This window comes from Oncorhynchus tshawytscha, linkage group LG23 (genome assembly GCF_018296145.1).
Source record: "Oncorhynchus tshawytscha isolate Ot180627B linkage group LG23, Otsh_v2.0, whole genome shotgun sequence".
Lineage (NCBI taxonomy): Eukaryota > Metazoa > Chordata > Actinopteri > Salmoniformes > Salmonidae > Oncorhynchus > Oncorhynchus tshawytscha.
In genome coordinates, this window is record NC_056451.1 from 12201774 (window position 1) to 12256808 (window position 55035).

General features: G+C 44.3%; 5 protein-coding genes across 7 annotated transcripts; 2 read left to right on the top strand and 3 right to left on the bottom strand.

The window, feature by feature from the left end:
* Positions 1-7809: 7809 nt before the first annotated feature.
* On the top strand, positions 7810-11394 carry LOC112222957 (hyaluronan and proteoglycan link protein 2-like). Of its 2 annotated transcripts, none has more exons than XM_024385844.2 (6): positions 7810-7980; positions 8141-8245; positions 8437-8823; positions 9003-9119; positions 9239-9421; positions 10617-11394. In XM_024385844.2, exons 2-6 carry the CDS (start codon positions 8167-8169, stop codon positions 10892-10894), a joined length of 1044 nt encoding a protein of 347 aa, XP_024241612.1. In that variant the 5' UTR covers positions 7810-7980; positions 8141-8166; the 3' UTR covers positions 10895-11394. The 2 variants fall into 2 exon arrangements, with proteins under 2 accessions (XP_024241612.1, XP_024241613.1); XM_024385845.2 differs by having other exon boundaries at positions 7812-7980; positions 8467-8823.
* LOC112222955 (brevican core protein) lies at positions 11390-31998 on the bottom strand. The gene is made up of 15 exons (XM_024385843.2): positions 31574-31998; positions 26316-26398; positions 25548-25934; positions 24504-24678; positions 24224-24351; positions 23842-24135; positions 22152-23726; positions 17338-17819; positions 16405-16663; positions 14344-14451; positions 14059-14217; positions 13430-13512; positions 13021-13165; positions 12730-12912; positions 11390-12577 (listed from the first exon to the last, which is right to left on the bottom strand). Exons 1-15 carry the CDS (start codon positions 31576-31578, stop codon positions 12450-12452), a joined length of 4194 nt encoding a protein of 1397 aa, XP_024241611.2. The 5' UTR covers positions 31579-31998; the 3' UTR covers positions 11390-12449.
* Positions 31999-34692: 2694 nt separating this feature from the next.
* LOC112222953 (interferon-stimulated 20 kDa exonuclease-like 2) lies at positions 34693-39869 on the bottom strand. The gene is made up of 4 exons (XM_024385841.1): positions 39784-39869; positions 38398-39273; positions 35489-35689; positions 34693-35333 (listed from the first exon to the last, which is right to left on the bottom strand). Exons 2-4 carry the CDS (start codon positions 39094-39096, stop codon positions 35232-35234), a joined length of 1002 nt encoding a protein of 333 aa, XP_024241609.1. The 5' UTR covers positions 39097-39273; positions 39784-39869; the 3' UTR covers positions 34693-35231.
* Positions 39850-44287, top strand: mettl25b (methyltransferase like 25B). 2 transcript variants are annotated; one of them, XM_024385840.2, is made up of 9 exons: positions 39850-40095; positions 40414-40532; positions 40631-40847; positions 40970-41032; positions 41153-41290; positions 41451-41543; positions 41817-42358; positions 42620-42804; positions 42940-44287. In XM_024385840.2, the coding sequence occupies exons 1-9, from the start codon at positions 39991-39993 to the stop codon at positions 43053-43055; spliced, it is 1578 nt and encodes a 525-aa protein (XP_024241608.1). In that variant the 5' UTR covers positions 39850-39990; the 3' UTR covers positions 43056-44287. The 2 variants fall into 2 exon arrangements, with proteins under 2 accessions (XP_024241608.1, XP_024241607.1); XM_024385839.2 differs by having other exon boundaries at positions 41451-42358.
* A 742-nt stretch (positions 44288-45029) lies between these two features.
* Positions 45030-47735, bottom strand: LOC112222954 (protein S100-A1). The gene is made up of 3 exons (XM_024385842.2): positions 47627-47735; positions 46104-46263; positions 45030-45672 (listed from the first exon to the last, which is right to left on the bottom strand). Exons 2-3 carry the CDS (start codon positions 46242-46244, stop codon positions 45523-45525), a joined length of 291 nt encoding a protein of 96 aa, XP_024241610.1. The 5' UTR covers positions 46245-46263; positions 47627-47735; the 3' UTR covers positions 45030-45522.
* Positions 47736-55035: the final 7300 nt, after the last annotated feature.

Consider the following 55035-nt stretch of genomic DNA (forward strand, 5'->3'; position numbering starts at 1 on the left):
TGGTTTTCCACTTTAATTTTGAGTGTGACTCCAAATCCAGACCTCTATGGGTTGATAAATTTGATTTCCATTGATCATTTGTGTGATTTTGTTGTCAGCACATTCAACTATGTAAAGAAAAATGTATTTAATAAGAATACTTCATCCATTCAGATATAGGATGTGTTATTTTAGTGTTCCCTTTATTTTTTTGAGCAGTGTATCAATAAGACCAACACATACAGTATGATTGTAACGGTTTTCTTCTGGTGAAAGAGAGGCGGACCAAAATGCAGCGTGGTTAGTTTTGTACATCTTTAATAAAGATGAAAATACAACAATCTACAAAACAAGAAACGTGAAAAAACCGAAACAGTCCTATCTGGTGCCACAAACACAAAGACAGGAACATTCACCCACAAGAGACCTAGAGAATATGGCTGCCTAAATATGGTTCCCAATCAGAGACAACGATAAACACCTGCCTCTGATTGAGAACCACTCTAGGCAACCATAGACTTACCTAGAGTACTACTCTAACCACAATCCCATAACTACAAACAACCCCAGACAAAACAAACCACATAAATCCCCATGTCACACCCTGGCCTAACCAAAATAATAACGAAAACACAGAATACTAAGGCCAGGGCGTGACAGTACCCCCCCCCCCAAAGGAGCGGACCCCCGGCCGCCACCTAAATCCATAGGGGAGGGTCTGGGTGGGCGTCTGTCCACGGTGGCGGCTCTGGCGCTGGACGTGGACCCCATTCCAACAGTCTGTCCACCTCCTTCGCGTCCCTTGATTGGCGACCCTCGCCGCCGACCCAGGCCTACTAACCCCAACAAAGGGCCTACCTGGACTTCCGTTATACTTCCGGCGCCGACAGAGATGGCCGCCTCGCTTCGCGTTCCTAGGAAACTATGCAGTTTTTTGTTTTTTTACGTGTTATTTCTTACACTAGTACCCCAGGTCATCTTAGGTTTCTTTACATACAGCCGAGAAGAACTACTGAATATAAGATCAGCGTCAACTCACCATCAGTACGACCAAGAATATGTTTTTCGCGATGCGGATCCTGTGTTCTGCCTTACAACCAGTGTAACCGAGTGGATCACATGCAGCGACCAACAAAAAAAAAAAAAACGACTCAGAAAAAGAGGGAAACGAAGCGGTCTTCTGGTCAGACTCCGGAGACGGGCACATCGTGCACCACTCCCTAGCATTCTTCTTGCCAATGTCCAGTCTCTTGACAACAAGGTTGATGAAATCCGAGCAAGGGTAGCATTCCAGAGGGACATCAGAGACTGTAACGTTCTCTGCTTCACGGAAACATGGCTAACTGGAGAGACGCAATCCGAAGCGGTGCAGCCAGCGGGTTTCTCCACGCATCGCGCCGACAGGAACAAACATCTTTCTGGTAAGAAGACGGGCGGGGGCGTATGCCTTATGGCCAACGTGACATGGTGTGATGAAAGAAACATACAGGAACTCAAATCCTTCTGTTCACCTGATTTAGAATTCCTCACAATCAAATGTAGACCGCATTATCTACCAAGAGAATTCTCTTCGATTATAATCACAGCCGTATATATCCCCCCCCAAGCAGACACATCGATGGCTCTGAACGAACTTTATTTAACTCTCTGCAAACTGGAAACGATTTATCCGGAGGCTGCATTCATTGTAGCTGGGGATTTTAACAAGGCTAATCTGAAAACAAGACTCCCTAAATTTTATCAGCATATCGATTGCGCAACCAGGGGTGGAAAGACCCTGGATCATTGTTACTCTAACTTCCGCGACGCATATAAGGCCCTGCCCCGCCCCCCTTTCGGAAAAGCTGACCATGACTCCATTTTGTTGATCCCTGCCTACAGACAGAAACTAAAACAAGAAGCTCCCACGCTGAGGTCTGTCCAACGCTGGTCTGACCAAGCTGACTTCCATCACGTGGACTGGGAGATGTTTCGTATTGCGTCAGACAACAACATTGACGAATACGCTGATACGGTGTGCGAGTTCATTAGAACGTGCGTTGAAGATGTCATTCCCATAGCAACGATTAAAACATTCCCTAACCAGAAACCGTGGATTGATGGCAGCATTCGTGTGAAACTGAAGGCACGAACCACTGCTTTTAATCAGGGCAAGGTGTCTGGTAACATGACTGAATACAAACAGTGCAGCTATTCCCTCCGCAAGGCTATCAAACAAGCTAAGCGCCAGTACAGAGACAAAGTAGAATCTCAATTCAACGGCTCAGACACAAGAGGTATGTGGCAGGGTCTACAGTCAATCACGGACTACAGGAAGAAACCCAGCCCAGTCACGGACCAGGATGTCTTGCTCCCAGGCAGACTAAATAACTTTTTGCCCGCTTTGAGGACAATACAGTGCCACTGACACGGCCTGCAACGGAAACATGCGGTCTCTCCTTCACTGCAGCCGAAGTGAGTAAGACATTTAAACGTGTTAACCCTCGCAAGGCTGCAGGCCCAGGCGGCATCCCCAGCCGCGCCCTCAGAGCATGCGCAGACCAGCTGGCCGGTGTGTTTACGGACATATTCAATCAATCCCTATACCAGTCTGCTGTTCCCACATGCTTCAAGAGGGCCACCATTGTTCCTGTTCCCAAGAAATCTAAGGTAACTGAGCTAAACGACTACCGCCCCGTAGCACTCACATCCGTCATCATGAAGTGCTTTGAGAGACTAGTCAAGGACCATATCACCTCCACCCTACCTGACACCCTTGACCCACTCCAATTTGCTTACCGCCCAAATAGGTCCACAGACGATGCAATCTCAACCACACTGCACACTGCCCTAACCCATCTGGACAAGAGGAATACCTATGTGAGAATGCTGTTCATCGACTACAGCTCGGCATTCAACACCATAGTACCCTCCAAGCTCGTCATCAAGCTCGAGACCCTGGGTCTCGACCCCGCCCTCTGCAACTGGGTACTGGACTTCCTGACGGGCCGCCCCCAGGTGGTGAGGGTAGGCAACAACATCTCCTCCCCGCTGATCCTCAACACTGGGGCCCCACAAGGGTGCGTTCTGAGCCCTCTCCTGTACTCCCTGTTCACCCACGACTGCATGGCCATGCACGCCTCCAACTCAATCATCAAGTTTGCGGACGATACAACAGTGGTAGGCTTGATTACCAACAACGACGAGACGGCCTACAGGGAGGAGGTGAGGGCCCTCGGAGTGTGGTGTCAGGAAAATAACCTCACACTCAACGTCAACAAAACTAAGGAGATGATTGTGGACTTCAGGAAACAGCAGAGGGAACACCCCCTATCCACATCGATGGAACAGTAGTGGAGAGGGTAGCAAGTTTTAAGTTCCTCGGCATACACATCACAGACAAACTGAATTGGTCCACTCACACAGACAGCATCGTGAGGAAGGCGCAGCAGCGCCTCTTCAACCTCAGGAGGCTGAAGAAATTCGGCTTGTCACCAAAAGCACTCACAAACTTCTACAGATGCACAATCGAGAGCATCCTGGCGGGCTGTATCACCGCCTGGTATGGCAACTGCACCGCCCTCAACCGTAAGGCTCTCCAGAGGGTAGTGAGGTCTGCACAACGCATCACCGGGGCAAACTACCTGCCCTCCAGGACACCTACACCACCCGATGCTACAGGAAGGCCATAAAGATCATCAAGGACATCAACCACCCGAGCCACTGCCTGTTCACCCCGCTGTCATCCAGAAGGCGAGGTCAGTACAGGTGCATCAAAGCTGGGACCGAGAGACTGAAAAACAGCTTCTATCTCAAGGCCATCAGACTGTTAAACAGCCACCACTAACATTGAATGGCTACTGCCAACACACTGTCAATGACACTGACTCTACACCAGCCACTTTAATCATGGGAATTGATGGGAAATGATGTAAATATATCACTAGCCACTTTAAACAATGCTACCTTATATAATGTTACTTACCCTACATTGTTCATCTCATATGCATACGTTGATACTGTACTCTATATCATCGACTGCATCCTTATGTAATACATGTATCACTAGCCACTTTAACTATGCCACTTGGTTTACATACTTATCTCATATGTATATACTGTACTCGATATCATCTACTGTATCTTGCCTATGCTGCTGCTCTGTACCATCACTCATTCATATATCCTTATGTACATATTCTTTATCCCCTTACACTGTGTATAAGACAGTAGTTTTTTTTGGAATTGTTAGTTAGATTACTTGCTTTTTATTACTGCATTGTCGGAACTAGAAGCACAAGCATTTCGCTACACTCGCATTAACATCTGCTAACCATGTGTATGTGACAAATAAAATTTGATTTGATTTGATTTGATTTGATTTGACTGAGGGGTGCCTCACGACTGAGGAAGTTCAGGACCGAGGGGAAGCTCGGGACTGAGGGGAAGCTCAGGCAGGTTGATGGATCTGGCAGATCCTGGCTGACTGGCAGTTCTGGCAGATCCTGGCTGAATGGAGGATCTAACGGATCCTGGCAGACTGGCGGCTCTGACGGCTCCTGGCTGACTGACGGCAGCTGGCTGACTGGCGGCACTGGCGGCTCCTTGCAGACTGGCGGCACTGGTGGCTCCTTGCAGACTGGCGGCTCCTTGCAGACTGGCGGCACTGGCGGCGCTGGGCAGACGGGTGGCACTGGCGGCGCTGGGCAGACGGGTGGCACTGGCGGCTCCTTGCAGACTGGCGGCACTGGCGGCTCCTTGCAGACTGGCGGCACTGGCGGCGCTGGGCAGACTGGCGGCACTGGCGGCGCTGGGCAGACGGGTGGCACTGGCGGCGCTGGGCAGACGGGTGGCACTGGCGGCGCTGGGCAGACGGGTGGCACTGGCGGCGCTGGGCAGACGGGTGGCACTGGCGACGCTGGGCAGGCGGGTGGCACTGGCGGCGCTGGGCAGACGGGTGGCACTGGCGGCGCTGGGCAGACAGGAAGCTCCGGCTCTGGCAGCGCTGGAATGAGGGGCTCTGGCGCCTCTGGAATGAGGGGCTCTGGCGCCTCTGGAATGAGGGGCTCTGGCGCCTCTGGAATGAGGGGCTCTGGCGCCTCTGGAATGAGGGGCAGACAGGCGGGAGCACCTGTGTTGATGGGACGGAGAGACAGCCTGGTGCGGGGTGCCGGCACTGGTGGTACCGGGCTGGGGACACACCTCAGGGCGAATGCCTTGCATAATACGCCAAATCAACTGCTCTCTTTCTTCACACTCCCCCAATTCTATTAACACCTCCTCGAGTGTCTCCTCATCTCCCATCCGTTCACTCTCCTCCATTCTGTTCAATAACTCCTCGACCCTCTCAGACTCAGCCCTCAGCTTCGCCGATAGCTCCGATAACATCCATGGCTCCTTATGGTAAACAGGGGGAGTTGGCTCAAGTCTGGCTCCTGACTGCCACACTCTCCCTGTGCCCCCCCCAATACATTTTTGGGGCTGCCTCTCGGGCTTCCAGCCGCTCTGCCGTGCTAGCTCCTCATAATGCCGCCTCTCTGCTTTCGCTGCCTCCAGCTCGGCTTTGGGGCGGCAATATTCCCCTGGCTCTGCCCAGGGTCCTTTCCCGTCAAGGATCTCCTCCCATGTCCATTTCTCCAAATAGTGCAGCCTCTCCCACTGCTGCTGCTGCTGCTGCCTCTGTTGCTGCTTTTGCTGCTGCTGTTGTTACTCCTGCTGCACCTGTCGCTTCTCCTGCTGCTGCTGTTGCTGCTGCCTCTGTTTACCACGCCGCTTGGTCCTTGGTTGGTGGGTGATTCTGTAACGGTTTTCTTCTGGTGAAAGAGAGGTGGACCAAAATGCAGCGTGGTTAGTTTTGTACATCTTTAATAAAGATGAAAATACAACAATCTACAAAACAAGAAACGTGAAAAAACCGAAACAGTCCTATCTGGTGCCACAAACACAAAGACCTAAAGAATATGGCTGCCTAATTATGGTTCCCAATCAGAGACAACGATAAACACCTGCCTCTGATTGAGAACCACTCTAGGCAACCATAGACTTACCTAGAGTACTACTCTAACCACAATCCCATAACTACAAACAACCCCAGACAAAACAAACCACATAAATCCCCATGTCACACCCTGGCCTAACCAAAATAATAACAAAAACACAGAATACTAAGGCCAGGGTGTGACAATGATAGAAAATACATGGAGAGCTGGGGTCGAAGTACAGTGAGAGAGGGAGTGAGAGAAAGAGATGGAGCTGGATGGAATGAGGGAAGGACAGAGACGGACAGTTGTCACTTAAGCATGTCCTGATGAATACTAATTGCTGTGAACTAAAGAGCCAGAAAGAGTTCCATTGATGGCTGAGCACAATGGAGAAGGGACAGGGGAAGCAGAGGAATTCTATTATTTCATTTTTCCCTTCTCCTCGTGTTTGTATGCCAGCCCGCCGCCTGTTGTCTTTGGGGGGGAAATGAGACTGTGGCTCTCACAATGCAGCCCTTGTGTCTGGGACCACAGGGCCAGAGTAAGCCAGGGCTCACACAGCTTCCTCCCTCCCTGCAAGATGGAAAGGTCCTCAGCGTACAGGCAGGTTTGCGATCAATAGGGTTTTGGGATGATAAATTGAGCTCACTGGCGTAGGGGAAACCCCAGTAGCCCCCGCAAGGTGGGGGTCCCATGAGCTCTGGGTGCCCATGCGCCCATCATCTCACACCTACAGTATGTCTAAATGTTATTATATTTTTTGATAAATCATTTTGACAGTAACCCTCCTTTTCAATGTCAACATGTAGCAAGCAAAGTGTTTGTGTTGTCAATCTACATTGGGCTGTTACATGGAAAATTCATTTTACAATCTGCAATGTTTGAATTTCCAACTTTAATGGCTGAACAAGTACATACAATATTGTCGCCAGCCATCATTCTAAATAGCAGACACAGTAGGCCTATAGCTTCGTGAAACATAAACCTTCGGCTTAACATGAGAAAATGCAGACCAAATAAAAGTAAACATGAATCCATTAAAGCAAAGCTATAGGCTACTACAAGCTTTAGCACCACATAATGTGATAGGCAGCAGTGGAGACGTCGCAATTTAAGAACCATGGACAGCGATCAGTAAGTAGTCTAAACTTCGTGAGTGGCTGACGCATGAGATTTTCTGAAGACTCCAACTTTTCTGGGGTTCAGAGAAACTGCGCTACGCCAGTGGTTGAGCTAGCAGTAGGTTACATCCTTGCTACTGAAAGTCACAGCATGGACTAGCAACATGGTTACTTCCATGGGGCTATGCTGCTGTTTTACCCATAGACAATACCAGGCTCAAAACTAACATGTATAAATATCCCTTTCTCTAACTGTTTCTCTATTACATAAATACAGTAACAGACACATAGTTTCAAACCCTTTGAAAACGGGCAACACTTCCTCACTTCCTCTCACGTGTCCCTTATTGACAAGTAGAGGATGGAGGCAGAGAGAGACACAATGGCAGCCTGTCAGATCACATCCTCATTAACATCTGGAGCAGAAAGGAGAACAACCCTGTTACAGGGTCTGAGAGAGGGGGGGTGGAAGAAGGGAGATGGAGAGGGCGCTTGAAGAAGGGAGCGGAGGGCGAGGGAGGGAAGAAGGGCTAGAGAGGGGGAGAGAGGGTGAGGGAAGAAGGGAGAGAGAGAGGGGGTGAGGGAAGAAGGGAGAGAGAGAGAGAGGGGGCAGAGAGAGAGAGAGAGGGACAGAGAGAGAGAGAGAGGAGAGAGAGAGAGAGAGAGAGAGAGAGAGAGAGAGAGAGAGAGAGAGAGGGAGAGCGAGAGAGGGTGAGAGGGAGAGAGAGAGAGAGAGAGAGAGGGAGAGAGAGAGAGAGAGAGAGAGAGACTTGAAGGTCAAAGGGAGGAGGGAGAAATTGCAGTGGCAGAAAGGGTCTCAGAGAAACCAACGGTCATGTTTGGCTGAATAACCCTCAAAGGTGATCAGTCACCACTGTTGTGAAGAGAAAAATAAATCCTCATCTCATCAACTGCTGCAGGTTAGAGCTTTGGGATTTTCTTTTGGTGTCTGTTGATCTGTTGTGGTCCTCCTAGGGGCAAATGTTCTATGTATAAAACTGTTTTTCTAAGTACAATCAAAAATTCTCTACCACATTATGTAACCATTCTAAATCAGATAATGTCGTTATTCTATTGCAGGGAGAGGGAGGGTGACTTGCTTCATTATGAACTGTGCTGCTATTTTGATACTAACCACAAGTTGTTTCAGTTGGACGTCTGCTATTTACCTCCCAAACAGACAAGGTATTTATCATTTTCTGAGTATAAAAGCTATTTTAGCTTATGACAGGAGAGTATGCAGAATTGCATCCATCTATTGAATCTGTTCAATTTAGGCCACTAGCTATAGGTCAGTGGCATTGTTTAATGATGACCATAAAATAATAACCCAATGTAATGTATGTGACTTTCATTGTTGAATGATGGAGGAATAGTCTACAAGGAAGCTGTTTTAATTCCCTCAGCAACAAAGAAACTGAAGTATCTGCTTGAGCCTCCTGTTTATGCCGAAGTAACCAGCCCTCGGGGAGGAAATGCCACTTTGCCATGTGTACTGCGATTCAAACCAAGCCATTACAAAGTGAAATGGACAAAACTGGAACCACTTCGTCATGGAAGCGAGAACATTGTCATGATCACAAACGGTTCAGCCCACAAACCCTATGGCCTGCTTGGGCCACGGGCCTCGCTTCGTAAGGCTCATGCCATGGATGCCTCACTACGACTCAGCAACCTGGAACTAGAAGACGGTGGTAGATATCGCTGTGAGCTGATCAACGGTATCGAGGATGAGAGTGTCATCATTACATTGGGGATAGAAGGTACATTTAGATGATTCTTGTAACCTTTCTAAACATTTCAAATGTTGTAAAGAAACCGTATTGCTTGCTATTCAGACAAAAATATATTTGGAGAAGAAAAAGGAAAATCAGACAAAGTTTTTGATATGTTGTGTGACTTAACATCAACATAAAAAGAGACAACTTCTATTTACTTTTAGGGATGGTGTTTCCATATCAGAGCAAAAACGGCCGCTACAAATTCACCTACCAGGAAGCTAAGGAAGCCTGTGTTGAACAGGATGGCACATTGGCCACATTCAAGCAGCTATACAGAGGTATTCAATATTCAATCAGTAAAACATTGACAGTTTACTCTGTAACTTTGCTGATGCCATAGAGGTTTATGTAAGGCTAACTTTCACTAAGTAAACAGAAACACATTCTCATTGTGTAGCCTGGACAGAGGGTCTGGATTGGTGCAACGCAGGATGGCTCATCGATGGGACAGTCCACTACCCCATCCTGCACCCACGAGCAGAATGTGGGGGGGAGCTGCTGCCTGGAATTCGCAGCTATGGCCCCCGGGACAGGATCCGGGACCACTTTGATGCCTTCTGTTTCACCTCTAGAACCACAGGTAAGCTGAGTGGGTTTTGGTGCTTTGTGAAGCTGTCAAATAGCAATTTCAGTACAGTCTTCATGTGCCAAATTAGTTCCACCCCTTTTAATTCGGGATGCTGCTTATTGAAAATTAATAAAAGGAGTTCAATTGGATTTGGGCGATGTGGTACATTTAAAAAATAGTCTGGAACCAACATATTAATCAAACATTAATAAGATTGCAATTATGTTATAGTATTGGCAAAAGACTGTGTTCAGAACAGTCTTATGTTATTCTGACTGTAAACTTTCCATAGCAACAGGGTGACCTTTGGTGATACATAGGAGTGGGCTCGTTAATGGTCCTGAGAGGATGAGGATGGACAATAAAGGCTGTTGTTCAGACCCACTTGTGAACAAGTCCATCTGTGAGAAACTAGTTGCCCTTTAGTGACATTAGAACATCCACTGTAATCTGAAAATACAAACCTCAGTGGAAATGTTGAATTATAAAGACAGTGGGTGGTTTTACCATATAGCACAGTTCGCTAATAAGTTTACATTTTTTATTGTTGGACATAAAAGACTGTACATTTTAATTTAGGAAATATGTTTGAAAGTATTCCCACACATAATAGAGAGATATACAGGTATGTGATCATATAAGCAGGGTTTGAAATGATTATGTTTCAGTCAAATGTTATATCTGGTTGGACTTCTTGCAGTCTACAAACTATTTGTAATTATTATAATTATTTAAAAAATCTGTGCTGAATCTAGTTGATGATCACTGCCATATAGGGATGGATACAGCACCATACTTAACTTAAATAAGAGTAATGATATTGTTGTGAGTGCATGTCAACACTTCAGATCCAGAATGATTTTTTTTCTTGAGCGGATGGTCAGGGTGCAGGGACATACTTACAAATAATTTGTGTTCTGCAACAATTGACAGCAAGAAGCCCAAACAGATATAACATTTGACTAAAACATAATTATTTTGAACCTTGCTTACATTTGTATACGATCACAGATTTCCAAAATTGAAATCACTTGGAGCTGATTTGCTGATGTTTTTACAGTCTTTTATGTCCAACAATAAAATAAAAAGGCTCATACTTGGGGGGCTAAATAAAATCACCCGCAGTCCTAATAGAACCACGGGCCGCCAGTTGGCGAACACTGCTTTAGCAGGTTAAAGAACTTGTATTCCCCTTCCTCTCTTCCAGGCTTTGTGTTCTTCGTTGGAGGGCCACTCACATTTGGGGAGGCAGTGCAGGCGTGCAGGGGTGAGGGAGGAGAGTTAGCTCTGGTTGGACAGCTCTATTCAGCCTGGCGTTTCCTGAGCTATGACCACTGTAATGGAGGTTGGTTGAAGGACGGCAGTGTGCGTTTCCCTATCACCACCCCTAGAGAGCGCTGTGGCGGTATTCCCGAGGCTGGGGTGCGCACCTTTGGGTACCCCAGCAAGACCCTGCGTCTCTATGGTGCCTACTGCTACAGGTAGCTTACATGAGACCCATAGCTTGTGGAGCCTACATCCACTGACTTCATAGATCCAAGACGCAGCCATTGTGAAGACTACCAGTGTCCCCTACAGGTTTCATTACGCTTTTCTGCAATACTACAATATGTTATTACAGGAAACCTCAAAGGTTTAACACCTTTTTTTCATGGGACACATCAATAAAAGCCTGCCACTTTTTTGAGCTTTACTGCTACAGGTAACAACTGCTGTACATGTTTCCCTGCGTTTGTGTAACCTTTGTTATCCAAGAAGCACTATTCTAATGTAACAGGAAAGTTATTACACAATGACAAATTCCTAAAATGCTGCTAGCATCTTAACTGATGTAAGAGAATGCGTGAATAGCAGAATGGGAGAAAGTATATGCATTGACCATAACTGTAATACAATAAAAGATCTTGAAAGTGTATTTGATCAATGGCATTAAAATATAATTCAAATGCAACTATATTCACATGGATAAATACATTGTAATCGTTGTATTAGATATTTATTTTCTATTCTCCAGTAACTCAGACGACATTAACAAAATTAAGTTTGAATTATTTTCACAATGACCTTTTTTCTTTCATAACAAGTTCATTGTGTAATTGTGCAGTCACAAATGGGATTAACAATTAGAATTATTTGATTACTGTTAAACACTACCAACGTACAGTAGTACTTCCACTGGAACTAAGACAATGATGTAATTGATGCATGAAAATTGAAATACCATTGTAGACATTTTCACATGTTCTTCCTAGTATCTTAGTGATTACGTTTTAAAATAACAAACTTTGGATTCTGGCTATTCTCAAACCAAGTACTTTTAAAGTGGATATCGGCTTCTAATATTGGGTCTAAAGTTTAAGACACCTGAAAAACAAAGAACCACATAAGAGGACATGTTGAGAAAATGCTTTGGGTTGTGGGAATTGAGAAGATGTGGATTGATAAGGAGATCTTCTTATACAAAAGCATACAAAAGTAGAAATCTTAATTCTGTCTTTGTGGCAGAGAGTGGGAAAGTGGCTTCAGTTAATGTCAGACCAGCTGAGGTTGAGATTTAGGTTGCACTTTACTAAAACTCTCCATCAAAATCATACTGTATACCATCATAAACATGTCATAATACATGTTACTAGCAGTCAAATACAGTAATCCAACAGTGTCGTAGCACAGGTGGATATTGAAGTATTTCACGAGTCAACAATCACATGCAACAAACAAGCCCAATGATGGACGGGACATCTTCGTTAAAGCTCATTCCAATGACAAACTGTACTGTTCAAATGTGATCCATTTCCTCTAATAGTGGCCTTATGTTATGTACTCTTATTGTAAGTGTGATCGATCAAGTCTGTTGATGTTCTAAATGGGTTTATTCTGGAAAGAGCTGGTGACAGGAATGTGATGACTCGTTCTCAGGGAGAACATTTATTTTACAAGGCTCCACCTTGTTGGAGGGACAAGGTTGGACAGTCTTTGAGTGGAACATAGGATTCCAGGGAAGGGGGCAGAGGGAAGGGGCATATTGAGTTTGATGAGCTTATTAGTTCCACTTGATGTCCCAGAACTCTGAAGTGGCTTTCTCCGTGGCTGTGTCCACCACCTCCACCCCCTCGTTCTGATAGCGTGGCGTTGTGACCTTCTGCTCTCCCTCTGCCAAGTTGGTCAGGGCTGGAAAAACATAGCAGGTACATCATGTCAGTATCACAGTGAGCATAAAATAACTTAAGCGGGTCATACAATGATAACATTAGAGACCTATCCCACACATCATACATTTATTTAGTTGTATGTCAGTCAATAAAATTAATGTCTGTCCTCACCAGGGTGACAGGTGATCAGAGCCTCCTCCCATTGGCCGTTGGATAGGCACTTAATGACGGGGTTCTGTGTCTGGAGGAATCCTTCTTCACAGTAGTAGCGCACCTTGGAGTTGGTCTCGTAGCGCAGACGCAACTTACCAAACACCTTGGCATTGGCAATGATGGGGGGTTGGCCACAGAAAGCTGAACAGAAATAATGCGGTTTGGAGTGCAAATACATTAAAACTATACTGAGATATTGAGGACAACTTCTATGCTACACTACAGTGGTGGTTTTGGTTGTGTACTCACAGGTGCCCTTCTTGCAGGTGTAGGAGAGGTGGTAGTTACAGGGCACATCGCTCCAGCGCCCCCCGTCATGCCATACCATCACCACACAGTCCTCTCCAGACAGGAAGTAACTGTCAGGCTGGCCCCGGTACCAGTTCTCATACAACTGGCAGAGAAAGATGGGAAGTAGGATGAAGAAGTAGGGGAGTTTTAATAATGTTAGTTGACATTTAAAGTAGCTGAAAAGTAGTATAAGAAGCAGATCACATACCAGGAGGAGGTTATTTTTGCATCAGGTCTTACAAACCATAAGTGAGGATGTTCTGTATACCAATAGGATACAATCCCAGAGGCACGTTCATGCAAATAACATTATGTTTATGGAGAACCTAGACATATTTCATGGGTACACAGACTATGTGAGATTTACCAGAGGATTCCCGTCAGACCAGCGGAAGTCTCCCTCTATGGTTCTGTCATTCAGTCCCATCCACTGGTACTCTTTGTACTTATCTAAAGGGAAAGAGAGAGCGCACTGTAACTTTGGGCCTGCAAACACTTGCTCACTAGCAGATAGGGGTCAGTGTCAGTCTACAGGCCATGGGAAACAACTAAGGAATGCTAGATAATCTCCTCCATATTTCCAGACATAATACTAACACTGGCATCCAAGCCCTCCCATGTTTGATGGTAAAATGAGTGAATGGCAGGTAAAACATGAAAGAAGACAATGTTGCATCTTCTCTGGACGATACAACCTTAAACTGTCAAAGCCATCTGTTTAAACAATTGTTTTTAGTTTACGAAACATTCCTCACAGATGGTACTGGGGATACAGAGGGTTCATTACACATTCAGTTTATGCATTTTGGGACTGTAAGTTCTGTTCACACTGAATAAAGCTACGACAAAGAGTTAAATTAACACATTTCCCCATTTAAATGTTTGAATTACACCTTTTTAACAATCCACGGATGAGGGTTACAGAGGTCAAGTTATGCAGAGCACTTGGAGCTGTCTGTTACAAGATCAAAGTACATGTTTTCAGGCCTGCTGTACCATTAATGTAGTCCTGTTCCTCAGGGGTCATGACCGAGATCAGGTGACCGCCACACATACGACAGTGCTGCTCTGCCACCTCCCAGCCCTGGCGCTTGGTGAAATGTCGGTAACAGAAGCCCATGAACTTTTCCCAACCCGGCTCACACACCTCCAGGTCTGACCAACATGACGAAGAAGAGGTTAGATGCACAGAGGAGACAAAAATATACACAAGGGGGAGCGATATGTTAATTGTTTTAACATTATCTTTGAGAAAACAAAACATGAAATCTGTTACTGTACCTGTCTGGCACATGTCTCCTCCATAGGTGTGCAAGCAAAGGCACTTGGTTGAAGACCCACTGTCAATACATGTTCCCCCGTTATAACAAGGATTCTCATGGCAGGAATCTGAGACAAAGGTAGGAGAGAACAACTATTGACACCAATGTAAATGCAGTAACAACTTATCTAAAATATTGTTGGTGTGTGTGTGTGTTCCATTTTTGAATCCCCTCTTTATGGTGTCAAAGTAAAGGACAGATATGATGGGATCACTTTATTGTTGATTTACATGGGAATTTATTTGACTGCCACTGGAGGGAGCCATTATACCATCAGTACTCATCATCAGACTGACTGACTGTAGGCCTACAGTGGCCTGAGAGTTCAGCTTACAGAAAATATAATTTTACCTATTCAAGCCCCTGTGCTGAGGAACTTTTACACATAGGTGACCTTTTCAAATGTTTTCAGCACATATGCTTCCATGCTCTTTTTTACCATGCCATTTTGTTAACGCCCCCATGCAGACTTTTTAATTTAATTTTTAAATCATCTCAGTATGTCTAATAAATCACTGTGTTTATTTCATGAAAATAAGTCCCAGAGTCTCCTTTTGCCATTAAAATGCCCAGTATGATCGTGTGAGCGTGTTGATACAAATTGAAATACATTTACATATACAGCCCTGCATGGCGGATATGATTGTCTAGACCAGGGGTGGGAAACTCCAGTCCTCAAGGGCCTGATTGGTGTCACACCTTCTCTTCATCCCTAGCAAACACAGCTGATTAATCAAATTGCATTCTAAACAAAAGATCATGATTAGTTGATTATTGGAGTCAGGTGTGTTAGCAGGGGCTGGGGAAAAACTGTGACACCAATCAGGCCCTTGAGGACTGGAATTTCCCACCCCTGGTCTAGACTCTAGAGCCCCTTCAAAGTAAGAGGATACATATGCAAATAAAAGATGACAGGTCATTGGTCAGAATAATCAGATCAGATTGTGATGTTATGCTGTGGGCCAAAAACTCCCACCCACCTGAAAAGGTTTATTCCTCTTCAAAAAGCTCTTCCACTAAAATGAAATTATCATAATTTTTTACCATTTCAGAGTGTTATTTTGACCTCATAGTGTGGAAATATCATTACAAAGAAACAGGAAATCATGTTTTGACTGCACTGCCCCTTTATTTATTTTTGTTTTGGCTCTGTACTCCAGCACTTTGAATATATACAATGAATGTGAGCTTAAAGTGCAGACTTTAAGCTTTAATGTAAGGGTAATCTCATCAATATAGGGTGAATTTACAGCACTTTCTGTAGATAGTCCCCCTACTTTAGGCAACCAAAAGTATTTGGACAAATTCACTTGTGTATTAAAGTTTAGTATTTGGTCCCATATTCCTAGCACCCAATGACTAAATACAGTACATCAAGCTTGTGACCCTACAAACTTGTTGGATGCATTTGTTTTGGTTGAGTTTCAGATTATTTTGTGCCCAATACAAATGAATGGTAAATAATGTATTATGTCATTTTGGAGTCACTTTTTCTTTGGGGGGGGTATATTATCTATGTCTCTGTAACTTTCTCAGTCATCATCATTCACAATTCATTCATGGTTATCCGTAATCATGGTAGCATCCACATTAATGTAGAAGTGGTTAGAATTGCATGGTTGTTGCATCATTTCAAATCCAAGGTGGCGGAGTAGAGCCAAGATAAAAACAAAAAATGTCACTGTCCGAATACCTTTGGAGCTCACTGTATATTATGTTCCCAATCCTTTGCTGCTATGAACAGAGACAGCTCCTCCTGCTGTGTGTTTACCTCCAACAGAAACAATGATAATCCCCTTCTTTTGCTGAGTCAGTTGTTTACTCTGACTGCCATGTGAATGCATTTTTTAAAAACGTTCTAATGACTAAGCAGAGTGGGGGAAGCATGAGACCATAAAATAAATACAAGAGTCAAGTGAGTCATTTAAGGTGAGGTATATGGTAGAAAGTATGCAATTGTGATTTGCATTAACACATGCATTCAAATAATTGTCATGGTTTGAGTTACATTGAACGTTACCTGAAATGTTCCCAAATCTTGGAGTAGTAGAAGTGGTAATCAGTTTCTCCTCATCAACGTCCTCTGGATATAGGGGTGCTGCCGTCGTAGTCTGGTCATCGTAGTCCTCTGTGGTGGGCGTCGGGCTGGGGGTCTCCTCAGGCTTCTTAGTGAGTGGAGTGATGGAGTCAGGGTCCTCAGTGAGTGAGGTCTCCCCACTGTACTCCAGATTTACATCAGCACGGGACTCTTGGGGTATGGTGGGGGAGGGCAGGGGGGTCTGGAACAAGTCAGAGAGCAGCGTGATCTCCATATCAGTAGAAGGCGCATCTGTGCTCGACTCAGGCTCGCTTTCATCTGTGCTATTGACAGTTGTGCCATTGATGGGAATGACAGTTTCATTCATGTATGGGACTTCTGGTTCAAGGATCCCTGAGCTTTCTTCAGATTCAGCAGATTCAGAGTGCTCCTCGTCTGATCCTGATCCTAGGCCGGACTCCACCTCGTCTTGGCCACTCACCTCCTGGTCACTGTCCTCATCTCCACTCACCTTCAGATCACTCTCCTTGCCTCCACTCGCCTCCTGACCACTCTCCTTGCCTCCACTCGCCTCCTGACCACTCTCCTCGTCTCCACTCGCCTCCTGACCACTCTCCTTGCCTCCACTCGCCTCCTGACCACTCTCCTTGCCTCCACTCGCCTCCTGACCACTCTCCTTGCCTCCACTCGCCTCCTGACCACTCTCCTTGCCTCCACTCGCCTCCTGACCACTCTCCTTGTCTCCACTCATCCCTGACCACTCTCCTTGCCTCCACTCGCCTCCTGACCACTCTCCTTGCCTCCACTCGCCTCCTGACCACTCTCCTTGCCTCCACTCGCCTCCTGACCACTCTCCTTGCCTCCACTCGCCTCCTGACCACTCTCCTTGCCTCCACTCTCCTCTTCTCCACTCACCTCATCTCCACTCCCCTCCTCACCAGAAGCTGTCTCTGGGGTAGTAGTTTCGGCTACTTCTGGGATTTCACCCAACCCCTCTTGCTCCACCTTCTCCAGCCCTTCCTCCAGGGGTTCAAACCCAGATGGAACGCTGGATTCTGGGATGACGGTTATGAAGTCACCTGGGGAGCTGGCCCCTGCTTCCACGGAACGCTGGGTCGGGGGGGAATAGGTTATAGGTATGGGGGATGTCAAAAGGGTCATGTCAAGCATTCCCTTGTGGACCCCAGAGGCTTCACTAGAGTCAGTGTCATAAATAACTGTAAGGACTTCGTCAGTTGGAACTGAACCCAGGTCAGTGTGCTCATCCTGGTCAGTGGAACCATTGGAAATGTCTGGTAATGAGTCCACTGTGCCTCCTGCCTCCTGCTCCACATGGTCATCTAGGGTAGAGGAGTCGGGTGACGTGACACCAGACTGCTCCTGAGTGGGGTCATAAGCTGCCAGGAAACAGATCACAAACATTATTCAAACCTACAGTTAGTGTAACCCTGTCCACACTTGAGTGTTCAACTCTTTACATTTTTTTTAGCACACATTACATATGCACAAATGTTTTATGTAATTTAATAAAGTCTTCTGGTCAGGCTCCGTAGACGGCACATCGCCCACCGCTCCCGAGTATACTACTCGCCAATGTCCAGTCACTTGACAGCAAGGTAGACGAAATCCGAGCAAGTGTTGCCTTCCAGAGAGACATCAGAGATTGCAACATTCTCTGTTTCACAGAAACATGGCTCACTTGGGATACGTTATCAGAGTCAGTACAGCCACCTGGTTTCTGCACGCATCGCGCCGACAGAAACAAACATCTCTCTGGTAAGAAGAAGGGCGGGGTGTATGCCTTATGATCAATGAGTCGTGTTGTGATCATAACAACATACAGGAACTCAAGTCCTTTTGTTCACCTGACCTAGAATTCCTTACAATCAAATGGCGACCGCATTATCTACCAAGAGAATTCTCTTTGATTATAATCACAGTCGTGTATATCCCCCCAAGCAGACACCTCGACGGCCCTGAAAGAACTTCATTGGACTCTATGTAAACTGGAAACCACATATCCCGAGGCTGCATTTATTGTAGCTGGGGATTTTAACAAGGCTAATCTGAAAATAAGGTTCCCTAAATTTTATCAGCATATCGAATGTGCAACCCGGGCTGGCAAAATCCTGGATCATTGTTATTCTAACTTCCGCGACGCATACAAAGCCCTCCCTCGCCCTCCTTTCGGGCAAATCTGACCACTAAAACAGGAAATGCCCGTGCTCAGGTCTGTTCAACGCTGGTCTGACCAATCTGATTCCACGCTTCAAGATTGCTTCGATCACGTGGACTGGGATATGTTCCGGATAGCGTCGAACAACAACATTGATGTATACTCTGATTCGGTGACCGAGTTTATTAGCAAGTGCATCAGTGATGTTGTACCCACTATTAAAACCTTCCCCAACCAGAAACCGTGGATTGATGGCAGCATTCGCGCAAAACTGAAAGCGCAAACCACTGCTTTTAATCAGGGCAAGGTGTGACGTTCGTCGTTGGAATGAGGTGAGGACCAAAGCGCAGCGTGGTAAGTGTTCATCATTATGTTTATTAAACAGAGAACACTCAACAAAATAACAAAGGAGAACGAAATGAAAAAGTTCTGCAAGGTGACATACACATAACAGAAAACAATCACCCACACCACACAGGTGGGAAAAGGCTGCCTAAGTATGATTCTCAATCAGAGACAACGAACGACACCTGCCTCTGATTGAGAACCATACCAGGCCAAACACAAAACCACAACATAGAAAAACAAACATAGACTACCCACCCAACTCACACCCTGACCATACTAAAAACAAAGACATAACAAAAAAAAAGGTCAGAACGTGACACAAGGCGACCGGAAACATGACCGAATACAAACAGTGTAGCTATTCCCTCCGCAAGGCAACCAAACAAGCTAAGCGTCAGTATAGAGACAAAGTAGTGTCGCAATTCAACGGCTCAGACACAAGAGGTATGTTGCAGGGTCTACAGTCAATCACGGACTACAAAAAGAAAACCAGCCCCGTCGTGGACCCCGATGTCTTGCTCCCAGACAAACTAAACAGCTTCTTTGCTTGCTTTGAGGACAATACAGTGCCACCAACATGGCCCGCTACCAAAACCTAAGGGCTCTCCTTCACCGCAGCCAACGTGAGTAAAACATTTAAACGTGTTAACCCTCGCAAGGCTGCCGGCCCAGACGGCATCCCTAGCCGCGTCTTCAGAGCATGCACAGACCAGCTGGATGGTGTGTTTACAGACATATTTAATCAATCCCTATTCCAGTCTGCTGTTCCCACATGCTTCAAGAGGGCCACCATTGTTCCTGTTCCCAAGAAAGCTAAGGTAACTGAGCTAAACAACTATCGCCCCGTAGCACTCACTTCCGTCATCATGAAGTGCTTTGAGAGAATAGTCAAGGATCATATCACCTCCACCCTACCTGACACCCTAGACCCACTCCAATTTGCTAACCGCCCCAATAGGTCCACAGACGACGCAATCGCAATCACACTGACCTAACCTATCTGGACAAGAGGAATACCTATGTCAGAATGCTATTCATTGACTACAGCTCAGCCTTTAATACCATAGTACCCTCCAAACTCATCATTAAGCTTGAGTCTCCACCCCGCTGATTCTCAACACTGGGGCCCCACAAGGGTGCGTTCTCAGCCCTCTCCTGTACTCTCTGTTCACCCATGACTGCGTGGCCATGCATGCCTCCAACTCAATTATCAAGTTTGCAGATGACACTACAGCGGCAGGCTTGATTACACTACAGGGAGGAGGTGAGGGCACTCGGAGTGTCGTGTCAGGAAAATAACCTCACACTCAACGTCAACAAAACAAAGGAGATGATCGTGGACTTCATGAAACAGCAGAGGGAGCACCCCCCTATCCACATAGATGGAACAGTAGTGGAGAATGTGGAAAGTTTTAAGTTCCTCGGCGTACACATCACGGACAAGCTGAAATGGTCCACCCACACAGACAGCGTGGTGAATAAGGCGCAACAGTGCCTCTTCAACCTCAGGAGGCTGAAGAAATTTGTCCTGTCACCAAAAACACTCACAAACTTTTACAGATGCACAATCGAGAGCATCCTGTCGGGCTGTATCACCGCCTGGTACGGCAACTGCTCCACCCACAACCGTAAGGGTCTCCAGAGGGTAGTGAGGTCTTCACAACGCATCACCAGGGACAAACTACCTGCCTTCCAGGACACCTACAGCACCCAATGTCACAGGAAGGCCAAAAAGATCATCAAGGACAACAACCACCCGAGCCACTGCCTGTTCACCCCGCTATCATCCTGAAGGCGAGGTCAGTACAGGTACATCAAAGCTGGGACCGAGAGACTGAAAAACAGCTTCTATCTCAAGGCCATCAGACTGTTAAACAGCCATCACTAACATTGAGTAGCTGCTGCCAACATGCTGACTGAAATCTCTAGTCACTTAAAAATTAAAAATTGGATGTAATAAATGTATCACTAGTCACTTTAAACAATGCCACTTTATATAATGTTTACATACCCTACATTACTCATCTCATATGTATATACTGTACTCTATACCATCTACTGAATCTTGCCTATGCAGTTCATCCATCGCTCATCCATATATTTATATATACATATTAATAAGAATATTCTTATTAATTCCTTTACACTTGTGTGTATAAGGTAGTTGTTGTGAAATTGTTAGATATTACTGCATGGTCAGAACTAGAAGCACAAGCATTTCGCTACACTCGCATTAACATCTGCTAACCATGTGTATGTGACCAATAACATTTGATTTGATTTGATTTGAAAGAGAGTCGCACAGTCTATATGCTGTACAAGCTTCCAGTAATTTATTGGGTAAACCACCAACGTTTCGGCATCACTGTGCCTTCTTCAAGGTAATGTCATGAATGCTTGAAGCAGGTTATGTAGACATTCACGTTCAAGCATTCATGACATTACCCTGAAGGCAAAGTGATGCTGAAATGTTGCTGGTTTATCCAATAAATTACTTGGAGCTGGTATATAGTCTGTGCGACTCTCTTTAAAAAAAACAAAAAAACATTTATAGCCTATAATTTTATAGCCTTTTATAGAGTACCACACTCCATCCCACTGCTGTCTTGGCTCTGAAGCTAAGCAGGGTTGGTCCTGGTCAGTTCCTGGATGGGAGACCAGATGCTGCTGGAAGTGGTGTTGGAGGGCCAGTAGGAGGCATGCTTTCCTCTGGTCTAAAAAAATATCCCAATGGCAGTGATTGTGGATTAGTGCCCTGTGTAGGGTGCTGTCTTTCAGATGGGACGTTAAACGGGTGTCCTCTCTGTGGTCACTAAAGATCCCATGTCACTTATCGTAAGAGTAGGGGTGTTAACCCCAGTGGCTAAATTCCCAATCTGGCCCTCATAGCCACCTAATCATGCCCAGCTTCCAATTGGCTCGTTCATCCCTCTCCTCTCCCCTGTAACTATACCCCAGGTAGTTTCTGTAAATGAGAATGTGTTCTCAGTCAACTTACCTGGTAAAATAAGGGTTACATCAAATTAAATGAGTACAATTTACTCGCCGTTAGTCAGCACCTCCACCACATTTTTTGGGGGTGCGCCAGCTCATGCTTTTTATGTCATTCAATACCATTAAATATTTACTGCACTAAATCTTCAGTACATTACATAAAGAAAAGTGTGAAAAAAAACGACACAAAAAGGCTTCTCTATGAACTCACCATATTCAGAGGTAGGGATCAGTTCATAGGGGTCCATCCCCACTGGGCTTAGGGTAGCCAGGTCTCCTGACTCAGCAGTAGCAGAGCCACTGTTCTCCCCTGTCTGGAGGACCAATGAGTCCAGTGATGTGGTATGCTCCTCAGGGAGAAGGACACTGGCACTGTGATCCACAGAGTTGGTTCGGTGGTATTCAGGTGTGTTCTCCCAGTATGGAGGCTGAGTAGTGGACTGGTCAGGGAAGAGCTCCGTTTCCTCATGAGGTGAAGTGGAAGATACAGATGTATCCTCGACACCCCCAGTGATGGCTCCCTCAGGCCTGATGGACCCTCCTGAGAGGTCATAAGAGGTGCTTGGGTAGACCGTGTCCGTGACATGCTCCACCTGGATGGCATGCTCATCTCCGGAGTGGTCCTCCTCAGGAGGTATGGGCAGCCCGCTTTCCAGTTGCTCCTCTGGAGAGCTGTCATAACTAGTAGTGGCTTCAACTCCTGATACATTAGAGCCTGTGGTCTCAGAGGTAAAAGTATAGTGTTCGGTCTCCTGGGTGATCTCTGTTTGCATATGGCTCTCCTCTGAAATACCATACTGAGACTCACCACTCTCAGGGGTTGTGCCAGGCATGGGATGTGGATCACTGGACCTGTCCACCTCCTCATATGCTGTGGTGGGCACGGGGGCCTCCAGAGCAGTCCCTGGTACACCCTCTATAGAGGGCTCTCCTGATTCCATGTTTGACTCTAACGAGGGCTGGTAGGGATCGGGGATACCAATGTTGTCTTCATGAGCAGTTGTAAGATCATCTGATTCATAATTTGTCTCGGGAGAAGGTGGATACAGTGTTGGGTTTGCATTCAGCTCATCATAGGGTGTGACTGGGTAGTTTAAATCTAAGTTTGCCTCCTCAGGGGCAGGCTGATATGATTCTGGGTTGCTGACCTCTTTCACCAGCTGCCAGGTGTCCTCTGTGGGCTCCAGGTCTTGGGGGAAGGATGTGGGGGTGAATGGGTCTTGGGGTTCAACCGGAAAGGGTAGCTCCTCGTGATAGACTACAGTAGGGCCCGGGCCATCGACAGCCCCCTGCTCCTCTCCAGGCTGCTCTGGGTACTGCTCCCCATGATGAACCCCCTGTTCCTCTCTGTGCTGCCCAGGCACAGCCTCCTGCTCCTCTCCGTCCTCCTTGATGTACGCCTCCTCAGTAACAGCCCCCTGCTCCTCTCTGTGTTCTCCAGGAACAACCCACTGTTCTTCTCCGTGCTCCCCAGGGACAGCCCCCTGCTCTGGGTACTGCTCTCCAGGGACAGCCCCCTGCTCTGGGTACTGCTCTCCAGGGACAGCGCCATGCTCTGGGTACTGCTCCCCAGGGACAGCCCCCTGCTCCTCTAATGGGTGCTGCTCCGCTGGAATAGGGAGTGCAGTCAGGTAGCCCTGAACTTCTTCGCTCATCACCTGCTCCGTCACCTGACCCAGGCTGAATTCCTCCAGAGGCTCAAACAGCGTCACAATGTCCTGGCCGATGTCCTCTGGCTCTGTTGCCAGGTAATCATGGGGAGATTCGGTGTGAGTGTTGCTGTTGCCTGTCAGATGCAAGGGCAACGAAACAAAGTTAGGCCAAAGGATGAGTTAGAATACCGTAGGAACTGCGTTGGGATGCCACTACTGAAGCCCAGCAATACTTTCAAAACCTCTTACCTCGGAAGCAGTAAGTGTCATGGCGAGTGTGTGCCTCTGGAAAGCCTGTCTGGTTCAAATGGCGATAGACAGTCCTGACCCCAGGCTCCCCTCCACCACAACGCTCCCTGGGAGTGACAATGGGGTAGCGTACACTCCCATCAGCCAACCACCCCGGGCTGCAGGCATTCAGTCCGTCATTCCAGGCTGCATACAGCTGACCTGTGGTAGCCAGCTCCGCTCCCTGAGCCAGACAATAGGCCTTAGCTTCCCACAGGGTGAAACTTCGGGGGGAAGAGCCATGGAACACTTCCCCTGTAGACATGGAGGGAGAAGTCAGGTTGTAATAATCTGCACTTGGTCAAATTCATGAAACACTCCAATAAATAACATATTTTCCTACCCTCTATGTTCTCCACATAACAGTATACATCGTACAGCTCATCAGGTTCCAGCAGCCCATAGTTCCTCACTCCAGGATGCCCGTCCATGTCTCCAAAACATCCCTCTCGTGGCATCTGGATGGGATATCTGTGGAGAAGAGTGTTGATATCACATAGTGTTATACAACTGTTATAACAAAGGGGAAAGTCTATTGAAGTGGATGAAAGCATCTCTCTATCTGTGTCCACTTGATATGAGAGAACATTGACAGTGGTCTTTTATCTGCCTGTGGCCCTTACCTCACTGAGTGGTCTGAGAGCCAGCCCGCATCACACCGCTCATAGCCACTGTGGTAGGCTGCCAAGAGCTGCTCTGGGGTGGCGATGTGAGCCCCGATCTCTTCACAGGCGTCCCGGGCCTGCGCAAAAGTAAAGGCATAACGACTGGAAGCATCCCGATAGTGGAACACCACCCCTGTTGAAGGTCCACAGTCTTGACGTTATTTTAGATTCAGTATTTTGTGTGAACTACAGCTACATTCACAAGCATAGGCTATATCTGATTCATTAGGTTAGAAACTGCTCTGGTCCGGCAATCCATAATCTATTACTTGCTGGGTGCATAGGGTGGGACAACCAATTCATCTCAGCAGAATTTGTATGACATTATAAAGGGACAGAAGTCTACAATAAGTGTACAGAACATTAAGAACACGTTCCTAATACCGAGTTGCACCAGAACAGCCTCAATTCGTCGGGCCATGGACTCTACAAGGTGTCGAAAGGTCTCCACAAGGGTTCTGGCCCACGTACACACTGTCGAGCGTGAAAAGCCCAGCAGCGTTGCAGTTCTTGACACAAACCGGTGGGCCTGGCACCTACTACCATACCCTGTTCAAAGACACTTACATATTTTGTCTTGCCCATTCACCCTCTGAATGGCACACACACAATCCATGTCTCAATTGTATCAAGGCTTAAAAATCCTTCTTTAATCTGAGTCTTCCCTTTCATCTACACTGATTGAAGTGGATTTAACAAGTGACATCAATAAGGGATCATAGCTTTCACCTGGATTCACATGGTCAGGCTATGTCATGGAAAGAGCAGCTGTTCTTAATGATTTGTATACTCAGTGTAAGTGGTAATGTACAGTCAGTGTCTATGCTGTGTTTTGTAGGACATTCTCTGTCTCTCCTAGAGCCATCCTGTGACTGACAATTCTGACTGGCTCACTGCCTGCTGAGATACAAGCATTGACACACACACTCCTGAGTTGTTACTGTCATAGGTCAGGAACTCTGGCTTATCCCCAACATCTATGACTTCAACCCCTGGCCTCACCTTTGACCTTGACCTGAGCCACACCGTCAGCATCCTCCAGGCCCTGCTGCACCTCACAGCGGTAGAAGCCAGAGTCGTTGTACTGCAGGCCATCCAGCCTCAGGGTGAGGTCGGCCGGGGAGGAAGCGTAATGGAGCAGGGAGGCTCTGTCCTTGTAGGCCTCACTGACCTTCACCCTGTCCCCTCGGGCCACCAGGATCTCAGTCTCGTGCCCCTGGGACAGCATGCTCCACTTGACCCTGGGTAGGGAGAGGACGGCGTGGCGGCCATTCGTGTTGGGGGGCGGGTCGGACAGAGACACCAGGCAAGGTAGGGTAAGAGAGCCCCCCAAGACGGCAGATAAGGGAGGGGTCGTAGGGATGGTCACCTGTAGGAGTCTGGAGTCATCTGGAGAGAGCAGACCAAAGGGGTTCAATTGCTGACTTTATATAGTCAAAAAGTTCACAGGTTGTCTCAGGTTGCAGTTGATGTTTTTTGTTAAAGTCTGGAACCCATTTAAAAGTCTTGCCAGTTGCCATTTGCCGTCATGGTGTTGTTGAAACAAATACCGCATGAGATACTTCCTCTTCACACCTGTGCACATCAGTTAACCTTGATTTTTGCTATTAAAGTCACACCATTTAAAATAGTTTCCAGAGTGTGTGTCAGCAAAAATGATGAATGACCGGGGAGTGATTAGAAAGTGCCCCTATACCCTTAGAAGTCAAATGTCATAGATCATTGAATGGATGTCAGTATAGCCGAGGCTGATGGAGGGTGGTCACGCACCTGAGGCTTGGCTGGGGGTAGAGGAGGACGGTAGGACGAGCAGACAGATGGCACACAGCAGCAAAGACAGGAGCATCTCCAATCTGCAATAGAGAGAAATAGAGAGGTGGGGGGGAGAGAGAGACACAAAGAGATAAAGACATTATCATTATCGTGAAAGCTTAATAGACAAATGGAGAAGTGCTGTAAAGAAAGTGAGAAAGAGGAAAAGAGGTAGGGATGACTCCCTCAATAACTCTCAGAGGGTCATGTGGCCTCTTTGGATACCTGGAGACAAGATAAGACATATACAAATATTGATTCATGCTTACAGTCATTCATCAACCTCAGAGTATATTACTAGACAGTGGCAAGTGGCCAGCTTTCACCAACCACCTCAGCCTCTGCGACCGTAAAGTAAAAGCCGTGGCTAAGACATCAGCGCTGTCATTTAGCAGAGACCTTGAGAACGTATAGGATGGTGTGTTAATCCATCACATGCAACGTCAGTCCTGATCAAGCTGAAGTCCTTTTGAAATAACAAATATTCATTCTTCATTTTGACAAATTGATTTGTATGACAAGTGTGAGGGATTGTTCTTTAGTTCTGCAGAATTTTGTTGAGCATCCAATAAGTTAATTGATGAGTCTATGGATATGTCTTCGTGGGGTTTTGTGTTTTGCACGTGTATATAAATCTCTTTAAGTCAGGGAGTGTCATTAGTCAGATAGTGTGTGTGTGTGTGTGTGTGTGTGTGTGTGTAAAGTAGCTGTGCACTGCATGTGCCTTTTTGCATCAGTCAACTAAAGTGTGTTAGAGAGTAACTGTCTGTGTGGCCTTGGTGTTATCCAGCTGGCATGAGTCAGCCTTTGGGAGCTCTCGAGTGTGAGCAGAATTCTGATGTCCCACAAATTCCCCCAGGATGGCATGGCACAAAGCCCTTTCTCCAACTCCACTGCTTTATCATCGTTATATCCCTTTTAGCAACCTAAATGTTAAATCCCAACCACCCCCACCCCATTAACATTACCCACGCACCAAAGACACACAGACACAGCTACACATTTCCCCCACTGACTCGATAGGACCGCCACATTACCCATTCTGAGCAGGCCGGTGTATTCAAATAAGCAGTGCGCTTCTTAGAGGGTGCAAAAATGTAATGTGAATAGAGTCCCCCCCCAGGATGTCTCGGTGAATGATCTGCGCAGTAACCCTGCAAACCCAGTGCACTGGGTGCTTTAGTGATCACTCACAATTAGAGAACACCTTCCTATTATTGATCAGACCCCTTTTGCCCTCAGAGCAGCCTCAATTCGCCAGGGAATGGACTCTACAAGGTGTCAAAAGTGTTCCAAGTTGGCTGGATGTCCTTTGGGTGGTGGAACATTCTTCATACACATGGGAAACTGTTGAGCGTGAATAACCCAGCAGTGTTGCCGTTCTTGACACAAACCGCTGCGCCTGGCACCTACTACCATACCCCGTTCAAAGGCGCTTAAATCTTATGTCTTGCCCATTCACGCTGTGTATGGCAAACATACACAATCCATGTCTTCATTTTCTCAAGGCTTAAAAATCCTTCTTTAATTAACTTATCTCCTCCCCTTCATTTACACTGATTGTCTACACGTCAATATGGGATCATAGCTTTCACCTGGATTCACCTGGTCAGTCTATGCCATGGCCAGAACAGGTGTTCTTAATGGTTTGTTCACTACAGTACATTGCCTTTATTCAAATGCAAGTCTAACTTCGGCTATATAGTCAATGTGAATTATTTATTCAACCTAAACTATCTAGCACAGTAGGTGGCATTCATGTATCATCAGGCCAATTATCTTTATAATGACTATTCTATCTGCAGATATATCCCTGTAGTTCAAATGTCTTGATGTCCTAAAGTTTGTCTAAGGAGGATGTGATGAAATGTCTACTGACAGCCCACAGTAGATTGTTGATTTACTGTAAACGTCACATCCATACCCTTTGTTCTTTTTACAAGCTATTTTACAAGCAACCAGTGATGAGGTTAGAGGAGGAGAATCTCAACCTATACACTACATTGCCTGTCTGGATTGTTGCTTCACTTTTATATAGAATCCTGATATTTTGGAAAATCACATCAGGAACTGGAATCAGGTCAAGAAGAACTAAATTCACTCAAAATCAAGGCAGTAATTATTGTTGGTTTTGTAGTAATCCGACGGCGCTTTATGATCAATTACCCAAAGTTCCAGTGTAAAACTCTGTTTTCAAAGTTTGAAGTTCAGTGACCTGTTGCATAACATAAACTGTAAATCCATTAGTAAACATGGGGGTTGTCAGAGTGTGATCTCGACTAGTACAGTAGAGGAGTGGTGATGATAGAAGAGTGGGTCAATTGCACATGAACGAAACTGTCTCGAACCTGTGAAGAACATCATTGGGTAAATCATCCACATCATAACTGTCGGTTGAAATTAAATCAGGGAGCTGATGGATCTGTGGCAGTATCCATAACAGTAGATTGTGAGAATGTGGACAAGCAAATGAACCGTCATCCTGTCAGCCTTCCCTCCCCTACTTGTCTCAGCTCCGGTTTCTAGGAGAATTAAGTCTTTTTTGTCCGGTTCCTCAATTACCCTCCATTCAATCTTCCTCAATCCTTTGACTGTTAATGAAGTATATAAGCAGACAGCACTGATATGTGTTAATTTCCCCCAACACACCCAACCCCCCCCAGTAACTAGTGCACATTAATGTTGTAAACTTACCGTTCAACTTATCATGATAATTCAGTAAATGTATCATGATATGGATTTTTGTTCATACCGCCAAATTCTCACACACACACACATAAACACACGGAAACATACACATGCACACACACACACGCACACACACACACACACACACAGAGTAGTTTTCTTCCCTGTTGTGTTGGGCACATGGCCCTTAGCCACAACCACATTTCCATACTCCAAGGAGAGAGGGAGAGAGCTTCCTCTGGGGAGAGAGAGAGGGGAGGACGCATCCCAGGCAACCTCAGACGTGCATCACAAGTGGCTGGAATAACCAATGACTTCACCTTGGTCTGACCAAGAAAGGTCATTTCAGGCTGATGGACTGCAGGATACAGTGTTGGTGATGGGGATGATGGTGGTGGGAAGGGGGAAGTGTGTGAGTGTGGAAGTACCTCTGTAAGTGGACTTATGCTTTCTTGAACTGAATCAATGAGGGTTAGTAACAGATTATTTATATTTTGGCTTATGTAATGGTATGATACGTCACTCTTTATGGTCAAATAGAATGAGATACTGTGAACATGAACACACACACCTGACACACACAGCCTCTCTCCTCTGTAGGTTATCAATCACCAGCTGTCCTAGTCATTATTTTTGACACACACCACCACCTCTGCCAGTCTGCCACCCTCCATTACCCAGCCTCGTTCCACCCCACCACCACACCCACCCTCCAATCCTGCCTCACGTTACCTCGAATGACTCCATCTGCCCATCTCTAGGGGCAACCCATACCCCCTCGCAGGCCCGGGCTGGCAGGAAGCAAAGTTGGGGGGGGAATGAGAAAGAAAGGGGCTATGAGGGAGAGAGAGATAGGGGGACAAAACTGTACAGAGTGCACTAAGAGAGGAGAGAGACAGAGACAGAGATAAAAAGTCAGCAGGAAGGAAGCTTTGGTGTGATTCAGCAGTGCCCCTCCAGCAGGGCAGGAAACAACAGAAGGTCCAGCTGAGGAGTGGTTTTAGCCATATTGCTATTAGCGTTAGCCGTTAGCCACTCCAGCCAAAGGAACTGACTCATGGAGGTGGATGGGGGGGCAGGGGCCTTGGCCCATTTGTAGCCTGTGCCACGGGCTGATTAGGCAGAAATGTAGGGCTTCTGAGCGCTTTAAGGGCTTATGGGAGACTGTCAAGGCAAACTCTGGCAACTCTCACAGCAGGTCACCAAATCAGTCCACTTTCTTCAGTCAACAACACAAAGACCTATTTAGAAACCAGTGATATCACATGTGCAATGGACAGTCATATTTGCAAGGTTAGTCAAACTGAGAAGAATAACCCAGATACCACAGCATGAAAGCATCTTGTAAAAGTACAAGGCTTGTTGACATACATACTGTATCAGACAGGTCCTGATTGGGCCATAGTACTAAACTAGGTCAACGTACTGTATGGGTCGATGTTCTTTTAAAACGACAACATCAACTTAGAAACAGAAGTGTTGATAAATCAACACTGAAATGTCATGCACCCAATCACTTGAAATAGGCTAAACATTGTAAGTGCCCCTTACTATGACGAAAACTAGCAAAATATGTATGCTGACTGTGACAGGTGTAGAGCAATTAGCTAGCTACCTGTTCCAACGTAACTATCACTTGCCATTCCACAAAACATCTGTGTTAGCCCACTCAAATATCACCTGGCATCAAAAAGGTCCAAGCATTTGACACCCAGTTGTTCCCCGGGCGCCGATGACGTGGATGTCGATTAAGGCAGCCCCCTGCACCTCTCTGATTCAGAAGACACATTTCAGCTGAATGCATTCAGTTGTACAACTGACTAGGTATCCCCTTTCCCTTTCCAGTTCAGAGATCTGTATGTCTTAATCAATATTTTTAAACAAAGCCACTGGTATTAATGTCAATACAGTAGTTGGTTGGGGAAAATAAGCTTTATTCCCTGTCACAGAATGTCCATATGTAGCCAGTTTGGAGTACAGTACAACATGTATTTCTATAGGTAGAAGTAGGCCTGCAACAACAGTGTGCATTGCCACATGCCCCTATGATTTACTTAATAAAATCAGTTTGGAGGGAATCCTTACACAGCACTATAGCAGGTACAATCTGTCTGGATCCTGCTTAACTGTGCTCAGAAAACAATGCATGAGGAAAATGTTATTTTACATTGAATAATTGAGATTGTGGATTCAAGGGTAAGTCAAAATAACTTTATATCAAAAAACGTCCATAAAATGGTCCTTTTGACAGAATAGCATTAAGAGTAGGATAAAAGAGGTAATAGAAAATATTTCAAATATATATTTGACGAAAAATAGGCTGTAATTATTTAAAACGTTTTTCGAAAATGTCTCTAATTTGCTCTAATTATGGCAAAATGTATTGAGGATTTTATGTTTGACTTATACAAGTAAAAAACCTTTGTTGGCTAATTGATGAGCAAAACGTGTTATTTTGCGACAGAAATGTATTCTTATATTTATCAAGGACATGCCAAAAATATATGATTGACAAATCCATCACCTACCTCATTTAAACGACGCACTCAAAAGATCCTTTCTGTGTACCTTTGTATTTTGAAGCAGACCCGACAGGTGCAACTTCTAATAAATATTTGTCCAGCAAATTTGAATGAAATTAGACAATGAGTTGTCAGGTACGACGATTCCCCACGTTGAATTGAAAAAGCTAAAGAACGATTTGAGCTCCGTCAGCCAGCGAAGGAAGCAAAGTAAAGAGGGATTGGGGGGCAGAGAATTATGCACATCAAAATCTTGAACAGCCCACTTTCTTCCTCCGACAAAGAACACTTTCCCATTTGCGGGAAATGGAGAAAGGGGGATGTGGGGGGATAACGAAAAGACAAATCAATCACTGCAGGTTGCAGGTTGAAGGAATCACTTTATGGGAAAATAATATCAGAAGTCAATAGCCTGAATTCAAAGTTGCAAGTCAGTCTGTCAAAGCAGGACTCAGGATGCTTTGCGGTCCGATAAGCAACACATGTGAAAAGCATGATCCCACACCATCTTGCAGCAGAGGGCACCACTGAGAATGCTGAAGTGAGCCCTATAGGCTACCAGCAGCGCCCATTCACATACTCCAGTTACCGATACTACAATTAAAAGAAAACAGCACTTCAGTCTGCTGGTTTTTCAATCTTTCAATTTTTATTTCGAGCAATCTTGCATAAATGTTTACATTTATCAACCAAACTTGTAAACCACAAAATATTTGTTTCCATGCTGCACATTCAGTGAGGAGAGAACATATCATGATAATTTGATTAGGCCTATTCATTGCCTGTCATGAAGAATATAACCAGTTATGACCATCACTGATCACTCATAAAAAGGCAAGAGGGAATCTTCATTAAAATACTCCTCCTACAAGCTCCCCTGAAATATTACAAGGCTCTCAAGAAATTAGTAATTCATGCAAGACTGAGGGTTAACAGCTAATGGTGAACAATCTAACATTCTCCTCATTATGTGCCCCTGCACAAAGGGATTGATTAAGGGTTAGTAATCTGGGATAATCTTGACTAACATGGATGATAGCAGATGTTTTTGCTCAACCTATCGACATGAAAGGCCTAACAAAGTGTCACAATCACATTGCTTTGAGTTCCATTTAGATGCTTATGCAATTTCAGTTCCCAATTTAACTAAATCTCTATGGATTCATCAAGACCTGTATTGGATTACTTGCACAACAATATTAGTGTGTGGAGGAACTATTTGTCCTTTCACAGCTATCAGAGTTAACCCAGTTTCCTATAAGTCAAACACATGATACAGGTTGAAAGTACGTGGGAAACGATTATGTACAGATTTCCAACTAGACACAAAGCAGGACCTTGCTTTCTCGTGGACAGGCTGCAGAGTCAGAGTCGTGATTCATGTCTGCTATGCTCACCACTTGTGGACAGAGGGTGGATGTTGGCCACCCACAGAGGTTTTAATGGCCCAACAGTATAAACAGAAAGAAGTTAGAAAAGTGGGTGTAGCATTGTAGTAGTGCTGAGTAAGAGGTCTTGGTAAGAGGGGAGGGTGAATACCGCTTTGTTCATAGCCTTGCTCAGCTGACAGTTGCGGCTGAGTGGCAGGCTGTGAAGGAATTTAACATATAGGCATGGTGCGGGATGGTCAACATGGGTGCTGGAAAGCCAGTGGAACGGACGCTGCTGTTGGATTGCAGGCCCAGAGGTATGGATATGATTGTCTGCTGGCTCAGAGAGAGTCGCCGATATTTTTGCCATGCACTTCCCACCCCCAGTCTAGTTCATTATTGGTTATTGCCACCATCCATGTCAATGTTATAAATTGATAATGTTGTGAGGGCCAAAGCATTATTGTAGAAAACACATGTATGTTACAACTTTAACTTGCTCTGGACATACTTTCATTCCAGGCAACATTTCCCAATTCATTCAGCTATATCCCTTCATGGCACAAAGACATGCATTCCACCTGCGATTAAATCTGATCACTGACCTGATTGTTCCACTGCTATAATACTTTACTGCCTTTTCAAATCAACATTAATGAGAACCTGTTTGGCTCATCTCTCAGGCTGCAAACCTCTTCCGCTGTGTCACTGATGAATGCATTGGTAGAAGGTCATTTCTCAACCTTACGCAATGACTTCTCTGCATGGCACCTAAAGGCATTTTGTGGCAGAATTTAGAGCTCAGGCTTCTCTGCCATTTGTAAAGGTCCACTCTGCGGTGCCTACACAAGTGGGAGTGGAGTTAAAAGTAAATATGCATGAGAGACAATTTATTCCTTGACATGAAATGGTAAAAACCATCTGACAAGAGGAAACGATGGAAAGCTCCAACAAGTCAAAAACAAAATGTGTGAAATTAATTGTCTTTTAATCTCAGTGGATAGTTGTGAAGAGTCAAGATAAAACAAGGGTCCACATAACCAGTGAATGGATGGCAGCCAGAAAGACTGGCATAGAGTGGCGTGCCCTCTCAGAATCACTGATACATTCTGGCGAGAAGGTGTAATGTCCTGGATTTAGCCATCAGGAGCTCTGGCACCAGCGATGGCGATACCGTGGTTTTCAGTTGCCTGCTCAGTCAATAGAGGTTAGGCCAAGGCTGACATGAGAAGAACTGAACGGTTCTCTTTGAATACCTAGCATAGGTTTTCACAGAAGGAGGGGGAAAACAGAACAGCCAAAGGCAGTAGCACAGTTCACACCCTGACCAAGGCAGGAGAAGATACAACAGGGGCCTCTCTTTATGGGTCCCACAGCACTGAAGTATAAGTCCACAGTCAACTCCAACAGCAACATGAATCAATGGGATTTCTAGTTGAAATCTTTTTTTAGTTTTGACACAAATGCTTTTAATTGAGTATTGCCATTAAGCTAATGCAGTGCTAAATTATCCACTGAAAAGAATCTGGACGACAATGCATGATGTTTGTTTAATGACTACTGGGGCTGTAGTCTAATCACACCAGTCTGGCACTGTTGTGTTGAATGGTGTCTTGGTAACAGTTGTGAGTCAATAGGACCACAGTCTACTTTCACAAGAACCCCTCAGGAAAGATTCTAGAAATATCAAGTCCCTGGACAGACATACAATTGCCTCTGTGTAATGGTTATTATCAATAAGTAATGTAGGCTTAAAAGTTTGCAATGGTCATTTATTTAGTTTCCCCCCATGTTTGCTATTACAATGCTTGTTTAAAACCAATTTCATCATTATACTGCAGTTGCATTAAAATCGATTTTACTTCCACCCGTCTAAATGAACATGTACTGAAATACTGTATGTTAACAATTGAATATATAAAATTAGAAGTGTCTGAACAAATAACTCTAGACAATTCAAAGCATTTAAAAAAAATCACAGTACTGTATTAGGAATTCATGAATTAAACCGAGAAAATAGACTGCACCCTTGTGGCAGAGGACTGTCAGCTTGTGGCATAGGTTATCCACCACATAATAAACAACTGCAACCCTGAAGGCAACTGTTTTAAAAAAAAAAATTTTTTTTAAATTTTACAGAAGTAGAAAAAGAGACAAAAGTGGCTAAGGTGAGAAGTGGAAGGCCTTGATAGTGATTTCTGAATGTTAAAATTATGTTAAACATGATACGTCCATACCATCGCTCAAGCCATTCACCAGGTCAGTCATACAGGCTTTCACTGGCTTTTTAACATTTATTTGGAGGCTAAGGTCCTCTCCCACTCCACCTCCACAACTTTGTACAGTTCCATGGTGGCTTTGGCGTCCTCCACAGACGAGTGCCCCTTCTTCCCAGTCTGAGAACACAAGGGGAATTCCTTGTTACTACAAATAACATAAGCTATACAATAAGAGGTTTATTAGCTTACTACTTTTGTCGAGAACAACCCAGACTGAATCATTGTAGATTATATTCAAATCAATCCCATTTCAATCAGAAGTCTCTTCTTACCTGGATGTTACGGTTGAACAGGGCCTTGGTGAGTCTTTTCAGTGAGGCAACATCTTTCTCTGGAAAGCCAGCCTTCTGGTTGAGGAGAGGAATGCGGGAGGTGTCCCGCGTTAAGACAGCAGGGTGACTGTAACTTAGGGACTTGAAGTCATTGTGGACAGCATGCCCTATCACCACCTTTCCTGCAAGGATCTTCAGAATCTATAGGAGGGGGGAATACAAATAAGAGATCAAATGATATCATGGTCATGTTCAGTAAAGTAAAGGTCCAAATAGAATCGATTAAGGGGCAATTCCACAGTAACGGATTTACTCTTTGACTCACATTTTCAAGTGAAAAACTATGCCAAACAAAAACCATTGAGTTCAAAGTTTAACAAACCATACAACCAATGTTCCATCAATTTTTTAAAATCACTGAGCAAATTTCAGGTCTGCTGAGTGCAAACTTGAACATTGTGAAAATTCAGTGCAACTTCCGGTGCACGTTTACTGTGAACACTGATGCTGTACCCGCTTTTAGGTAAGTTTAAACAGTGGTCAAGTAGGCTACTGTGAGTATTTGATCATAATGTAGTTCTACCAGAGTGGCAAACCATCAAAAACAACAGGCCAATGTGTGGGTTCAATGTAGGCCTACATTACAAGGGACTTTTGAAAGGGTGACTAAAATTATATTGTTTGATGCAAGAAACCACTTTACAAAATAAAATACATAATTATTCCGAAAGCATTATTACAGTGAATCAGACAAATTATGCTACCCTCTGCCTATTGGCTACTTAGTTTATTCAAGCCTGTCTCAAAATACAACACTGCCCCTTTAAGACAAAAAAAAGCTCTTTACCTGACTCGCTCATGCGCATGTTTGTGCTCTTCTATGCAGCAATAAATCCCCCATTGCTGACTACAAATTATCAATAATTGGGCTAGTAACTAACTAGCAAAAGATATGAACAAATATGCACACACCACTACATGTAACTCTCGCTTTGATCTCAAAACAAGCGCATCTACTCATGCTGTAAAAACAAAGGTTACGTATGTAACCATGGTTATGTCAGCTATTGGTATCACTCCGCGGCAGAGGGATACATTCGAGGTGAGGATTTACAGATTTACTCCCTTGAACACCTATGTCATGGCTGGGGTCCGCCCCTATATATAGACCCCATGGCCGCGACAAGTTCTCTACATCATTTTTAAGTGCCTCTAGCACCGTTTAAGTGCCTCTAGCACCACATAACTGTGGTTACATACACAACTTCATTATGTTTCACTATATTGGATCACTCAAATATATTGGCATACACATACCAGATTAGTCAGTGCTAGAGGGACCCGGCAAAGTCACAGCGCGGGGCCAAGACGCAGGGGCCGTCAATGTGGAAGGGGGTCCCGGCACAGTCCCCGGAAGGGGAGGCGACGCCCAGGACCGCTGAACCAACCGCAAAGGGAGGTGCCACATTTACCCGAGAGTACCTAGTAAAGGTGCAAGAGGAAGCCCAGGTGGCCGCAGCACAGATCTCAGCGAGGAGCACTCCTCTCAGTAGAGCCATGGATGCAGCCACACCTCGTGTTGAATGTGCCACCACAGATCCCAGCGGTATGCTGTCGTAATCGGAGCCACGATCCAGCCCCCAGGACTCTCACCATAGCAGACAGAGCTGGTCTGTTGTTCTCACTGACCGTGTCTGCTCCACATAGGCAACCAGTGCCCTCACAGGGCACAGCATGCCAGAGGGAGGCTCAGAATCCCCCACAACTGCCGGGGGTCGTAAGCAGACAGGATAAAAGGGATGTTCACATGCCTGTCTGACAGAACCTTCGGGAGGAATGGAGGGTGATATACTCCTCCCCCCAGGGTCAATCCGCCACTCAGAACTTACCAAAAGAGCATGGAGGTGTTTCAGGGAGGCAGACTCCAACGGTTCGAAAGGCGGCTTTGCCAAAGCTGCCAAGACCACACCCAGATCACCTTTGAGCGGGTCCTAGCTGGACGCAGGTGACGAACCCCCTTCATAAACCTGTAAACCAAGGGATGGCGCCCCACTGGCCTGTCTATCCACCCCACATGGCAGGCAGATATAGCAGCCAAGCACATGCTCAGTGTAGAGGCTGCCAAGCCGTCATCCAATCGAGACTGCAGGTATTGGAGGATATACCGCACCCCCCGCATTACTCGGGCACAACCTCAATACCAGTGCACTAAGAGCAGAACAAGCGCCAACGCAACTGGTATGCTGCGGTTGTAGCCGGCGCCCTTGCGCTCTGCATGGTGTTCATTACACCCTCCTGTAATCCTAACATGGATCATTGGTGCCGTTCAGTGGCCAAGCCCACAGACCAAGGCGGTGTGGTAACAGAATTATGAGTTTGAATCACTTAATAATTCATAAACAATATTTATGTCAGTAAAATCACTATAACTTATTGGTAGGTCTACCATTACTTGTTACTACTGTGAACTTTCATTATCCTCCTTCCTCATGAGGGAGAGAAGTTTGAAAATATTTTAAACATGTGGGCTTTGGTAATGGAATTACAAGGCAATATTTATTAAACTTACAGGAGGTAAACAACTTACCCAAAACTAAATATAAGTGTTGATATTAATTGGCTGGGGTCTTAACATTACTATGTTTTGATGTATTTCTGATACCTTTTAAATACTTTTTTTGGTATATGTTTTCTAAGGCCCCTTTTCCATCTATTTATCGAGAAATCAAAGCCTTTGCTAATATCACATTTTCAAGATAGAAAATGGTTGAAAAATGTATCTATGCCTTCAAAATATAGACTTTGCTTTCATTTGACACCGAATTTGATATGCTCATAGGTCCTTTTCGGTGAAAAAAACCAACATTTTTCATCCTTCTTCGAACATTCTCCTTCGGGAGGCTTCTTACCTCCTTCCTGGCATGTTGAAATGGCATGGCTTTGACCAGTTGATGCCAGGAGATGCCACTCCAACGAGTCCGGTAGTCAGTGACTGCGTTGGTGGGCTTGATGTACCTGTCATACACCACGTCTCCATCATAGGAGACAATACTGCATCGTGCTAGCTCACTGTTGCGACCCTTGGGGCCCGTGCCAACCATCTCACAGTCCATGGCAAGGTACTTCAGGGGGTTACAAAAGGGGGCTGACCCTCTTGGGACAGGGGCGCAGTGGGCAACAGTCCTGGTGGGTGGGTGTTGGTGCCCCGGGGTGATAGTTGAAGTGGATTGCTCAGGATTGGTAGAATTCTTCACAGTAATGGTCAAGGATGTTGAGCTGCTTGTGGATGATGCAGGCTTGGAAGCAACACCTCTGGCATGCTCTGAACTGGGTATGTGATATGAACTTTTACCGTGAGTATTCTGAGTGTGAGCAGAGCTTTTGTTGTGTGCAGCATTGGGTTGAGACGGCCGATTGGCCCAGGGAGGCGGGCCCTGATGTTTATTCCCCTGTCTATGATTGTGCTGGTTCTGCTTCTTGTTGAGGTAACCCTTTTTCTCAAAGAGTCGCCGCCTGTCGTTGAATGCCTTGTGTTTGTTGCTTCCCGATGAGTCCTTACAGGGCCCTCTGCTGCCAGAACAGTCCAGGTTTAACATCATGTCCGACATCTTGGAGGGGAATCTTCCTCAGCTGGGGCTAGGTTTGTTCTTGGACTAAAACTGTTGACGTCCCACTCCCTCCAACCGGACATAAAGGCTGTGCAAAATTAGGTTCAAATATTTGTTTTAATCAAATGTCATTCTGACCCAATTGTCATGACATCAATTGAAGCAGGATTGTGATGCCTGGACAAAAAGAAAATTGATTTATGTTAACAAATCAGCTGGTATGTCTGAAATTGTGGGAAAACATTCTAGTCATGACAAACAAAGAAGTTAACTAGCCAGCTAGTTTGCCGTTTATATAATCTAGCTAGTTTGGTACTAGCTTAGCATGAAACACATCGAGGCCACGTAACTAACTAGCCACAATTAACTTGAGGTATTTTCGAAAAGTATGTGTAATCCGTGAGGTGTAAATGTTAGCTTGATAGATAGTTGTCAGGATATTACAGTAGAAAATACGGCTTAGGCGAGCTAGCATTAGGCCCTTGGCTAGCTTGCTATCAAGCTACAGTAATACTAGCTAGCTATGATGCTAAGCTACCCGAAACAGTGACTCGGACATTAGCTAGCTAGGAATTCAACTTTATTCTCCAGACAGACTAATTTAACTGTATGTCTAAACTTATATTGTGTCCTGATAATATGGTGCACAAATCAGCGTTATACAACAAATTACATATATACACCGACCTATAAACATAGCACCATGCTTCCGACATCCTTAACAGCCAAACAATCGACTACTTCCGGTTCAGAGGTCGTGTTGTGAGGAAGAGCTACAAACAAACACTTCTTATCGTCGTTATATAAAACTCTTTCACTCGGTTGTAATAGTGTATTGTTGAAATGTTTAATGTTCACAATTTATAACCGGTCAGTTGCCGATTTGACGGTCGAATGATGTGCTCACCGACACTTTCAGCTGAGCAGCAAAGAGAGTTGGCAAGAAATCTTACATATTTTCTGTCGACATACAAACACATCTCCGATTCCTTCATAATTGTACGTAGCAAACAACTCGTTATATTTCTCTGTTTTCTAAGTTACGTTGCTGCAGGTTTTTACAATGTTATTTGATTATAAGATGATCACGTCCTCTGCTCCAGGTTGAAGTTTACCCTACAAATCTAGGATTACTTCCCCTCCCTCAATCCTGACCTAAACCATTATTTGGAAAAATGCTAAACTGACCAAAAGTCAGCGTCTAGAGGCAACTTCACCCTACACGCTCCGATGAAGCTTGATCCCTGGACCCCTGAATCGATTTCTCTAGCTACTCTTCAATTAATGTGTTATTGGTCATGTTTTCTCCTGCCATAGGAATTCTTCAGTGAGGATCTATGGGCTACATTGCCTACCAGATGGCAACAGATCCTTTGTGACCTGTCACCCCCACAAATAGCTGACCTCCTATTGGACAGATTGAATGTGAATAGAAGGTATTCGGTCATACCAGTGTATTTGTTCAATTTGAATTGGATTCTAATATCATAAAACAGTTTGAAATAACTTGTACAATTTTACTTTTTTATTTCAGCTACTCTTGTGTATGGCCTCTTTCACTATTGGCTTTCCGGGCCACCGCGCATGCCCTGACATTCCCCAGGACACCCCAGGGCAATCGAAGACATGAAGTGGGCATGCTGAAGCCAGAGGAGTTCTTGGAGAACAAGAGTCAGAGCTCACTGCTGGGACACATATTTAGGAAGCATGTGAAACCCAAGAAGCAGCATGAGATCCGGAGTCTGGGAACGGTAAAGATGTGCATACTCATTTGCATAAATATGGATGTGCATACTGCTTTTTTATATATGCTGTTGATTCAAATAAGCATTTCAGTTGTTGTTGATACTGATCTGTTCATCTCTCTCCACAGTTGGTGAAGCAGCTTTGTGACCTGACAGACTGCAATAGTGTGGTGGATGTGGGTTCTGGACAGGTAACCTAATATTCAGTCTTGTTATCAGACCTAGGTGTCACACAATATTACTTTTTGTAATCTGCCTAACAATGAGATTTGTCACGGTACATGATTGTGTATCCCTACTGGTCTCCCTAGGGTCATTTGACTCGTTTCTTGTCTTTTGGGCTTGGTCTGTCTGTGACTGGAATTGAGGCTGATCCCACTCTAGTTTCCATGGCATCCAAATATGATGGACAGCTTCTGTGGACGCTGGAGAAGGAGCGGCAGAGGAAGGTAATGCACCAGGACGCTCAGTAATGTGCAAAAAAGGCACAGTTGATTGGCTCAGACTAGGTATTTTTTGTAAAACCAGAGTTATTAAGAAATTAGGTGAATATTGCTAATATGCAATGTAATGAAGAATGAAATATTTATACTGCTCTTACTCTTTCAGAATGGACCTCCGATTTCTAGATCTGGCCCCTCACCCTGCCATGTGGCTGGCTGGGTCAACCCCAAAGCATCATGGAAAGACTTCGTCAAGCAGGTAGGAAATGGTAAATGTGTCTGTGAGGATCAGACCGCTCCGGCTGGATCCAGTAAGAAGAGACAGCGGGAGTCCATGTCAGAAGCTGATCAGCAACATGGTCACGGAGACCAGCCTGTGTTGACTGCAGAATCAGAATTCCTGGGTTGTTCAGACAATGGCCAAGCTGCATCCCCACTCAAGAATAATGACAATACATGTACAAACTCTTTTACTAGTGTAAAACATGAACCCCGATCTAGCTCACTCTTGTTTCCAAAACGTCTCTGCAAGACTGAAGCCGGGCAAGGCCCATATGTCCACCCACTCTGCCAAGAGAGTTCATCCACAGAAGTCGTCTGCCCTGTAGAAGAGGGGCAGGAATGTCCAGATTTTATCCTAACGGGCCTCCATGCCTGCGGGGACCTCAGTGCCACCCTCCTTCGCCACTTTGCCAGCTGCCCTCACGTTCGTGGCATCACCTCCGTGGCGTGCTGCTACATGAAGATCACCACCAGTGAGAACCCCAACCCCCCTGGCCTCATAGCCCCTCCCCTATCCCCTTTGCCCACCAGTGAGGCATCTCACTCAGAGTTTGGCTACCCAATGAGCTTCTGGGTGCAGGGGTTGCCGGGACACCAGCTGTCCTATAAGGCGCGGGAGGGGGCGTGTCACGCCATAGAGGACTACATGCACAGGCTGCGGGAGGAGAGTGGGTTGCTAAGGATGCACTGTTATCGGGCAACCCTAGAGACAGTTATCAGGGAGGCGAATCCAGAGCTGCGCAGGCCGGGAGTCCAGGCAATAAAGAAAGCACATCTACTACCCTTTACAGAGTGAGTGTTTACCCAAGTTTGTATCCATACCTCTTCAGTCTATCATTAGGCAGCAGCTTTCACTGTATGTTAGGATGAAAAATTAAGAAATTCATCCTTGCATATCTCTCAAACTATTTGGTATTATCCTTGTGTATAAGGAGAATTTTGATGATCACATTTAGGAATTCAATATCTGTGTTCTCTCTATATCGCTTTTAGGTCAAACATGATCATCTATCTTATATGTACCCTTGACCCCCTCTCACCATGTACCCACAGGTATGCCCGTCTGGGTCTGCCCCGCGTTGGCCTGCCCCCTGACCTGCCCCTGGACACCTGCAGAGTGGGGGCCATGCTGAGGCAGGAGGGTCGTGTGGTGGTCTACTTCAGCCTGGCTCTGCTACTGGCACCGGTGGTGGAGACACTGGTGCTGCTGGACAGGATGCTATACCTGCAGGAGAAAGGTGAGGAAATGTACAGAGACTGTGTATTATCAGATCTTAATGTATACTGATATTGTATCTGGATTCCATACATCTTTCCTTGTGGGCCCAGTGCTAACAGCAAAGGTGTTATTTGTTATTGCTTGATTGTTGTAGGTATAAAGAGTCAGCTGGTGCCACTCTTTGACCCTGCGTTCTCTCCCCGAAACCTGGTACTGATGGCTTTGAAGCAGCCGACAAGGGACATAGAGACTGAGTGCACCCTTCCGTAACCAAGGACACCTCTAGAACCGTGTGTTGTGTTCAGAGTTTACACCTTTACTCATTGGTGCTCAAGGACTTGAGTGTAAGTTTAGAAGTGAGTAGCTGTCTGAATATCCATACTAGCGTACTACATACTTCAACTGTATACTATGTACTCATTGTCACAAACTATTTTGCACGTACTGTCTGAATAGAATAGTAATGGAGTTATAGTTGTCTTGATGTCCTTTGGGTTGTGAACCATTCTTGATACACATGGGAAACGTGTGTGAAAAACCCAGCAGCGTTGCAGTTCTTGACACAAACATGTGCACTTGGCACCTACTACCATACCCTGTTCAAAGGCACTTAAATCTGGTTTTTGTTTCATTAACATATTTAGTCAAACCCAAGTGCATATATAAATTAAATCAAATACCCTAGTACACACACAAACTTTTCAAATGTTCAAATCGACAAAAAAAACGTAGTCGGGTGCATCGCAAATTCAAAACTGCTGGACAGCAACATAAAACTAAAGCACTGATAATTGGGAATGACATCAGAACACTTTAATGAGAACAGAAATCCACTTTGGGTAAAAAAATTAATAATTCAAAAGATGTAGCCTATGACGCTACACTCATGATCATTTTAAAGAGAACAAAAAACTACTTGGCCAACATTACATTTAAACACCACCGCAGAAGCGTTGCTATTCAGCATCTTCCTAATTAAGTTGTTTAATTTTGTTAGGCCCTAGTTCTAAGTAGCCAATCACTCACAGCCCCCCTCTTCCAATGCATTGTGGAAAAATGTGCATTGAATTCAACTAGATGAGCTGAAATGAGTAACATTTAAACCATACTTGATATTTGAAAATTGCATACTATAAAACTTTGTTTTCCCATACTGAGAATGCGTCATGCAAAATTGCATTGTTTCATGTTATTGGTTAATTTTGGTAGCACATCCCCATATCTGGTTGTCAAAGCTGAAATAAGGATATCTGGCTATTTAAAGTATACTTGATTTTCAAAATGTTGCATACTATAAAACTTTTTTTTGCATAATCAAAATATTTAGGATGCAAGTATGGGTATTCAGACATGGCCAGAGTCAAATGACTAATTTCATCAGAATGTGGAAAGAAGTGAAGGGCACGCAACCATACACAATGCAATTGCTTTTTCATATTCATGTAATATGCCCCTTTCCTTTCAAATTGTGTAAATGAATAAAGACTAGTATTTAGACTTCACGAGATGATTCGTTATTTTCCAAAGCCTGTTTGCAGTAGTCATTGTTCATGAATTTTTTCAGGGATTGAGACATTCGTCGCTGACACTCAAAATCAACCTGTAGTTTTGAAGGATTAGTCCAACGTAGCCAATGTATTTTACACAGCAGCCATACATGGAACCCCTGACCTGTTGCTCAGTGCACGCTCATTTTAAGCCGGCAAGCTGTAGACGTCTCAACCTTATCCACAGACCTGGTTTGTTGGTGCTATTGTTCAATTTATTCAACCCGCTAGAGTTACACCAAGTACATTGTGATCAGCCACATTTTATAAGAACAGTCGCCACATACCATTGTCGTATCCTACTTGTGTCCATGACTCATGACCACAAATGTGCCATATAAGACAGTATCTTGATGTACCTCTATTGAACCAAAAATAATTTGAATTTTACAGTCTGCACCACACGTGACAGTTTGTTACAGGGCATGTTTAACACATGACTGAAGCATCCTGACTTGGGCCTCAGGCGCCACTATTAAGTTTTCAGACTGCAGTGTTCTGTTGCCGCCAACGCATCGTCACACACAAGTTAGATGTATAGCAAGCCTTGCATGTAATTAAGATTGGCTGGCTGCATTCTAATCAGTCTGCTGTGTGGGAACTTGGAAATTGGTTGAGAACTGTTTTTAGCCAAACAGAAGGAGTTATGTATTTCAGTGCAAATCCTTCACGATAATGTTGGGTGCAGTTTGCCATGTTTAAGCATAGGTAGCAGACCAGGGGCCATATGAAGAGTCTCAGTACAAGTACTGTTCTAGGATCAGGTCTCTACTGTCCATGTAATCTTAGTCATTGTGATCTAAAAGGCATTTCTGATCCTAAATCAGCACTCCTGAGAATTTATTCATACCGGCCCAGATTATACATGCAACAGTAATGTGCACTCAAGTCTACGATGAGCTGAGTTTAACATATTTAGACAGCAATCACCTTTATTGATCTGAGCAGAATGTTAACTACTAGTGCAATGAGAGTGATTGTACACTGAAAGTGGTCAGTCCATTGCAGGATTCGACAGCGGCAATCATTTTACAACAGTCAAAAGAGCCTTTGTTAGAAATAACCATTATGTGACAATATTGAAACCTTTGCGGGTTTCTGTCAAAAAGTATTTTTTTAAATTAAAGCATACATGTTTTATTAACAATAAATAATGAGTAGAAAGCAGAGGTCACAGACTGTTTCCAAACTCATTCATTCAGGCTCTCTACAAAGAACTCGTTACAGGCCACAGTCAGCGCAGCAACCAAGATGACAAACTCCTGAAAGTCCACTTCGCCATCTTTGTTTTCATCCAGATCACTCATGATCTTCTCTACTACCATAGGGTCCTTACTTGCCTGAGGGAGAGGAGTAGGAATGATTAATGAAATGTAGGTCCAGACCAGAAGCAGCCGCATGACTCTTGGAACAGTTGTAAATATGAAATAATTAGAATAGGCAATACACAGAAAATTGCACAAAGCCAATCAGATGGAAAGATCGATGTCATGCCATATTGTTATAACCGTCAAAGAATTCAAGAAATGTCTAGGTGATAAGCATTGTTTCTAGGCAAGGCCATAGAATTATTTAAATTATTCTAGTAGAATATGTCTTGAAGGTGATGGGTCCCACAACTGTTCAATAAATCAAGACTTCCCCAATACTTGTTTGTATGACATGCTTTGGGGCAGTTCATTTTGTTTATGTCCATAAAAATGTAATTGATCAGAATGTCATATTGAAACCACACATATCCCTCCCCGACAGCATTAGGAATCAAACTCACCGCCAGGAAGTCACTCAGTTCACCCTGTAACAGATTCTTCAGCTCAACTTTGCTCAGCTTGTACTTGTCCCCTTCTTTTGAAGAGTATGAGTGGAACACTCGAATTAGCCCCTCCATTGCACTCTCGAGTTTGGAACCCATTTTACAGAGCTGTGGATACCTAAAAAAAAAAAAAAAGGGATAGGTCAATCCACAACAGTGTATAAGCTGTATGGACAATTAGATTTCACAGTAGAAGTCAATTTGCATGAAGTGAACCCCTTACTGGTTCCTGTTTATTTTAACACATTTGTCTGTGTAGACTATTGTAAACTGTATGCAAAAGCCACTGGGGCAAGTTGTCTTTTCATTTCATCCAGTTCCAAATGATCATGTAGGTTCAAATCTAGCCGCCTTTCAAATTCTCTTTGAAAAAACAAAGTACATGCTAAACTATGATCTAGATACAGGCAGCCAATAACTAGCAACCCATGAATTAAAATATTTAAATCATATTAACTCCAGCAGCAACTAGAATTGAAAAATATTGATCCAAAGGAGAATGAGACATTGCTATTGGTTGCACAGGTGAGCACACGTCACCAATACAGCCCTGGTGGGCCTACAGAGGAAACCGTCAGACCTTGCTGTTCTCAGGGGTCCAGTATAAACCGCAAAACGATCAGGTATCTCAGTAACTTTCTAGATGGTTTCCAAGCTATTGATTGTCATCCCCAGAGATGCATAAATAATGTAGCTCAGTCTTTTGTGTTCGGTGGGGGAGTGATGAGTGCAGCTATCCTAGTAATTCAAGCTCTGAAGGGGGGGTATGCCTAATTTTATCTTACCTTTATTGAACTAGGCAAGTCAGTTAACAACAAATTCTTATTGTCAATGACAGCCTAGGAACAGTGGGTTAACTGCCTTGTTCAGGGGCAGAACAGATTAACCTTACAGTTACTGACCCAACACTAACTACTAGACTACCTGCCATTCAGAGGGTGAATAGGTAGACAAAAGATTTGTGCCTTTGAACCGGGTATGGTAGTATGTGCCAGGCACACCAGTTTGAGTGCGTCAAGAACTGCAACACTGCTGGGTTTTTCCACTCACAACAGTTTCCCATTTGTATCAAGAATGGTCCACCACCCAAAGGACATCCAGCCAACATTACACAATTGTGGGAAGCATTGGCATCAACATGGGCCAGCATCCCTGTGGAACACTTGACACCTTCCAGAATCCATGCCCCAACAAATTGAGGCCCTTCTTAGGGTAAAAGGTGTACCTAAAGTTTTGTACACCGCATAGTTATCAACAGGCCTCATTTAGGCAATTATAAAAACAGATGGCAAAATGTGCAATAATCAAAAGAGAAGCACTATAAAATTAACTCAATGCTACCCCCCACCCACAAAAAAAGGAAATATGATTTCTCTCACCAGGTAGCCTATAGGCTGCATGGCACAGAAATATACATATGCTCAACAAGAAATTGGAATGCAGGTTATGTTAAAAATCTATTGAACACGTTCGCTACTCACCTCAACGCCGATGACAAACGAAGCAGAAGTGGCGTCGAGCCTCATCTTACCTGTTTTATGCATCTCACCTGTGAGAAAATTCAAATCAGGCGCCTCCCACCGGTGAAACCTGCAACATCACGGATACAAATGACACCGGTAGACCTAATTCATTTGACCATGTAAGGTTACATTTGGCGGTGCACCTACTAATTACAATTATTATACAGAATGTATTAGCCTACCGCATAAACAATACAGTATCAGTATACTATCGTATAGGCTGTATTTAACAACGACGTCTTCAAATGATGGGGCCTATTGGTTTAAAGCAACTAAAACGACGGACTTCCATTCCGAGTTTATTAGCAGGTTTGTATTCACTACGTCTTGAAGTTGCAACGGAAACCGTTTACGGTTAAAGAACCAAACTGATGGAAACAAACGAAACGGGAATGGGACCTAACTAAATGTGGCCAATAGAAACTCTCAAGAAACTTGCAACAGAATGAACGTAGTGAATGAATATACCCCATGTAACACTTATTCTATTGCATTACATTAGCCATCCGACGTTCTCTTTAGTCTTCTGAGGGAAATGCCATGACGCTTCCCAAATGCTCTGTAAAAACGCAAATAGGCCTATGCCTTGCACGAAGGATACCGTTTGGAAAGATTTGGAATAACTTTCACGTCTGTGAGAAAGTATTTATAAAAATAAATAAAAAATGTTAAATGACTACACACATTTTTAGGATTAGAGTTCCCATGCCAGGCGGCCATATTTCCATGTTATAGCGCTTGTTTAGGCCCACGGACGACAGAGGCAACCTTAAGAAGTGTGCAGGAGGGCATGGAACAAAGGAATATGTAGTATCGGTGGAAACAGTTGTGTGTTAACTGCGGGGGTACCCATGATGCTGAGGATCAGAAGTTTCCAGTGAGAGAAAGGCAGACTGAAGTTGCCAGGATCAGAGTAGTACAGAAGGTGTGGTATGCTGAGACAGTGAAGAGAGTAGGAGAGGAAGATGGGTACAGGGCTAGAGATCCAGAGAGTATCCCTGTGAGGAGGCTGAGGCCAACAGAGAGTGAGGCATAGCCATGGTTATCAACTGTACCACAGAAATGGAACGCAAATCACATAAAATATATGTTGTGGTGGCAGCTGCAGAGAAGTACTTGGGTGTACGAGATTTTACTGCAGAAGATTTACATGGTGTGTTTAATGATAGTGTCTCGTCCTCCCAGGATTGTTGGCCTGGTGACGGATCAGATAGAGCCAAGTAGTGGAAAGGTGGTGAGGTTTTTAATGGGTATAAGGTTAGTTGGTCCCTTTTCCCCGTCCCCTTCCCTTTTTGTGTCACAAAGTGTAATGAATTCACACTCCAGAATATTAGGCGGAAACACAGGCCTAGATAAGAGAAATAGATGAATAGGTAGGCTGTGACCAGCCTCACACTCCAGTACACTAGGTGGCGGTGTATGTACCTTTCAGTTTGTTGCGGTCCTCTAATACAAATTTGTAGAAGAAGAAGATGAAGAAAAGAAGATGTGACCACCTCTTCTAATTAGCTATCGAAGCATCTCCTAACATGTGTGTGTAATAGTGTTGTAACTGAAAAATACTGTTGGCTGCAACTGTGTTAAAAGCGGATTAAACAGTGTACTGTAAGTATTTGTTTTGCATTTGTGAAATTATTTTGATGTGAAAGTGAAAGGCTTTATGTTTCCAAAACTGTATCGCAAGGGAGGATTGTTAACGTTTCTAAATGTTTAAACAGAGCGTCAGGATTGTAATTCACAAGGAGCTAGCTGTCTTCCATACCATCTGCTGAGAACCCAAGACAGGGACCGACTGTAAGCAGAGAGGAAGAGGCGAAGCAAGAGGTTTTACTCTGCCCAAAATCTGTCCACGAAAAATAACCCCCCGAGTTTATGCACAAACTGACAGAAACCGTCTCAGGGAAGGCCATCTGCGTGCTCGTCGTCCTCACCAGGGTATTGACCTGATTACAGTTTAGCGTTGTAACCGACTTCAGTGGGGAAATGCTCACCTTCGATGGCCACTAGCACACTGGAGAAGTGTGTTCTACAAGGAAAAATTCCTGTTTCAACTGTACCGGGCAGATGGCAGGCGTTTGGTGGGCGAGCGGTTTGCTGACGTCAACGTTGTGAACAGTGCCCCATGGTGGTGGGTGGGTTATGGTATAGGCAGACATAAGCTTTGGACAACTAACACAATTGCATTTTATCAATGGCAATTTGAATGCACAGAGATATCGTGACAAGATCCTGAGGCTCATTGTCGTGCCATTCATCCGCCGCCATCACCTCATGTTTCAGCATGATCATGCACAGCCCCATGTCGCAATGATCTGTACGCAAGTCCTGGAATGTCCCAGTTCTCCCATGGCCTGAATTCTCACAAGACGTCACCCATTGAGCATGTTTTGGATGCTCTGGATAGACGTGTACGACAGCGTGTTCCAGTTCCTGCCAATTACATCACAGCATCTTCGCACAGCCATTGAAGAGGAGTGGGACAACATTCCACAGGTCACAATCAACAGCCTGATCAACTCTATGCGAAGCCACACTTCATGAGGTAAATGTTGGTCACACCAGATGTTGACTGGATTTCCACTCCCCTACCTTTTTAAAAAAAGTATCTATGATCAACAGATGCATACCTGTATTCACACAGTCATGTGAAATCCATAGATTGGAACATAATTCATTTATTTAAATTGACTGATTTCCATAGATGAACTGTAACTTAGTCAAATCTTTGAAATTGTTGCATGTTGTGTTTATACTTTAAGTCAGTGTAAATTGAATCCTAATTTAGGGGATAGGCATACATTAGCCATGGGATATGACAGTACATTAGCCATGGGATATGACAGTACATTAGCCATGGGATATGACAGTACATTAGCCATGGGATATGACAGTACATTAGCTATGGGATATGAAAGTACATTAGCCATGGGATATGACAGTACATTAGCCATGGGATATGACAGTACATTAGCCATGGGATATGACAGTACATTAGCCATGGGATATGACAGTACATTAGCTATGGGATATGACAGTACATTAGCCATGGGATATGACAGTACATTAGCCATGGGATATGACAGTACATTAGCCATGGGATATGACAGTACATTAGCCATGGGATATGACAGTACATTAGCCATGGGATATGACAGTACATTAGCCATGGGATATGCCAGTACATTAGCCATGGGATATGACAGTACAGTAGCCATGGGATATGACAGTACATTAGCCATGGGATATGACAGTACATTAGAAATGGGATATGACAGTACATTAGCCATGGGATATGCCAGTACATTAGCCATGGGATATGACAGTACAGTAGCCATGGGATATGACAGTACATTAGCCATGGGATATGACAGTACATTAGCCATGGGATATGACAGTACATTAGCCATGGGATATGACAGTACATTAGCCATGGGATATGACAGTACAGTAGCCATGGGATATGACAGTACATTAGCCATGGAATATGACAGTACATTAGCCATGGGATATGACAGTACATTAGCTATGGGATATGCCATGGGATATGACAGTACATTAGCCATGGGATATGACAGTACATTAGCCATGGGATATGCCAGTACATTAGCCATGGGATATGACAGTACATTAGTCATGGGATATGACAGTACATTAGCCATGGGATATGACAGTACAGTAGCCATGGGATATGACAGTACATTAGCCATGGGATATGACAGTACATTAGCCATGGGATATGCCAGTACATTAGCCATGGGATATGACAGTACATTAGCCATGGGATATGACAGTACATTAGCCATGGGATATGCCAGTACATTAGCCATGGGATATGCCAGTACATTAGCCATGGGATATGCCAGTACATTAGCCATGGGATATGACAGTACAGTAGCCATGGGATATGACAGTACATTAGCCATGGGATATGCCAGTACATTAGCCATGGGATATGACAGTACATTAGCTATGGGATATGACAGTACATTAGCCATGGGATATGACAGTACATTAGCCATGGGATATGACAGTACATTAGCTATGGGATATGACAGTACATTAGCCATGGGATATGCCAGTACATTAGCCATGGGATATGACAGTACATTAGCCATGGGATATGCCAGTACATTAGCCATGGGATATGACAGTACATTAGCCATGGGATATGACAGTACATTAGCCATGGGATATGACAGTACAGTAGCCATGGGATATGACAGTACATTAGCCATGGGATATGACAGTACATTAGCCATGGGATATGACAGTACATTAGCCATGGGATATGACAGTACAGTAGCCATGGGATATGACAGTACAGTAGCCATGGGATATGACAGTACATTAGCCATGGGATATGACAGTACATTAGCCATGGGATATGACAGTACAGTAGCCATGGGATATGACAGTACATTAGCCATGGGATATGACAGCAGCAGGTGAGATATGTATAGGCCTACTACAGTATGTTCCATACATTCACTCTCTCTCACACACCATTGTCCCTTGCTGGGCACCCAAAATGGTTTGCCAGCATTTATCACCTCAAATGACATCACATGGAAATAATCTCCCTCTGTATGCTTCTACGCTCATATCAGACGCTAACTACCAAATTCAAATCAGCTGTAGCTGATGAATGAGCCATCTTTCATCACACATGCTATATTCTATGAGATTGTAATTCATTCATATGCTAATGTAAAGGTTGACATACAGTGTCTGTCCTTCTGTCCTTTTTCAAGATTACATGCTCTTATGCCATGACTATGGTAGATTAGATAACGCAATAAAACAAACACTACTTCAGAAGTATATTTGCAGAATACAAAACCAAGGGGTCAATTAAGTGATAATGCCTGAGTAGCCGTGGTTTATAGGATATCTTGGCAAAGGTGTTAGGCCTGATATGTGTTAACTGTCCATGTTGTCAGAATACAGACCTCTGTCATAAGTATTCACATGTAATTTACTTTGTGTATTACTTTGTAGGCTATACTTTGTTTAACCTTCCAAGATTAGACAGCTCCAGGACAAATACTGTAAGTCTGGAGGAAGTCATTCATCGAGGCTTGGCCATGTCGAGGCCACAAAAGCGGGCTGTGCGGAGTGCGTTTCCGAGGTGATCTCACTTAAGTAGATGTCAACCTGAGTGACCCGGAAAAAGAGCACTCACCTTTCCCTTTTGTGTGGGAAACTAAAGCCACCGTCTCTCATTACTGTGCAGTGAAGCAGAACCTACTGTTAGAATCTCTTACAGCCTGTGTAATCTTCAACTTAATCGTACCTTCAATTATCTTGTTGATAAACACAGTTCACACGTATTATTCCAGAATACTGACAATACAGGTAGCAATGATAATGCACATGGGATTGAAATATGCATAGAGTGATACCATGTTTTCTTCTTATGTTCTGTGCTCAGGTGGCACATAATACATTTGGATTTAGTCTGGGTAGCAATTTTCAAATTTAACAATTGGAAAAACACAAAAGGAGACGTACTAGAATAGGAACAGCCATATTTAATACTGTACATCAAATCAACGTTCAAATATTTGGATATTGAATCTGGAAGCATTGCAAGATATCAAAATTGTATAAAATAAAAATATATATACACCCAGATAGTAATATCCCATGCGAAAGGATCTCAGCATATTCTTCCCAGAATCGTTATTAAAATCAATCTGAACTTCATGTGACCCCTGTGGCATTATGTCATGTTTGTTGTCTTGCTGGGCATATAACTACAGGCAGATGCTGTTTGTTATATCATGTCTGACATCTGCCAGTTTCTGTGATATAAGTCGGATCTCTTCCTCAAAACACACACACACACACACACACACACACACACACACACACACACACACACACACCAACTAAATGTGACTTCCAGAAAAACGTAAAAGGGTGTCATCTACTGTTTCACAAAGTAGCCCTTCACACTGATATTGTAACACAGAATTACACTGCATTTTAACACATCCCTATTTCTAAATACCCACTCAACAGTCCAGTATAAAACACACCACTGTTTTATTAGAGTTATTGGCTTAAATTCATTTGCATTAGGCAATATGTTATGATAAGCAATTAACTCATTTTTTATTTACTTAATTAGTAAATACCATTCACATTAACAATAACATTCACATGTACATTAAAGCATGTCAAGAGTATAGAAAAGTAAAACATATTTAGGAAACTATATTTCATTATTATAATGTATTTATATTGTTTTAAATATTTGGATCACATTTTTCTCAAAATTACTGGACATGAATACATTGCATAAGCTACATTTTTCATTCTAAACAACTGTCATTTAACATGCAGTCCCCACTGGTTCCCTCTTTCATATGAGATTTGTGGCTTGCATACCCAGAGCAGATTCTACATGGCATGTGTATGTGGCACGTGCACATAAAATGTCATTTGCTTTGGATTAAAGTGTCTGCTAAATGGCATCCATTTTGTGTTATAGTAATTATGATCAGTGGCCGAGTGGTGTTGGGAGTGTAACCACGCTGCGTGACACCTGTCACCACATCTTCCTGGCACCTTGCTTGTTATCTCAAGTGTGACACGGGAGATCCCATTTGAGCTGTTGAGTTTGTGGTCTTTCAACACCTGTCAGCAGGGCCCTTGGCCTGGGTCGCTTAGAGAGCACATGGGGCAGAGAGCTTACAGTGCCTATAGAAAATGTCTACACCCCCCCTTGAATTTCTTCACATTTTATTGTGTTACAAACTGGATTTTAAATTGATTTCATGGTCTTTTTTCGTCAACGATCTACACAAAATACTCTGTCAAAGTTTTTTTTAGCATAATTGAAAAATAAAACGTTCATACACCTTGATTAGATACGTTTTCACCCTCTGAGTCAATACATTTTAGAAACACCTTTGGAAGTGATTACATCTGTGAGTCTTCTGGGGTAAGTCTTATACGAGCTTTGCACACCTGTATTGTGCAATATTTCCCCATTATTCTTTTCAAAATTCTTCAAATTCTGGGAAGGTGTTGGGGGATCATGACTAGAAAGTCATTTTCAAGTCTTGCCCTAGATTTTCAAGCAGATTTAAGTCATCTGTAACTTGGCCACTCAGGAACATTCACTGTCTTCTTGGTAAACAACTCCAGTGTAGATTTGGCTTTGTGTTTTAGGTTACTGTCCTGCTTCAAGGTGAACTCCTCTCCCAGTGTCTGGTGTAAAGCAGACTAAAGCAGGTTTTCCTCTACGATTTTTCCTGTGCTTAGCTCCATCCTGTTTCTTTTTATCCTGAACAATTCACCAGTATTTGCCGATGTCAAGCATACCCATACCATGATGCAGCCACCACCGTGCTTGCAAA

What these genes read in the sequence shown, in the direction of transcription:
- LOC112222957 (XM_024385844.2), top strand. Translation starts at nt 8,167, where the DNA reads ATGAACTGTGCTGCTATTTTGATACTAACCACAAGTTGTTTCAGTTGG. An exon ending in TTACCTCCCAAACAGACAAG is followed by an intron (nt 8,246 to 8,436) that starts GTATTTATCATT and finishes ATGGAGGAATAG; the next exon opens with TCTACAAGGAAGCTGTTTTA. An exon ending in TTTCACCTCTAGAACCACAG is followed by an intron (nt 9,422 to 10,616) that starts GTAAGCTGAGTG and finishes CCTCTCTTCCAG; the next exon opens with GCTTTGTGTTCTTCGTTGGA.
- LOC112222955 (XM_024385843.2), bottom strand. An exon ending in AAGATTTGGGAACATTTCAG is followed by an intron (nt 14,452 to 16,404) that starts GTAACGTTCAAT and finishes CCTTTGTCTCAG; the next exon opens with ATTCCTGCCATGAGAATCCT. An exon ending in CACCTGCAAGAAGGGCACCT is followed by an intron (nt 12,913 to 13,020) that starts GTGAGTACACAA and finishes ATTTCTGTTCAG; the next exon opens with CTTTCTGTGGCCAACCCCCC.
- LOC112222953 (XM_024385841.1), bottom strand. Translation starts at nt 39,096, where the DNA reads ATGTCGGACATGATGTTAAACCTGGACTGTTCTGGCAGCAGAGGGCCC. An exon ending in TTCAACATGCCAGGAAGGAG is followed by an intron (nt 35,690 to 38,397) that starts GTAAGAAGCCTC and finishes CCCCTCCTATAG; the next exon opens with ATTCTGAAGATCCTTGCAGG. An exon ending in TGTTCAACCGTAACATCCAG is followed by an intron (nt 35,334 to 35,488) that starts GTAAGAAGAGAC and finishes TTGTGTTCTCAG; the next exon opens with ACTGGGAAGAAGGGGCACTC.
- mettl25b (XM_024385839.2), top strand. Translation starts at nt 39,991, where the DNA reads ATGATGTGCTCACCGACACTTTCAGCTGAGCAGCAAAGAGAGTTGGCA. An exon ending in TCTCCGATTCCTTCATAATT is followed by an intron (nt 40,096 to 40,413) that starts GTACGTAGCAAA and finishes CTCCTGCCATAG; the next exon opens with GAATTCTTCAGTGAGGATCT. An exon ending in AGATTGAATGTGAATAGAAG is followed by an intron (nt 40,533 to 40,630) that starts GTATTCGGTCAT and finishes TTTTTATTTCAG; the next exon opens with CTACTCTTGTGTATGGCCTC.
- LOC112222954 (XM_024385842.2), bottom strand. Translation starts at nt 46,244, where the DNA reads ATGGGTTCCAAACTCGAGAGTGCAATGGAGGGGCTAATTCGAGTGTTC. An exon ending in AACTGAGTGACTTCCTGGCG is followed by an intron (nt 45,673 to 46,103) that starts GTGAGTTTGATT and finishes CCTCTCCCTCAG; the next exon opens with GCAAGTAAGGACCCTATGGT.